We start from the raw sequence: 72,089 nt of genomic DNA on the forward strand, positions 1-72,089 counted from the left end.
GCTTTCCATCAGATTTCAATAAAGGGCCATAAGGGTGCAAAAAGGCCCCTCTCGGTCGCGTGCAATGGCGATTTTACCCTTCTGACCCACATGGTTTTCTAGTAAGATGTGTCAATTCTAGAGATAAACTCTCATCATGAAGGGAACGGGATGGCTCAAATGGGCTTAAGAGTAGGAAAGTCATGATGGCCAGAGGGGTGCGAAAATGCTGTGTATAAGGGCCTCGTACAAGCCATTTTTGCACCCCTCTAGCACTCCTTTCTTGTGTGGCAAATTGTCTTGTGGTGGTAGGTAGACCTGGGGGTGGACACAGAAGACAGAAACATAGGACTTTCTCGAGCAATAGCACCATTTTTTCCAACAATTCGAAAAACCTTCAACCTAAATTTTTTATAGTTTTTTTCCTAAAATTTTAAGGTTTTTATCAAAATTAAAACTCAAATCCCTTAAAATCGAACATGGTATAACTCAAACCAACAAAAATTAAATGGCACATATTTCTTCATGATGGCCAAAATGGTGTGAAAATGCCCTATGCGGGGCCCGTGAACAACCCTTATTCGCACCCTTCTGGCTCACCTCTTTTCTAGATTACAAATCAATCACATGTACTTAAAAGCCACTTTCAGTGTTGTATTGATATAAGATTTACATGTGGCATTTGGGAAAATTTACATCATCGTCTAGCAAAGGGAGTGAGCAATGTGCTCTTGAGAATGAGTGAAAAACATGTCACTTTTTACAAAGATTCTATCAACGTATCACTTACAAGACTACACACATTCTGCGGCCATGTCGTCAAGGGAAAACACATTTATTTCACTTGAAAATAAACTAAAATTAAATGGCAAATATTTTTACATGATGGCCAAAAGGGTGCGAGAATGCCCTATTTATGCGGGGCCCCAGACAACCCTTTCTCGCACCCTTCTGGCCCTCCTCTTTTTTACATTATAAATCAAACACATGTACTTGAAAGAAACTTTTAGCATTGTATTGATATAAAAATTTTCGTGTGGGATTTGGAAAAATTTACATCTTCTAGCAAAGGGATTGAGCAATGTGCTCTTGAGAATGAGTGAAAAACTAGGAACTTACAAAGATTCTCTCAACGAGTCACTTACAAAGACTACACACATTCTCTGGCCATGTCATCAAGGGAAAACACATTTATTTCACTTGAAAACCAACTAAAATTAACTAGCAAATATTTTTACATGATGGCCATAAGGGTGCAAAAATGCCCTATGCGGGGCCCCCAGATAACCCTTTCTCACACCCTTTTAACCCTCCTCTTTTTTACATTGCAAGTCAAACACATGTACTTAAAAGCAAATTTTAGAATTGTATTGATATACAAATTTACATGTGGGATTTGCGAATAATCTTTACAAGAAAGGTTCGTCCCTTCTTAGCTCTATGGGGAGCTCACCGGTTAGAATAGCAGTGGCAATTTATCAAGGTGAGTCATGGCCAAGCGACTTGGCAATTCCTAATTGGGCAAGCACCTTGCCTCTATAGCCGCTCCCAAAAGTGGTCATGACTAATGACTTTTTAATTAGGATTACAAAAGTGACCGATTGGCCTATAGCGGCCATGTAGAGTTGCTTTGAGAAGGTCTTCAATACAAAAAGGGGGAAGCTGGCATTGGGTGTGAATTATTTGTGAATAATCACACTCATTGGGTGGGAGGCGTCCGATGTAGTGGCCAAGAGTCAGATATGGTCCTGTAGTAGCACATGTTCCTCCACCCTGCATAGCATAACTATCCATCTCTAGCACCCTCTCTTGCTTTTATCATCTTCATATGCATCAGCCTTTCGTGGGCCAAGTCAATGTGGGACTTGGAATCCTCAATATTTTGTGTTGGATTTGATGTCCCCCCCAGGCACGATTACATGGGATACACTTTGTTGCGCCGCCGCTTGGAACTCCGGGCCTCGGTGACATTTGCTTGCTCTGCATTCCTAGCTGCCTCTAGAGAGTAATGACCACCATCTCCTCCATCGAGTCTGTGAGGATGAGGTTCTCCTCCATGTTACATGTATTAGAATCGTCCAATGGGAACTCGACCTTCACCTTGAACATGCTCAAGAACTCATCCATGCAGAGGCCACATGACTTTTCAATGTCATGCAAAAAAATGAAAATCTCCCCCCTACCACAACAGGACATAGAGAGTCAATCTCTATCTCAGGAAAGAAGGGGGCAGAGTCATCTTCATCTTCAATTGATGTGCCACTTCCACTGGCCTCAAAGTGGCGTGGATTTTCTATGAGCCCTAGCACACCTCCTGTTTTGCGAGACGATCACGCTTTCACATACAATTGTGTGCGCTATAGTCTGAGGCTCTTCCTTGCCGTGGATGAATCCTCCAAGGCACAATTGTGGCATTTCGACCTCCTCTTCCTTCTCTCCTTCTGAAAGGAAGAAAACAAAGCAGGCCAGTCATGATAGGAAATTATGGCCACCAATGGCACCTCTATTGAGCTTGCGTACTTGCTTCTTGTCAAGCTCTAGGAAGTGTCTAGATTTCATTTCCATTGCTTCAAATCTTCTGAGCCGTTTTTGGAAGGGCCTTTTGTTGTGGTTGATGTACTCTAGGAGGTTGGAGGGCACCCATATCTGTCACATTGGTGGCCAAAGAGACAGAGTGCGGCTTGATGTGGGTGTCCATGTAAGATAATGTGTCCACAAAAATTTCTTCATGGAGGTGGAGTGTTTAGATCCAATCGATCTTACGGAGTGACCATTACATGCAAGTGTGTGGCCTCTAGAAACTCGCTCTAATGGAGGACGTCCATGAAGCGTTCATAGGTAGCCATGTGCTCTGAAGCCTGAGTGTGGAGGTGCCTTGTGCTCTTGAGAATAAGTGAAAAATGACACATATGGCCTTCAAAGTACTATTTATACAAGATAGCGGCCATTTCACATTGGACCAAAAAAAATGTTAATTTTTTAAAAGATGAAACCACCTCTTCAAGAAACTAGACAACATATTTTAAACACTAAGTTATCTAAGAAAATATTTTTTTATACAAAACTCCGATGGAGGGATATTACAAAATTCCTCCAAACTCGTAGCTTAGATTCTTTGAACCAAGGTGACATCATCTATCCCCCAACCCAAGGACACCTTAGTGTTTGCTTCCATCCTCCTTCCAATATATCCAAACACTAAACATAGTAAGTGACTCCAGAAAGGGGTGAGCAGATATAGAGGTTTAAATGTCAAACAATCCTTACCTTCCTACCCTGCACATTGAAGCAAACATTATTAATTATCTCAAATCCCAAAATGCGTAGGTGATCACAGACGTTCAAAAGGTTCCAATGCTTACTTGCTTGGACAATATCTGCCTCCAGATTAGGTAGGCCTATAGAGAGATATATAGGCTCTATAACCTCCTCTTGAGCTTGTAAGGGTATCCATGCACCCTTCTTCCTCATCCACCGCTCGTAACAAAAACGAGTATACAAAGTGGTGCGAGCTTGCAAGAATCAAAAGGAGACACTGTAATGCACTACATTGCACCTAAAATTCTCTCTTTTGTGCTCCCCCTCTACAATGTCCCACCCTTGGCCAAGAAAATTGACAATCTCTTCATAGCCTACCACCTTGCACATGTACATTGTTGGTGTTCGTGTGCAAGTAATGGCTCAAAACACGTGGGCAAACATATGCACAGGGCATGCCCAGCTAAGACCAATCGATCTTGAGGCCTTTGTGTACTTCAAAGAAGAATGTATATCATTGGCCATCTTTGCTTTAAGAGAAACAATAGTCCAAACATCAGGCATTAGCCATTCAACACTAGAGAGGGAAGGAGATGGGAATTCTTCAAGCTTGCCAAACCCATTGACCTGTGTCAGGACTACATATTTGTGGGTGTAGAAGAAAATCTTTCAACTAGCAAGGTTAGAAGGGGCGCTATCAGAGAATAAACCATCCCCAATGTGCACGTACGGCATAGAATGTTCCTGTTAGGCTCCTTATGGGCTGCTCCTCAATGATGTTGGAAGGGAATATATATAGAAATGAGGAAACTATCAAATAAAGTTGAAAAGAACAGTTCAAATACCATGTACACTAACGTACTAAAGTGAAAGCATACAATTACAAGGGAAACGAGGACTATGACAATGTGGGCTCAAAGAAATTTCTGATGCCGAGTACACATGTTTCACTAGGGCCACCAATCCATCATGCCTTATTTCCTTGAATCCTAGTAGACGTCCCTTCCAATGGTGCTCAACCTCCCTTTTGAAATTATTTTTCAACCCAAGCACCATGTTCATCCCTAGTATTGTGCATGAGCAGAGCCCCAACCTCGTCCCTTGGCCTTCTCCTTGATAAAGATGCACTACCCTCCATGGTGTGTTCTGCTAGAAAGGTTTTAAGGGGGAGAGAGAGGGAGAAAGAAGGTTTCACAGTAAAGATTAGAGGTTGTTGGGGAGAGGGAGGTAGATGTGGGTGTGAGGAGATTCGAATGTGTGCACGTGCATGTAATAGAGATAGAGAAGGATGCAAATCTGAGCACAGTAGAAAGAAGGATAAGAGAGAGAGAGAGAGAGAGAGAGAGAGAGAGAGAGAGAGAGAGAGAGAAGGTTGCAAATAGAGAGAGAATGAGCTATGGAGATTTGAGGTTTGGGGTGAAGAGGATGATGTTGGAGAGAAGACTAATGTGTAGGGAGAGAAATCTGAGGTGAAAAAAGAAGTTTTTTGATATAATATGCTTTGCGTTGGGTGGGGAAAATGCATTTTTGTTTTTTTTTTGAAAAATCCTAATTTTTTAGGGTTTTTTGACCCACGAGTTTAATGGGGCTGAAATTGGTGGAGCTCTCTACTTTTTAGAAGCTACCCCCTTACTTTATGGCACCCTCCTTTTTTTTGCACTCCACCTCCCTAATTTATGAAGGCCACTCCCTACTTTTTGAACCCCACAAATGTAGTAATAAGGGAGACAAGCCTAGTTGCCCCCTACTTTTGGAGGAGACCAAATGTGCACACACCTCTCTTCCTACTAGTCCATTGCTAATGAAGGTCATTAGCAAAGGGCCCAAAATATGTCCAAAGGTTTCCTGATGTATGAATGAAACTAGCAACATATCAAAAGAAACTCCTCACACAAATGACCACAAAAAAAACCCAAACATATATTCTCAACTTTAACAAGATCATCAACAACTATATACTGTGCAACAACTACTTATAGGCTTCAACTGGCAAATACAATTGGGAAATGCTTGTCAGCAATCCTTAATCTAGCCGAAGTTCCAATAGTATTATTGCACTCAGTGAGGTTCTAGGACACAATCTCCCACACAGAACCCTCAACCACTCCTATAACCCCTTGCTCTAGACAGGTCTAAGTCTTCTCAACAATCACCCGTCACCTTGTACATAGAACAAGCCAAAAGATAGCTAACTAGCTTCACCGCAATCTTCACAACCATACAATAGCTCTCTCAGCAATCTCTTCTTCAACACACAAAAGCTCTATCAATTCTCTCACAATACAAAATCGCTTACACACAACACAGTCTTACCCATCCTCCTTGTGCAACTATGCTCTATCTCCATGCATACCCTCACCTACTCTACCCAATCTTGTGATCTATTCACCATGCAACAGTCTTAATAGCAGTTAATATAACAACAAATAACATATAGTCTACTGTTACGCTGATGTCCATGTAAGAAGCCTATATATCCTAGGATCCCTAACCATGACCAATTTATTATTTTCTTCTCTTGGGGTTGGGATAGGCATCTCCATTGAGAATGTACTCTTGGCCACAAAAAATCCTATCAGCATCGCCACCCTTGATTCTTCAAGAATATGCATTGCCTAGTTCTTTGGATCACCATGCGCCTTCTATTTTTATTCATGCACCTGCGTTTTTCCTCTAGCCTGCCACATGCAACCTTTTGCCACATGGACTCCTCCTCACACCATCTCATCTTCATCATTTCTATCTACACATTGCATTTAGGAGGGGCTTGTTTTTCTTCTCGCATATAGCCAACCGCCCTAGAGGTAAACAGACAAGAATAAAACTTCACATGATCTTAAAGGTCTCCCATAGGTAGACCTTGGTAATGAACGCACTTCCAAGCTTCCACTTCACCAGCTACTACAATTGAAGATGACTAGATTGAACCAAGTCTCTAATAGAAGGGCTAGCTAGAGAACCTAAGGACAGACCTCTAGGCCAATTCTCTGATCTTCAGCCACCCTCTACTTTGATCAAGCCAAATCCTTCCACACTGCGCGGTCTTCACTTTTGTAAACTTGAAAAAATGCTGGTACTCTAGCCTGCAACCCTCATGAAGAAATGAAACTATAGGATTCTACTCCACTCCAGAGCGTGACTCACCCTCTTCTCTAGTGGTAACACAAACCACTACTCCTTTGAGAGTTCTCGAAAACAATCTAAATTCTTCTACTTGAATCAACGTTGCTGCCTCGACGTCCTTTCTAGATTGTTGCACCACCCGATTCTTCAATGGCCCATATTTTTCCTATTTTGATTTCACGCGTGTGCCCTTATCCACTTAGTCGTCGTCACATTATTTTTTTCTTCATGGGCCTATCATACACCATCTTATGTACATACCATTTAACTATTCATCATGACATTGGGATGGGTTCATGGAATCACCTCACAACGTGCTATTGAATAATCAAACAATTATTAAACATTAGTAGTAGATTCCTGTAGTGAAATCAAGAAGATGAGATGTGAAAAGAAAGCTTGAACAGAAGTCTGGTGGCAAAGATGCTACTCAGAATAATTAGAATATTGCTAAAAATTAGAAGCAGAATCATCAATTAGAGTTTGGATCGCTAATGGATTAGGTTAGGCGATCTAATTTGGCAATGATCAAATAAGTAGAATTGGATGAGTGGAGTCAATTAATCGCGAAGAAAATGGAATTGAGACGATTCCACTCTCTTCCATCGAAGAAAGTGAATTTGGGATGATCTAGAAAGGTGGAATTGGTTGATCCGAAAAAGCGGAATTAGAGGATCCTGAAAGGTGGAATTGTTTGATCCAAAAAAGTGAAATCAAAAGATCACAAAAAGTAGAATCGCCAAAGTAGGATTGCCAAAGTTGGATCATTGAAGTAAGATTTCCTGAAGTAGAGGATCACTTAAGTAGGATCGCTAACGATGGCAAAACTAGAATCTTTGAGTTCTAAAAATATTGCAAAATCGTGCATTGTATATGAAATTGATTGCACATAAAAATGATTACGGTTGAAAATGATTGGAAAATTAGAAAATTTTATCTGCCACATGTTAACTACTCGTAGTGAGAACTGCTTGGTCAGGTTAGACCATTTGGATGACTACGCTGTTTTATGAGCTAACTAACTATCTCGCCTAGCGAGTTATCTCAACACAATAGTCGACACAACACAACTGACGAAGCCAAGAGAAAGGCAGCGTAAAGTAGGCACCAATCATAAACTTCAACGCTAAAGGTGATGACCTGCAGCATAACGACAAAGAGCAAGAGAAACCACCAAAGCGCGGAAGAAGGGAAAGTGCAAGTCCATAGCTGGGGGATTCATGCTTCATCCTGCAATAATGTGGCTTGAGTATCCTCAAATGACCTTCTAGGCCTTAACGGCGGCCACCATCAACATCATCATCATCCTGGAGCTACTGCCACACATATGTATGTGGCTACAACCAAGACTATAGAGGTGAGTCGCAAAATGATTGGGAATAGAAGTTGTTGACTCCACTCTTGGCTTATTGCACTCCATATAAAGTGGCTGCATGAACACGATACCCTTTAGCTGAACATACGAAACTAAAGTGGTTATACCTATGGAATTCTTAGTGCCAAGATTAAGGGTCATCATACAAGAAAGGCTCACTAGCAATGTCTTGAGAAATCGTCTCTTTGATCTTGAGAAACTCAACAAAACGTGTCTAAGGGCTATGCATGGAATGATTGTTAAAAAACTACGACATAAGCAATGGTTTGATGAGACTAGCTCAAGGACAAGGAGATGAACAAGGGGGATATGGTCCTTCCATTAGGGAAAATTTGAGCATAAAAAGGGCCCTATAAAGATCCCTAATTTTAAGGAATTAAGACTAATTTTATTGAGGCTTAAGGAGACAAAGCTCATAAATGATGCCTACTTTTGGGCCTAAAAGTAGGGGATCTCTCTAATTTTCGAACTAGGATTCTCTTTCTAGCTATTAAAACCCCTACTAGGATCACTGATATCTACGCTTTCAATCTTATTTACTCCACTTTAGTAGTCGTATTTGAATTTCTCCCCACATTCTGTTTCTTTCAATAATTACTATTATTCGTCACGTGTCCTACCAACCTCTGCAATAAGATTCTCTCTCTCTCTCTCTCTCTCCCTTTTTCCCAAGCGCTCTTCTTCTATTGCAAATACAATAAGTCTATTTCCCTCTCTCTCTCTCTCTCTCTCTCTCTCTCTCTCTCTCTCTCTCTCTCTCTCTCTCTCTGTCTCTCTCCCTCTTCACAATAGGATAGCCCTATTGAGAATACAATAGGACATCCCTGAGTCACTTCATAATAGTCTCTTCCATTTTTTGAATGGCATAAATTCCAGATTCAACAAGAGTGCAGAAGGTGGACTTGCATATTCGCATATTGAATGAATATGCACCAATCAAGAAAGAATGTCTGAATGCACATGAGAAGCATGTAAGAAGACAACAGGGTTGGACTAATGTGGATCTTTGGGTTGGTGGATATTTATATCCTAATGATCCTTCTTCGAATTGTCCTCCACCCTTCACTGATCTCCTTAATTTATTCAGTTTGTTGGAGGGTGAGAATGGGCTACTTGGGTACTGCAGAAGGTTAAGCATGAGCGATGCATGGAGAGTCCAATTCCTCCACTCACAAACAAAAAGCTTAAAAAGCACTTTAAGTAGTGCGCAACATGCACTACAAGATGCACAAAATAATATTGTAGAGCTAGAGAAAAGTGACAAAGGGAAAGAGGCTCGCATTATGAAGCTACAAGACACAATCTCTCGCATGAAGAGAACAACATGTAGAGTTTATTTCTACTCATCAATTTGAAATGATTATGAATAATAGCTTCTAAATTGGTCTTGTTTTCTTCTGGAGCACATTTTGTATTCTCATGGTGCATACTTCATGAATGAATATGGTTCTCTTGACGGAGCACCCAAGGAATGGAAAAATCTCACTGCAAAATAGAAAGCTTCATCCTCCTCCCTATTTATCATTGTAAATATTTATAAATTTTCTTCTAATTTTATAAAGTTTTTTGTAAATATTGAAAAATTCTCTTCTCATTTTATCATGTTTTTTTACTCAAAACACATTTGTACTTAAATTTTTCAAGGTAGAAACATGCGTTTGTAATGGGTTGACTATGGTTTTGAGATATTGTGCCAGAATTGCCTTCAAATGTCATCTCGTAAAGGGTTAGCCTTAGACAAGTCTCCAATAGGGATGAGGTCTAGTGAGAGGAGCATTTTCAAAGTCCCCATTCGGAGTGAGCTATGAATTGCAGTTAGATTTCGACAATTATCCTCCTCAATTGGGGTGAGCTATGAATCAAAAATAGTGGGAGAGATTTAGGAAGATCCCCAATAAGGGTTAGTACTAGGAAAGCCCCCACAAATAGGGACGTGAGGTATAGTGATATGAGCATTACGCAAGTCCCCAGTAGGAGTGAGCTATGAATTATAGATAGATTTGGATTATCCAATTTTGTATTGAATGGTTGACTAAATAGCATTAGGAAATTCTCCAATAGGGGTCATGTATTTGGATAATTGTCCAAACCTACATTTAATATAGATTGTTTGCAAGTTGAGCAACTCGAGAGCAGTGCGTAGAATGGAATATGTGCATCCCTCAAAAAGTGGGGCTGAAGTTGCATTATAAAGGTGATTATTTTCCATGGCTTTTTGATTTTCACTACGCTCATTGGCAAATAGAGCACATACCATATCTTCTAAAACCTCTTCCTCCACCATCTCTCATGAGGAAAGGGTGGTGGGCTTGTATCTCCATCATTCCAATCCTCCACCACTTCTATGTTTTGTGAAGCCTCTGCCATTTCTGTACGACGCTTGGCCTCTTGACACCGCCTATGAGTTAACATAGAAGGGTGCGGCGCATTATCCTACACACGAGTATTTCAATGTGAGTCTCCATTGAATACTAGTTATTAATTAAATTCTTACAATATAAGCAAAGTATACTTACCATTGACCCCATCGGTTCCCATTTTCCATACATTGAAATGTGATTCATTGTAATGCTACGTTGTCGATGCATACATCCTCGACAACGATCACACATACATTTTATTTTTTGTTGCAACCAACGATCTCGATTTTGAACACGAAAGGACTCATCATCACTAGAAGAATTGATTGATGAACACATCCTACATATTCAAAAAAAGAATAAATAGTTTTTCATATTTCTATGTGTGTTTAAAAACTGTTCTGTTTTGTGTCTATTTTTGCGTCTATAAATGCGTATGTATACGCGTCTAAAAGCGCGTCTATAAATGCGTCTACTCAATAGATGCATTTTTAGACGTGTATACATACACGTTTATAGACGCACGCTGTGGTGAAAAATACCAAAAATTAAACCCAAGAGTGTTTTGCCAATATTTTGACAAAACACAGTTCTTCCAAAAAGCATCCCGCGCTATTTCTAATCCTCTCTCACCCTCTCAAGATTCTAACCCTCTCTCACCCTCTCAAGCCTCTGTCACGCTCTAAAGCTTCATCACTAGGCTGCAAATCTACTTTACAAAGGACTGTGGAGTAAGAGTTTACCTTGGTACATACCTTAAGGTTGTGGTGAGTCTCTTTCTCTTCTTCCTCTTCTTGCTTCTTTTCTTCTTGTTCTTCTTCTTGCTCTTGCTCTTGCTGTTGCTCTTGCTCTTCTTCTTGAATCCTATTTTTGTTTTGTAAAAGACAATCAAGTGTTTATATAGCTCACGTTTTTTTTTTGTTACAGATTTTTACCTCAAAAATCACAAATAACCAAGGTAGGTCTCTTTGTTTGTTTATTATATTTTCTTAATATCTAATTACTATTCTTTTGTATGTATGCATTACTAATCTTCTTAATATTTCTTGGTTTATAAGTATGCATTTACGAATCTTTTTCTCACCCTTTTGTTGGTTTTGTAGGTCCTCTAATCCTCTCTTTCAACATCACGAAAAAGAGGTAAGTGCTTTCATATCTTTTCTCTCTTTCCTCTATTATTGTTGCACCCTTGGGTGCTGGGGTTTTTCTTTGTAGGTTTACCCATAAGCTTTATGCATAATGCTCATGCATGCTTTATGCATAATGCCTCATGCTTAAGGCCTTATGCTTAAGCTTTATGCTTTATGCATAATGCTCATGCATGCTTTATGCATAAGCCCTCATGCTTAAGGCCTTATGCTTAAGCTTTATGCTTTATGTATAAGTTTTATACCTTATGCTTTAAGCTTTATGCTTTATGCTTAAGGCCTTATGCTGCTTAAGCTTTATGCTTTATGCATAAGGATTATGCATGGGCTTTATGCCTTATGCTTTAAGCTTTATGCATAAGCCTTATGCATAAGCTTTATGCTTTATGCTTAAGGCCTTATGCATAAGCTTATATTTTCTTAATATTTGATTACTAATCTTTTGTATGTATGCATTACTAATCTTCTTAATATTTTCTTGGTTTGTATGTATGCATTACTAATATTTTGCTCACCCTTTTGTTGGTTTTGTAGGTCCTCTAATCCTCTCTTTCAACATCATGAAAAAGAGGTAAGTGCTTTTATATCTTTTCTCTCTTTCCTCTATTATTATTGCACCCTTGGGTGTTAGGGATTTGTTTGGTAGGTTTCCCCGTAAGCTTTATGCATAATGATCATGCATGCTTTATGCATAAGGCCTCATGCTTAAGGCCTTATTCTTAAGCTTTATGCATAATGCTCATGCATGCTTTATGCATAAGGCCTCGTGTGTAAGGCCTTATGCTTAAGCTCTATGCTTAAGCCTTATTATATGCATAAGCTTTATGCCTTATGCTTTAAGCTTTATGCATAAGCTTTATACTCTATGCTAAAGGCCTTACGCTTATGGATAAGCCTTATTTATGAGCTTTATGCCTTATGCTTTAAGCTTTATGCTTTATGCTTAAGGCTTTATGCTTAAGCTTTATGCCTTATGCATAAGCTTTATGTCTTATGCTTTAAGCTTTATGCATAAGCCTCATGCTAAGCTTTATGCATAAGGCCTCATGTGCATAGCTTTATGCATAAGCCTCATGCTTTATGCTTAAGGCCTTATGCTTAAGGCCTTATGCTTAAGCTTTATGCTTTATGCTTTAAGCCTTATGCATAAGCTTTATGCCTTATGCTTTAAGCTTTATGCATAAGCCTCATATTATGCTTTAAGGCCTCATGCAAAAGCTTTATGCATAAGCTTTATACATAAGGCCTCATGCATAGCTTTATGCACAAGCCTCATGCACAAGCCTTATGCATAAGGCTTGTGCATGAGGCCTTATGCATAAAGCTACGCATGAGACTTATGCATAAAGCTTTATGCATAAGGCCTCATGCATAAAACTATGCATAAGGCCTTATGCATAGTGCTTTATGCATAAGCCTCATGCAAAAGCTTTATGCATAAGGCCTAATGCATAATGCTTTATGCAAGGCTTGCGTAACGGCTTACATAACGCATAGTGCCGGGAATGAGACGATTCTCGGCTTCTTACATAATGGCTTACATGCTTTCTTAATATTTGTTTATTTTTTGTGTTTTGAAGAATGAGATGATTCCCGGGGTCAATTGACGTAAAGAGCCGGGAAGTCTTCATTTTATAATATTTTTTTAATATTTTCTTTGTTTGTATAGATGTGGCTTGGGTCCTTGTCCTCTTGTCCAACAGACCTTCAAGTTGAGGCTTTCATCGAGTCTCAATGATAGTTTGCTAGGGAGATAGAGGGTATCTTTGGCTATACTCCCATCCTCGAGCAGTTGGTAGCCTATGCAGCATGCACCTCTTTACCATATCAGGTCCGCCCAATAGAGTCCCTTGCCAGGCACTTTACCCTTGCTAGGCACTTCACTTGCCTTTACATTCACCCCTTATCCATCAACCCCAGTAATAAGTGCTATAGCATCTCCTACACCTGCACCTTCAGGAGATGTGACACCTCACAGTCATCATGGCTCTCATGAGAGTGGTAGCCATCGTCGTAGTAGGGAGGGTAGTCATGGAGATAGTGGTGGCGGTCGTACCTCACACCGCACTAGCACTGAGAGTGGAGGTAGAGGAGATAGAGGATGCTTAGGGCAGTGCTTCGAGGGTGGGGATAGTGCTTCAGAGTCACCACCACATCATGGTGATATATCATATTATGACATCACAGATGTGGGCGGCATAGTTGACGACTCTCGTGGGAAGGAGGTGGTAAACTACTTGCGCCAAGTAGTTTTTGCACACTATAAAGACTGCTTTATACATTTTAAGCAGCAAAGGAAGAGCCTAGTGGATGATTGCATTAAAGCTATCCACAAGAAGGTATCCTAATCCTCACGGTTGAGTAAAGATCCATTTTTAAACTTTTGTGGTCAGGCATTAATTGAAATTTACTTTCTAAAAGATAACGTCTCTAAATCTTGACAGCATAAACCATAGCTAGTCGTTGTAAATCATGTGTAGGATGGGATAATTTTTTTTTGTGGTTAGTTTAACATTAGATGGGCGTAACACAAAATCAAAGACATACTTAAGAATAGGAGGTCTCTAGTGAGGAGACATGCAAAGGATGAGAAAGCTCGAATAGATGCCGGTCAAAATGGACAGGACAAGCCATCTACTGCTCATAAAGGGCGAGTGGAAGAAAGCCAAGAAGGAGATCCTAGAAGGAGTAGTGAACTAGTAACAAAGAGAAGCACGACGAATACAAATGGAGCGATATGGATCGTCACACTTCGGATCTGGAGGTCGTGCATCATGGGAGGCCGAGTTTGTATGTATAGTGCAACTTCATGTCTTTTCTTTGTATTCTCTCTATTTGAGTTGTGTTATAATGTTTGTCTTGTGATGTAGCAGGTAGACATTGTGGGTAGAGATCCTACCCTAGCAGAGACTAGCTACCATCCTCGCCACAGGAGATACATGGGATTACCTTCATGATCAAGGGATCATCTCCGACGACCAATATAATCGAGCAAGAAGAACACCAATGCAGGTAATACTTTTTATTTTTATTTACAAAACATGTTTCGACCTTTATAATACTTTCTATTTTTATTTATATATATATTCACTTTGTGTAGGCACAAGGTGGACAAGAAGGAGGACAAGATGACTCGGAGAGTGATGACTCCTCCGAGTAGTTTTCCTTGTAGTTTTTCTTCATGTATAGTTTTGGTTTATGCAACTATGTTTCTTTTTCAAGCCTCAGGTGGCTACCATCATGTATAGACAATTTCTTGGATATAAGATGAAATTTTTCATCTTCTTTATGTATCTATGTTTTTATTCAAGCCTTATGTGGCTACGATCATGTATGGAGAAAGTTTTGGATATAAAATGTAATTTCTCATCTTCTTTAATCAATATTCGAAGTGTCTTCACAAATCTTTTTGTGCATATCTATCTTTAATTTAAGTTTTTATGTTGATATCTTTGCTAATCTTGATTCGTCTATGTACAAGTAAGCAAAACCTTAAACCAGAGAGCTGCATGTGCAGAAAATGCAGCTGCATGTGTAGAAAATGCAGCTGTACATCTGCACAGGCAGCTCTCTGGAATTTTTTTAAAAATTCTAGAGCACGTCTATAAGCGCATCAATTTATGTGTCTATATGTGCGTCTATAAGCGCGTTTATAATAGAGGCTATAAAGGCATCTATTTATATTTCTATATGCACGTCTATATGCGCATCTATATTATCATAGACGTGCATATAGTTGCATAAATATATACATACATAGACATGTGTCTGTAGATGCGATTATAAACGTGCTCGTAACATTTTAAAGCACGTTGTCAAAACGTGTCTATGGTCACTTTTCCTTGTAGTGCTACTCGTCACTCGCTCTTTGGCATACTTACTCGAAGCTCGATTGAGCCCACTTACGCACTACATGCTATGTGATAGAAGTAAAGAAACAATTCTAATGTTAAAGTTGAGGTACACATGAGCAAGTTGAAGATTTTGGTGCATATCAAGTTTGTGTGTCTGCTACATATGGGCTCTTCAAGTTATAAAACGCAATGATGGAAATTCCTAGACTGCAATTTGATAACCTATAAAACATTCCTATATGGCAAGCTCATGTCATCAGATAACCATAGTTTACAAGTAAGCTCTAATTCAATGTCACTAAGTTGATCTTTTCCCTCACTTTGGTCTCCTAAAACATAACCTTGCTAGATGAGTAGGCACTAGTCTCACTATATCATGGTTATCGAAGGGCATAAATACTATAGGTAAGTTGGTCAAGCATATCACTCCTTGAAAATCATCAATAGACTCACCTAGAATGGACATAGTGTGGGTAATAACATCTCATAGAGTGCTAGGGTGAGTGCAAGGTAATGCTCTTTCCTCCATTTCTCTCTTGCTTTCTCTTGGAGAGTTCTTACTTGGCCTACCATGAATTGGAGTAATGTGGTGCCATAGCGTTGAAAATATGTCCTACACTACCAAAACAAAGATGAGACACGGCAAAGAGCTTTTTCCCAATACGTTCCCACCTTGTGTAAAGTTAAGTTGTCAGGGAAGGAAATAGTATTTTGGGGCTACAAACATAGAAGGTGGTTGTATGCCCACTTCCCATCATCCATGGACTTCTCGAAGGGTGATGTATGCCTTTTGAAGCCAGTTTTTCCATTTTCATTTTGATGATGAGGTAGGTGCAATGAACAACACCTTGTCACCATAGGAATGTTTACATTGAGTTTTAAGGGTGGTAAGGCTGAACTCTCATAAGATTTAATTGGTCTTATTGGTTCCTCCTCCGGAGGAGATGCTAGGGAAGTGAAATTTGGGGTGAGGAGACATCAAGCATCTCCAAGATAGCAAATTCATCATGAGCAACCTATTGAGATAAGGGTGATCTTGATGAAGAAGCTACATGTGAAGCCTTATTTCTTAATATAGAAGAGACTGAAGTATGAGCATATTTTGTTTCCCTCCTTGAGGTAGAGTGCGATCTTTGAAGATTTTTGAGAATCCAAAATTTTTGAGGGAGGGATGGCAAAGATTCCATCATGACTTGCTTTCCCTTGTCTACATTTGAACTACTGAAGGTGGCCTAGGTCTTGGCGAGGCTTGTACATTAGTGTCTCTTGGAATGATTAGATCGCGCTTCAGAACCCAAATCCACACCTTGAAGTAGCCTTAGGTTTGGCTTGATTGTAGAAACAAATTCACATGGGCCTTCAGGCTTTTGGTTGTCGAGATAGAGCAAGGTGAGTAACTTTGGGGACCCATTTGAAGATAGGTTGTGGCTTTCTTGTGCTTGGGTCTTTATTGGCCATTGGTGTTTGTTTCGCAAAAGATGTGGATGAAAAGTTGGAAGTAGATGTTGTGTGGAAGTAGCCTTGGGTTGCGTTGATGGTGAGGCTTCGTCCTTGTAGCACTCAAGTGCTAGGTGTTGTAGTGCATTGGGTGTGGATGGATTTTTACCATGGAAACACTCCCTATGGCCAGGCAATTTTTCCATTGAGCTGCATTCATCCATATCCATCCAATAATGACATGTCCTCTCAAGGTTCTAAGAGGCATTACCAAAAAGTTATCGACCAAGTGTTTGTTAATATGATAGTTTCAAGCAAGCCAAGCACTTCGCTATTTTGGGTGCTGATACCTTCTACTCTAGAGTTTCTTTTTTCAACTTGAGGTTTACTCGACTCATTCTATGCAGCAAAAGAGTAAATTATGACTAGCACTTGTGTCAAGTAGTGCACTGTAGAAAACCTTACCATAAGTATACGTGTGTATATATATACATGTGTGTGTGTGTGTGTGTGTGTGTGTGTGTATTCATGAAGATGTCTCCTTTTTTTCCAAAGGAAAGCAACCAAGATAAGGTGTACCCTCGACCTAGCATGAAGTTCAAGCACGGCTAGGTCAATGGAGCCCAAGCCTATAAGGTTTTTCTTAGGTGGACACATAAGGTCGTGGACCATTGATGCAAGGGGCACAAAGCTAAACATCCAAAACCAAAGAAAAAGGTTGGAAATATTAAGCAAACTCGAGCTATTGGGTGACCACATAAAGCCACGATGCCACTGGGAAAAAGGCTAGTGAGTTGAATATCCGAAACCATTTTTGAATACAGTAAGAGATCGAGCCAGCCCATTCTTATGGGTTATATCCCAAGCAAGCAAATGGAGCTTGACATGTGCATAGATATAAACCCACATTGCGAAACAAATGAATGGTACATCTTGTTGTCAAACACAAAACCCAAACAAGCAAGTGCATGTTTCAAAACATCAACCAAATCTAGAATCAAGACCAATTGATGTAACCCAAAGATTGATGAAGGGAGTGATCAACCCAACATGGCACAGAGGTAAAGTCACGAAAGGACTCAACATGAATATATGCATGCTCCATCAAGTCAGAAAGGGCTAAGGGGGAACCAAGCAAAATAGGTGCTACATGAGGTCACAAGGGTGCACCATGAAGTTAATGACACTTGGGGAAGCAGGTTTAGTGAGCGAGTGGACATCCTACAGGTGGACCATGAGGCCAAGAGGTCAATTGACTAGAGTTTAAGAAAGTCTATAAACATAAATAGCTTGAAGTATAGGTGGCACAGCGCAGGTGTACTCTACCAAAGTCTAAGGAACAACTTGGACATGTAGTAAAGCATCTATAACAAGCTAAGTAGGGTAAATAGGATGCAAGCTAAATATCAAATACAATCAGTGACACTTGGGAGTAGCATACCAGGGGGAAGTGGTTGATAAATGTCTAGATTTCATACTTGAGTGGCAAGGAGGCTCACATGCTCATGGGGTTGAAGTTTCCAAAGGTGAGGGATCATTTAGAGGCCAATGACACAATGTCATGAAGGCTAATATAGGCTCAAGAAAGAGAACGTTGTGCAGAAACACAAATATATTCATCAAGGTGTAAAGGTCAAAGAAACCTAAAAAAGGGTGAAAAAGGTAGAAGGGACATGAACCATTACATTCCAAATCGGTGTTAGTAAGGTTGGTGTCCAAGCATGCAAACATGACAAAACATGGCAACGACCCCCCAACACAGACCCAAGGATCCAAGGAATCAATGGCAAAGAACACATAAAGCTTATCTTGGACAACATTGACAACAAAGATTAGAATGGTAGATGATTAGAATGGTATGACGATGGGCCAAGAAGATAAAATTTATGCCAATGAATGATGTCAATCTCCTCAACAGCTAGAAAATCACTAGGAAATCTTGGATTGACAATGCCCAGAAAGCTAGCACTTGGTCAAAAGTGCGCGTGTGTAAGTAATTGCACCAAGACTTCCAAGAGGCTAAAGGCTAACAATTCACATGGCAACAACTCCCCAACACGAACACAAGGATTCAAGGAATCAATGGCAAAGAACACGTAAAGCTTATCTTGGTGTCAAGATATCTAGGGCTTGACTTGACCAGGAAAACCTTGTCCTTAACAACATTGACAACAAAGATTGGAATGGTAGATGATTAGAATGGTGTGATGATGGACCAAGAAGATAAAGTTCCTCAACAACTAGAAAATCATTAAGAACTCTCGGATTTACAATGAATGAGGACAATCTCCTCCACAAATAGAAAATCATTAAGAACTCTCGGATTTACAACGCCAAGAAAGATAGAATATATAGGACTCCGCTGAACTACATCAACAATCAGCCTCTGACATAAGGCATTCATGAAAACTAACATAGCGACATGGTACTTCAAATTAACAAGGCAAGTGTTGCATTGTCAAGAGGACATATATATCAGGCTCACGCAGAAGAAGTCATGGTGGCAAGGACCAACACATCAGCCGGGTACCTCGCACATTGGGAATCGAGGGAAAGGGGTTTCTAGTCCAAGCTAATATAGATTAAAAACGTATAAAATTATGCATAGTTGTAAATGCATTGGACACTGCATTTGCCCATGGCTAATGGTGAGATGGGGAGATGGGTCACCTTGCGTCCCGATGTCCGAGAGCCACATTTTGGGCCCGTGATGATAGATGGCTAGTTATATTACTTAACTATTAATTATGTTAATTAAGTTGATTATTTATTAGTTATAATTATATTACTCATTTTAGGGCCCTATTCACTCAACTATTCAGGAAAAATTATTTACTCACCTTTTAGAAAGACGACAACCATAATAAAGCCAAAGATATTTTTAATTTTTCATGACAAAAAATCCTATGGATTCATATTTGGTAGAAACATTCTAACAATGTCATTTATTGATCTTTCAAGTGATTACACTGGCGCACACGATGCAAAACACTGCTAGTCGAGCTATGAAGTGTCATGTGAAGCGAGTTTTCTTGGGCAAGCCCCTTATTATTAACAATTTCATTTCAAAAAAGCAAGAAGACCCTCCTCCTCCCTCGGCACTCTCTCTCACACACATAGACGCCAAAACGTACGCTCGCACGTGGGCACACACACACCAGCACGCACCCTCGCACAGAGCCTCGCACGCGTGCTGGCCTCTAAGTATTGCTATTCAGTTGAAGAAACAAATTACGCCAACACAGAGCCTCGCACGTGTGCTGGCCTCTAGGTACCATGCCACCAACTCCTCTCGCCAAAAAAAGGAGACGGATACCAACTACCACCAACTCCTTTCGCGCCGATACATCGTGTTTAAAAAACCTTATAATCTTAACGTAATGTGGTGGAACATTAGAATGGTTAAAGGTTCAATAATATTGCTAGTCTTTCGTTAATTAATTGGTTTTCTTTTTTACCTCATTGTGGGCCCCTATTAGGAAGATTATGTTATCTCAACATTGATCTCATCATGTACAGATTCTATGAAAGGAGAGGATAGAATGTAAATCTTTCAAACATACACGGCCACATGCACCAAAGGCCCGAAATATATTATCACAAAATGATAAAAGTGTAAGTTCAATTCTTGCATTATTCATGTGAAGGCAGCTTCACCTCAGACGACGGAGGAGGAGGCGGCAGCAGTACAGGCCCCCGAAAAGCCCAATGGGGTACCCTATAAGCAGGCCCAGGGGATGCAAAGCCACTTATCCATTGCACAAGTTTTGCCTTACGATCATGCGGTTTTGACCCCGTACTTGTATTGCTCGGTTTAGCACCGCCACTGGCCGAGCAAAGTGTGGGCAAGGGGAATCCGCACAAGCCCGGATTGTCCTCAAAGCTGGTGTAGTTGTACCTGGTGTTGAAGTTGTTGGCATTGGGGATGGGGCCTTGCAGGTGGTTGTGCGAGACGTCAACCACGGATAGGCCGCCCAACAAGCCCAGCTCTGGAGGAATGCCACCAGTGAGGTTGTTATAGGAGACGTCTAGCACTTCCAGATAGATGAGGTTGCCAAGGCTGGGCGGAATCTTGCCTTGAATGAGGTTATGTGATAGGTTGAGGCCTGTGAGGCCCAGGAGCTCCCCGAAGCTTTCGTCAATCTCACCTTCCAAGAGATTCATCGAAACATCGAAGAAGATCCTACTGCTCATTATGTAGTGAAGGACCTGAGAGCTGAACTTGAGCGTCACGGGGAGCTCCTCGTAGAGCGTCGACTGGTTTTGAGTGGAGTTCTGGTTTAGCTTGAAGTAACTGAGATGGGTGACGGTGTTTGGCATGCTGCCACTGAAGCGGTTGTTGGAAAGATCGAGCGCCTGCAACAGGGGGAGCTTCCACACCCACCCGGGGATCTCTCCGCTTAGCTTGTTGTAGCTCATCACAAGCACCCGCAGCTTTGATAGTCCAGTTGTAGTAAAATTGAAAGCACCTGAGAGGTTGTTACTCCCCACATCAAAGAGTACAAGCTGTTGGCAATCTGTGAAACCACGGGGCAGACCTCCGACGAGGCTGTTTTGCTGCACTGTGAACGTCTTGATCTTCTGCATCTTGGAAAGATCAAACTGCTCTATTGTCCCCGTGAGGTTGTTTTGGAAGAGGCGTAGTGCCAGAAGATTGGTGCAGTTCTCCAGAGCCTTGGGAATAGGCCCGCTCAGCGCGTTGTTGGAAAGATCAAGCACTTGAAGCTGTGCCAACCTGCCAAGCTCCTTGGGTATCCTTCCAGAAAGCTTATTGTTTCCAATCAACAAGTTGTTTCTCAATGCACTCAGCTGGCCCAGAGTTACCGGAATTTCTCCCTCCAGCCTGTTGTTGTCGATGGTGAGATCTTGCAGGGCTGTGCAATTTCCCAAGGTAGAGGGAATGTTCCCTTGAAGGCGGTTTTTTCGTAAGTACAAGACTTGAAGCGTCTGTATTCTTCCAATGGAGCTAGGGATAACGCCTTCCAGCTGATTAGTATCAATAAAGCGATTTGTTATGGAGCCGCCAACGGCCAAGCCATGAAGGAACTGATCTGGGATGATGCCCGACAGATTGTTTGTGCTGAGCTCTATCTCTTGTATGTTTGGAAGCTGACCAAGTTCAGGCGGTATGGATCCTTTCAAGCTGTTCCATTCCAAGTGTAAGGCCTGCAGGGCTGTGCAATTTCCCAAGGTAGAGGGAATGTTCCCTTGAAGGAGGTTTTTTTGTAAGTACAAGCCCTGAAGCGTCTGTATTCTTCCAAGTTCAGGCGGTATCCCACCGGTGAGATTGTTACTTAGGAGATACAGCGTTTCTAGGCTAGTGAGGTTTTGTAACGTTGCAGGGATAGGACCTTGGAGGCTACTGTGAGACAAATCCAAAGAGTTTAAAGATGTGCAACGTCCTAAGGAAGGAGGAATCTCACCTGTGAGGTTTACCCCATCAACAGCCAGTTGTCTTATGGTTGGACAGAAGTCGAAATCTTCCGGCAAGGATCCATGAAGCTTAAATGGCCTTTGGCTCGTGCTGTCGATGGTTTCTGCAGTCTGAGCATCCTCCACCACCAAGGTCTGTAGCAAAGGGAGCCGCCAGATTTCCGTTGGAATAAGGCCTTGTAGTCCGATGACATTCAAGAACAGAACTTCCAACTGCTGGCAATCACCCAATGAGGGAGGAATGGCTGACCCTGTCGACAATAACGAGCACGCTTAGAGCCGGAAGCTGCCAAATCTCTGGCGGGATAAATCCGCCAGTTGTTTCTAAAACGAGCGTTTGTAACTGCTTGCATTGACCCAGTGATGGCGGTATTCCACCCACAAACACGTTGCTGCTCAAGTCAAGGGTGAGGAGGGCGGAAAGATCTCCGAGGGACTCCGGCAATTCGCCGTTGAGCAGGTTGAAGGAGAGGTTGAGGTGTTGAAGGGCACTGTGGGGGAGGAAGAGGCCGCTGGGTAGACTGCCGGAGAGGTTGTTGTGGGAGAGGTCGAGTGTGGAAAGAGCAGGAAGGAGTGCGAGAGAGGGGGACACGGAGCCAGACAGATTGAAGCCCGCGAGGTTCACACCGACTACGTGCAGGTTCTGGGCGTCGCAGACGATGCCCGCCCACGCAGCTCGTCCGCCAGCGCCCCCCTTGCATGGGTTCCCTGCTGCGGATGAATGAGAGTTGCTTGTGCCGTGCCAGGATGCAAGCCGTGAAAAAGGATCACGGGTGATGCCCGCCTTGAACGCCAGCAGAGCTTGGGCTTCATTACTGGAGGGTGAGGTTTTAGCTGGCGTACATATTACAGCCCTTCCTAATAATAACATCATGATGCTACAAAGAATGCCTAGACGCTGCACGGTGCGGATCGTTAATGCCATCGCGAGACTGCCAAACCAGCTTTCAAAAATAGATGTTCTGCTGCATGAATCCTTCTGCCCAAGAACATTATTTTATAACCCAAAAAGGCCAATAATGATCACGACTCGAGAATCAATAGTGGAGGAGACGACCCACTGGCGGATGGTGGATGCCGGCCCCGGATGGGAGGACTAGACTCACTAGACTCATGATCAGAAGGACTAGACTCACTCAATAGTGGAGACTAGACCCACTGGATGGTACCTAGAAGGCTAGAATGCCTAGAAGCTGCACGGTGTGGATCGTTAATGCCATCGCGAGACTGCCAAACCAGCTTTCAAACCGGCTGCATGAATCCTGAGCATCGCTTCTGCGCAAGAACATTATTTTATAACCCAAAAAGGGCAATAATGATCACGACTCGAGAGTCAATAGTGGAGACGACCCACTGGCGCATGGTGGATGCCGGCGGGCCCAGGACTAGACTCACTAGACTCGTGATCAGAAGGACTAGACTCACTCAATAGTGGAGACTAGACCGACTGGATGGTTTGAACTTTAAATGAGTGCTAGGAGAAAAGAAATTTCAATTAGCTCCCATCTTGCTTCGATATGTAAAGTTCCCCTTGTGACAAACCCTTATAATCTTCTCCCCATACTCCGGAGACAAGTGAACACACCACTCCCATCACTTTCTACATCTCTATCTCTCTCTCTATATATTATCTTCTTAATCTTAGGGAAGAGTTTCACAAAGCTACCACATGGCAAGAATTTGGAGGTTCTGGAAGGGAAAGAGGAGGTGTGGGTAAAATTTGAATTTGGAGTCTCAAAAGACATGCGAAGCACAGGTTGCCCACTAGCAAGAATTATCACAACACACGTGTCTTCACCATTCTTGATGATTTTCTATTGCACGTCACCATTATTAATGACTTTCTATTGCATGTCACCATTATTAATGACTTTCTATTGCACTAGTCACCAACATCACCATTAGTGATCACTATTATTTATTGACTTTCTCATTTCTTATGGTACTAGTCACCAACTACTACCATCACCATTATTGATGATTCCTATTGCACACAACGTTTATTTTTGCAAGTTGTAGTACCCTTCTAAGGGGCATTTGGCCTTCAAGAGAATTGAAGAAAAATTTTGAACCCTCAATAGAAGGATAGGGTTAAAAAATAGCCCTTCTCAAAAAAAGGTTTGAAATGGCCTTGGTAGCATTTTTGAGGTTTTTAAAAAGTAATTTATATTAATAAATATAAAATCATGCTTCGTATAGCTTCTTTACTCCCTTTTTAATGTTATTTCAATTTGCCTTTTTAATCTTTGGGATCTTACTTACACCTTACAACCTTGGACCAATGAGCTTATCAATTTGATACCTCTAGTTGGTTAAGGCTACATGAAAGTAGGTGGAGGGGGTGGTGGATTAACCTTGGGTTCACCAGGAGAGAGACTAGCAGGAGCACCGCCAATGCTAGGCATAGTTAATTAGAATGCAGTGTGCCATCGCCAACTTTCAAAAATGAATGTTTAGTTGAATCTTGACCATCGCTTCAACCCAACAAGATACTTTATTTTATAACCCAAAAGAAATAATGATCAGGACTCGATTATGAAGAGAGGACAACTCGTCATTGGGGGATGGTGGATGCCGAATCAGTTTCACTAGAGTCACTAGAATGTGGTGGATGGGGGCGAGGCCTCGAGAGGATGATGGTGCACTGAGAAATGTAACGCATTTGGTCTAGTCTCAGTAGTGGTGGCAATACGAAATTACGACCATAAGAACACTGACATGAGCTTAAAAGTAGGGAATTTGGACTCTGAGACTGGAGCCAACACCTTGTGCACTTAAAAAATGCACGCCCAGTGTTTCTTTTTGAAATATTTTATGCCTTTTTCCGTAGATGTTGTTCCATGCGATTAAAAAAAAACTTTCTTTCAACCAATCAAAATACGACAGCTTCTCTCTCTCTCTCTCTCTCTCTCTCTCTCTCTCTCTCTCTCTCTCTCTCTCTCTCTCATCAAACATACACTATGGCAAGCCAAGAAATGTATCAAAGGTCCATTTGTTATGAAGACTTGGTGATGAATACATTTTGAGTGGGATTGAATCGTGCTCAATGCACAGTCTTTTCTTGAAAAAAAAGTCATGTCTTCCTTAAAAAAAGTCATTATTATGTTTATGTGCCAAGAAATGCTTACATAAGAAACCTCAAAGCTCTAAGCTCACTTAAGGGGAGATAACTTCAAGCCTAAACAAGAGCTAACAAACGTGAAATGGAAGGTGGGTTGGACTAGCGTGTAAAAGTAATCACACAAACAAAAGCTAGCGAGCGTGAAACTAGGGAGGGTAGGTTGATGGGTGTGTTTAAAGTTAATCATACAGTCACAATGTAGGCGGGTGTTTAAAGCTAATCACAACGGTCGCTATTTAGCTCTTCAATCGTCTTTTACGTAGAAATTTTGGAGTAAGGAGTTGCTTGCAAATCTTGGAAATTGTGTTTACTGCCAAACCAGCTTTCAAAAATAGATGTTCTGCTGCAGGAATCCTAAGCATCGCGTCTATTATTTTATAACCCAAAAAGGGCAATAACGATCACAACTCGAGAGTCAATAGAGTGCTAGGCATAGTTACTTAGAATGCAGTGTGCCATCGCCAACTTTCAAAAATGAATGTTTAGTTGAATCTTGACCATCGCTTCAACCCAACAAGATACTTTATTTTATAACCCAAAAGAAATAATGATCAGGACTCGAGTGTCAAGAGAGGACAACTCGTCATTGGGGGATGGTGGATGCCGAATCGGTCTCACTAGAGTCACTAGAATGTGGTGGATGGGGGCCAGGCCTCAAGAGGATGATGGTGCATTGAGAAATGCAACGCATTTGGTCTAGTCTCACGAGTGGCAATACGAAATTACGATCATAAGAACACTGACATGAGCTTAAAAGTAGGGAATTGGGACTCTAAGACTGGAGCCAACACCTTGTGCACTTAAAAATATGCACGCCCAGTGTTTCTTTTTGAAATATTTTATGCCTTTTTCCGTAGATGTTGTTCCATGCGATTTAAAAAAACCTTTCTTTCAACCAATCAAAATACGGCAGCTTCTCTCTCTCTCTCTCTCTCTCTCTCTCTCTCTCTCTCTCTCTCTCTCTCTCTCTCTCTCTCTCTCTCTATATATATATATATATATATATATATAATTGTTATATAAAGGAAGAGTTTTACAAAGCTTCCAAGTGGCAAGATTTTGGAGGTTTGGGAAGAGGAAGAGGAGGTTCAAAGAGGTTTGGGTAGAACTTGAATTACTGAGCCTAAGCATTACCTATTTATACAAGTTGTTTTAGGGTGGTTGCAAGATCAGGGTGCCAAGTTTTGTCCACTCAGGCACCCTGTAAACAGTAAAAAAAATAGGCCATTTGTTTACCTTTAGTGGCTAATCTCTCTTAGAAAATGAAGGAATTTCCTTTCAAGTTCTTTTGTTGGAACATCACATTCAAAGTTGGGAATATAGTTTCAGAATCTGATACACAAAAGCCCAATGAACGCCTACCAATGGGAGTAGCGGTGTCTACGAGATGGCCCAGCGGTAGTTAAGGAGATAGAACTAGTAGATCCAGGTGACGAGTCTAAACGAGTTTTTATTGCTCTCAAGACCTCACCAAGACGGAAGAAGCTACACTTAAGATGCTTCTTAAAGAATTCAAGGACATATTTTCTTGGACATACCATGATATGAAGGGTGTTCCACCCAATGTGGTGCAACACACAATTCCAATGATTAGCACTACTAAACTGGTCCAGCAACGTCCCTACCCAATGAATCCCAAGTATTCAAAGATTGTACAAGAGGAAATTGAAAAGCTTATAAAATGTGGATTCATATACCCTATTGAGCACTCAGAATGGGTTTCTCCGATAGTCATTGTACCAAAGAAGAATGGGAAACTCAGAGTGTGCGTTGATCTCAAAAAGGTTAATGTAGCCACCAGGAGAGATCATTACCTCTTGCCGTATTCGGAACATGTGCTTGAAAGAGTTGCAGGCAAGGAGGCTTATAGCTTTTCAGACGGGTACTCTGGTTATAATCAGATCACAATTGCAGTAGAGGACTAAGCTAAAATAGCTTTTATAACAGATTTTGGAGTGTTTGCCTTTCGCGTCATGGCCTTTGGCTTAACCAATGCACCTACAACACTCCAATGATTGATAAACACAGCCTTTAAGGAATATCTAAGGGACTTTTGTGAAGCCTTATTAGATGATCTTTGTGTTCATTCCTCTTGGGACAAGCACTTGATGTGTTTACGAAAAATATTTGAAAAGTGTTGATTATATCGCATCTCATTGAATCCTTTCAAATGCCAATTCTGGGTTAAACATGGAGTTATTCTAGGGCATATAGTGTCCAAAAATGGGATTTCCACCGACAAAAGTAAAATCAAGGTCATTCTGGAATTGCCCCCACCCACCAACTATAAGGGAGTCCAGTGCTTTATGGGCCATGTTGGCTATTATCAAAGGTTTATTTTATTCATCATTGAGATAGCTTGACCATTGTACAAGCTTCTCATCAAGTTTATTTGGACCGAAGATTGTGACTGTGTATATGAGTTATTAAAGAAGGCCCTGGCAAGTGCTCCAATCTTACGAATGCCTAACTAGGATTTAATCTTCCATGTGCATATTTATGCATCAAACTTTGCTATTGGGTGTGTACTAACTCAACCTAGAGAACATAAACTAGACTACCCCATTAGCTTTGCCAGCCTCACCACTTGAACGATGCTGAAATGAACTACACCACTACTACGGAGCCAGAAGGGTTGGCAATGATATATGCAGTAAAGAAATTTTGTTACTACCTTCTTACCACCAAGTTTGTTTTCTATGTGGATCATCAAGCATTGTTGTATCTGGTGAACAAACCATGCTCCATAGGAAGAATCACACGATGGTTGTCATTAGGGCCAAAAACGTCTCAAAATGGGCTGTGTAAGGAATTCGCTAACTTGCTAATTAGTAGAACGTTGACGGTCAAAACGGCTCCAAATTTGGCCGTTTTGGATATTTAAAGCGTATCTATGTGATTGAACACATATCTAAGTACATATTTTAAAATCTAAAAAAATATATCGTTTTCATGCTACTCTTTAATGGCTCGTCTCGAAATTTATCCTCTTTTAGTGACTTCGTGACAAATACTTATTTCTCTTACTTTTGAATAACCATTCTCTCCGAACGCGCTCTCATCCATTCTCCAAAAAATTTCACAAGCTTATTCTTAGTTTCACTCCTCTGCTTCTCTAAGAATTTCACAAGCTACATCTCATTCTCATTCTTCTGCGTCTCTCATCTTCTAATAGCTCTGCTAATATTTTTAGCTCTGTTAGTAATGAGTGATACATCTAATCGTAAGTTTCATTTGAATATCAAGCTCAACCAAGAGTATGCAACTACACGGAGTGTCTACCAAAGACCCCTTTCATGTGCGAATGAAGCTCAACATCTTCGCAAATGAAGGAAAGAAGCATATTGACCTATGAACAGATGGAAGTCTATATCCACCGGATCCCAGAACAGGAAGGTATCCTTCTTTTCACACACCACATGATTTGATTAGATTTGTTGGTGATGGGGTGGATGGCTTACTTGGTTATAGTTCAAGACTATCTCAATCACATGCAAAATATATTACATATCTTCAAAATACTTTATCTTTGAATGCAACAAAAATTATAGAACTTGAAAACAAAATAGTGTCTTTGAAACAAGAAAATGATCAATTGAAAACCTTAAAAGAAACTCCAATAGGGTTAAGAGCACGAGTAAAACGAATGCGGGATGTAGTTAACTTGACAGAGAGATCTGGACAAAGGAAAAAAAGGTTAAAACTTGTAAGAGATCATGTTACTACCCTTCTAGGATTTGACATGTCTAATGCTCAGGAAAGGGTAAGATTTTTGAATGAGCTTATGAATAGGTCGGATATCTTGAAACTTTTGAAACTTCCTGAAAATCAAACTAAAAAAAAACTAGTCTTTCAACATCTACTAAAAGATATGGACTTATTGGTCCAGCCTTCCCAAATGCAAGAAGTTTGTGACACAGTGGGAGTGAGTAGAAAGGGATACAGAGCCATCTCTAAAACCTAGTTAGGGTCCTTAAGTATTACAAAATCAAAGCTTTTGGGTTGCCTAGACCTCACAATGTTGGAAAATATAGAACTCTGTTAAATGAGGAAATTTCCAAATATTTCGGAGAGTATTTCTATATTGAGGGAACAATGCCATATGAGAGAGAAAAAAAAATCGCCTTTTGAATACAACGTTTATAATAATATTTGGATGAACATTAGAAAAGTCCGATCTTTTATGGTGAGATATTACAACATTCGAGAAATAGATTGTGAAGGAAAACTTGTATTTGTTATAAAATTAGATGAAGCTCAAATCCAAAAATGTCAAAAAATGGAAAGAATATCTATATCCCTAATGAATAAAGCATTGGACTATAGTCAAGGTAAGCTTGATTCTCCATACCACAAAACTTAATCAGAAATGGAGCTATGGTGGATTGGATCAGCTCATGTGCCAGTAGAGAGTCATGAAACATTAAAGTGGCTCTTTTCACATACAGACATTCCTTCAGTTATTCAGCGCCAAAATGCAGGTGAACACCTTCATGTAGACGACATAGGTGATTTCATTGTGGAATGGCATTTGAGTGCCGACCTCAAGGCGTTGAAGTGTATGTTTGGTGTATGTGGAGGAGCAAATACCAAATATCCATGTCTTTATTGCATGGCAAGCACAGGGACAAGAGAATGGCTTGCAGAAAATGAGATTGGAAAACCACCATCCAAAAATAATGTGAATGCTGTCGATTATCCAACTTCTGTTAAAATTTGGGATCCAATTCTACCAATACATTTAAAAAATGTGCATATATGTACATTGCATGCAGAGATAAGAATCTTGGACAAATTGCTCCGACTTCATCTGGACTATGCATATTCTATTAAGCCGACTAAACTTGCAGATGAGTGCATAGAAAAATGCGAAGCCTTGCTCTCTCAAATGGGTTTCCATGGTGGCGAAGTGCATCTTAAAAAAGATCCTGTTCTTTCTAGAGGTACAGGTGATGTTCTGCAAGATGTTTCAATGGGAGGAGCAAAAGCAAGAAGATTTTTGAGCAACCATGACACCAAACAAGTCAATGCAATGTGGAACTGCTGGAAACATCTATGTGTCATTACCACAAATGTCAAAAGTAGACCAGATGTAGCCAATAAACGTATGGAAGTTTGGAAAAAACTCGACAATTTTTTCAAAGTCCTAAGACAACAAGTTGGTTCAAATACTTATGCAGATGATTTCAAAAAAGCAATAAAGCTTTTAATAAAAGCTATCATAGATGCCTGGGGAGAAAAAGACATAACTTATTACTTGGTGAGTGTTCAGACTTATCAAAACAGTTAAAATTAAAGTGTAATTTCTTAAATTTACGAACAAAGAATTGTCTTTGTAGCATATTCTTTACTTGCATGGACCATATTTTGCTACAGAAGGACCCCTTGCAACATGAAACACACAAGGAATGGAAAAGTCTCACTATCAAGCGAGAACTTCCTTTTTCAGATGTACCAGAAGAGGAGGTGGTCAAAGAAGAAGCAATGCACTTAAAGAATTATTCAATTGGTTCTACATGAGGCAATTACAAAGGATGAGATCAAAGAACCAGCAATCTGAAACTACACAAACACCTCAAGATAGAGACTAATGATTTACTAACACATTTTTACCTCTTACAAAATATTTGCTGAATTATAATCAGTCCTTGCAAAATATTTGCTGAATTATAATCAGTCCTTGCAAAATATTGTGTGTACATTAGTTTTTGATTCTCTTGGGACTATTTGGCATGTCACCTCTGTATCTCAAAAAATTTCTCCTTCTATAACCTCCAAGAAGATTGATATCTGAGCGCTGCAGATGCATAGCTAGAGTAGCAAAGAAAGTATCCTGCTCTTGAGGCATTGAAACCTGCAGCATATCCAAAGATTCTAAGAGCAGCAGCTCTCTCTAGAAGCAAGACCTTGTTAGCATTTATTTGAAGGGGAGTGTATCCCATGAACCTTGACAACACCTTCAAGGTAAATATTGGCAACTCAGCATCTTCAGAGAAGTTCATGTGGAATGCACAGAACATAGCCTTATCCAATGTAGGTAAGTAGTGCATGAGAGCAGATGAAGGCCTTCTTGACCTAGTCTTTGTAGCTTTCACTCTGCTGCCTTTAGCTCTTCCTAGAAAATCATCCTTATCAAGCAATTCAATCTGCAAGACAAAAACCTCACTTTAAAAAAATTACAATCACAATAACATTTTGCAAAAGATTAAAAGGAAACTACCTTCTGCAACTCATCCTCACTTACTACTTTGTCTTTCATCAAGTTGCATGAGCCAACCCTTTCCACTTTATCAGAATCTGCCTGAAGCTTGAAATCTTTGCCAAAAGACTCTACACCTAACTCAATAAGCCTGTTCTCAAAATCCTCATCTCTAAGGGAAGGTTTCTCCTCATCCACTCTTTTAAGGCACAAGGCAAGTGCATCAGGAGCATGGATAAATGAGTGGTCAGATGTTTGCAAATCAAGTGCCAAAAACTCTTCCTTTGACTCTACTTTTGTATCAATAAAGTCTTTGGTCACCTCACAAGCTTCTGAAATTGCTGCAATACAGTAGTCTTCCCTGATATTGAAGAGACATTGAAGATAGGACAAAGGAATAAAATCTTTCTCATTGATATAGACGAAAGGAAGGCTTGGAACAGTAACAGAGGATTCAGATATGCTTGCTTCCTCTGAGGGCTCTTCAGTAACAGTGAAAGCCCTAATTTAGCAACATCAAGATTTGCACTTTCTTTCTCCTCAGCTTGAACATCAATTTCTTCCTCTTCTAAAATCTCACTTTTCTCTAGCTTTGAGACTGTGGTGACATTTAAGTTTTCTTCCTCCTTCTCTGCATCAATTTCTGATTCTTGCTCTTTATCTTGTATCTCTGCTCTCAAAAATAGAAAAAAAAGAAAGGAGTCATCTTTGGGGACAAGGTTACAAAGCTTTTTATGAATTGGACAAGAAATGGATGAAGGGCATGTGAAAGAGATTCTATTTGAAAATCTATTGAGCCTCTTTGTAACTTTGGCTTTCTCCACTGACAGCTGAGTAAAATCGGTAAGGTGACAAAATCATTGTCTCCGATATGAAAACAATGAGCTTCAATTGACATTTCAAATTGTTTGTACTCCTCTTCAAGAATGTCCTTAAGCTTCATCAAAACATCTGAAAGAACAAACCTTGGATTGAATATCTCCACTGCATCTACGTATACCTTCATGTCATGACCATCTTGCAAAATAGCATTCAAGAGTCTTTCACTTGGGCTTTCTTCAACAAGTTCATGTCGTCCCTCAACACTTTTACTCATTGTGATATTTGAGAAAAACGCTGGAACAATTCTGAAGAAGGCTTGGAAGTCTTTATATGGCAGAGCCCGAACTAAGCGAAAATAACTGGTCCAAAAGTTTTGGAATGCTTCTATCGCTTGGTGCGGGCTTTGGCAATTTGAAGGATCGAAAAAAAAGAGAGAGTTTTGCAAAATAGAGCTTGGAAGTCACTATATGGCAGAGCCCGACTAAGCGAAAATAAGTGGTCAAAAAGTTAAGGGCCTTGGCAATTTGAAGGTTCGAAAAAAAACGAGAGAGAGTTTTTGAGAATATCCGATGGAGCACGTGGAGCATGGCAAAAATACCTTAAATAGTGACCGTTCGTGCCACACGTGGCAAAAATGATTGCATGACACGTGTATCCAACGGTCCTATGTACGACGAATTCGAGGTATAAAAATTTAATTTTCTTGAAAACATTTCTATTTTTCACCGACACGGTATCAAGTGAAATTGCTCCTCCGAAATTCTCGGAATCTCCTTTTACCCTTCTCACCCATATCAAGCGATAACGCTCATCCGAACATCTCGGACCTTCTTCATCGCTTGGTTTCGGATCCTCCCCTATCACTTGGCCATACCCCCAATCAAGCGATAATGCTCATCCGAACATCTCGGACCTTCTTCATCGCTTGGTTCCCGATCCTTCCCTATCACTTGGCCATACCCCGAATCAAGCGATTGAGCTATTCCAATCCATTTGGAAGCTTTTCATCGCTTAGTTCCATCTCCTATAGTCATTGCCCGAATCAAGCGATAGAGCTAATCCAACCAATTTGGATCCACCCCATCGCTTAGTTCGGGCCAGTGTTAGTTTTTTTATCTCAACTCACAAATCACCCCGATCGGGTCTATTCTTTTTCTTTAACTTCAATGGCGAGGACAAAACAGACTGCAAGGAAAGTCTATGCCCCTTTGGAGACTGAAAAAGCTCAAGACAAACCACGATCTTCCAAAAAGCCAGTTGTCGATGAAAAACAAGAAAAGCCTCCTCCAAAGCCTCGTGCTAGGGCAACAGCAAGAAAGAGATTAAACTATCAGGTGAAGTCACTAAGAGAGATCAAAGCGGGACAGAAATCTACTAATCTTCTCATCCCTTGACTTCCATTTATGCGGGTTGTCAGGGACATATCAGAAAGGTTAATTGGTAGAATGAGAAACACAAATCTTGATAAAGTCCGATGGGAGTCACAGGCCCTTATGTGTCTTCAAGAGGCTGCTGAGGATTTTTTGATCGACTTTATGAATGATGGATACATTGCTGCTGCATTTGCTCATAGGATCACTCTCATGAGCAAAGGTTTTGTGCTTGTGTCCAGACTTAGATACAAGTTTGACAAAGCTTTGGAACCCATTCCAAGTCAAGATATGAGGACTTTTGAAATTCTAAATATTCCTCCAGCAAGACAACCCAAACAATCAGTTGTTATTGAAGATGTTTCGCATACTTATAGTACAAGAAAAGCTCAAGATATTAAAGAAGAAGTGGAGAAAGAGAGAGAGCAGGAGAAGATTATAGAGGATGCCATTCTTTCTCAGCAAGCTGAAATTCTTCATGCATCCAATTCAGAACTTTATCAGAATGTAATAGGTCAAATGGTAGTAGATGTCTCCATGCATGGAGAGGATGAGGCTTATTGTGACATTGCCCCTGAAGACACAAACTGTATGCTTCTGAATCACAATATTGAGATATGTGACACAGTCCTCTTTATCTGTCTCAGGTTTGTGTGGATTTCCTTTTGCTTTCTTGATGGATTTCTCAGATTCCATATTTTATTGATATGTTTTGTTTATGTCTCCAGATGTCTTATGAGGGATCTTCCTGACTCAATGGCTATGCAAGTGACCATTCTTGATCCCCTTGTTACACAGTGCCTTTTCAATAGGCAAGGGGATCTTGCAAGTTTTCCAAAAAACTTTGATATGCTGACATGCAATTACATTGTATACCCTTATGTTGAAGTGTAAGACTCACACTCAATTATCTTTTGTCCATCATTACAATATTCACAACTGATTGCAGTATTCATCTTATCATAGAGGCCATTGGAGTCTTATTATCTTCAATCTATTGGATAGAGATGTAATCTTTATGAATTCTTTAGCATCCATTCATGGGAGAAGTAAAATGTAAGAATCAACTTTACCATGGTTTATGTTCTAGAGCAATATTTTATAAGTTTTCAATTGTTTGGTTGACCCTCAATATTTTATGCTTGCAGTGCTGCCAAACTTATCTTGAGTTTCCTAGGTTCCACCTATGAAGACTACAAACTTGAAGATTTTAAGTACTACAATCAGAAAGTTCCTTTGCAGAAAGACTCAACATCTTGTGGATGGATGGTGCTTGCTAATGCTTGGAGATATCTTGAGTCAAGATTTAGAATGACAACACTTACTGTAAGTTCATGTAATGATAGCATTGATTGATTGGGTCAATACATTTAGTGACTTTCTCATGTTAAGAAATTTTATCATTTTCTTTTGTCTTAGTTGCATGAATATCCAGACTCTTGGGTAAGTTGGGTAAGGGAGAAGGTAGTGTCTATGGTTTTGGAAAGATCTATCAATCAAGTTGATCCTGATTCCCCCTTTCCACCTGAGAAAGGAGCCAAGGGTACAACTTCAAAGAAAAGAAAAAAGGAGGAGAAGAAAAGCCATGTTAAGGATGGCTCATCCAAAAAGAAAAAGACCTCTGCCAAAGAGAAGAAGGAAAGAAAGAAGAGCCCTACAAAGAGCAGATCTTCCAAGGGGAAAAAGAGCACTACTAAAGAGAAGACCCATTCTAAAGGGAAGAGCCCTCAGGCTACAGAGAAGAGCCCTAGCCCTCCTGCTAAAGAGAAGAGCCCTAGCCCTCCTACTAAAGAGAAGAGCCCTAGCCCTCCTGCTAAAGAGAAGAGCCCTAGCCCTCCTGCTAAAGAGAAGAGCTCTTCACCAGCTCAAGAGAAGACTCCTATCAAAGAGAAGACCCCTGTCAAAGAGAAAACCCCAATCAAAGAGAAGACCCCTGGTCAAAGAGAAGAGTGCTACTAAAGGTCTTCCGTTTCACTCACCAGTGAAATTTAAAATTCAGAAGCGTCGTTCATCCAACAAAGAAAGTAAGAGGGCAAATGTTGGCTCTCCATTCAATTTCTTTTTCATGTTCCCCAAGAAGACTGCCAAGTCTCCAAAGCCAATCTCCAAAGAACCTTCTCCAAAACCAGACCCCACTGCCAAATCTCCCTCGCCAACACCTAAAGATCTCAGAGAAGAGCCCAACTTACCACTAGTTGAGGAATCCACTGCAAAGTCTTCCTTTCCAACACCTCAAGAGCTCAAAACACCGGAACTTGAACCTCAATCAGCCAAATTTGATCGAAGCAAACAGAAGAGAGAAAGATTCTCTAAAGATCCAGGGTCATCCCATGCCAAAAGAAAAGTTGATTTTGTTGAGTGATTCCACAAATTGGCTTTTGTTTTGTTCATTTTGTCCATATGAACACACCCTTTTTGGGACTATATTCTGTACTTAAATTCAGTATCAACAATTTGATATTCAACTGTTAAACCTTGTTTTGTGTTGCGAATAATATGTTGACCATTTTTGTGAAGAAGTCAAGACGAAATTTAGCAGAATATATTGATTACATTATTGGAGAAATCCTTTTTAGCTTAATAAACTTGCCCTTTTGCAAGTGGCTCAAATACAACTTTTTTTGGGGGAAGACATGTGATGCATGAGGTTACACTCTCCATCCTTGTACTGACAACAATATCATCTACTTTGAATCTATATTCAGGTGATGTTTCGTCCAGAAACTCAAGCGACTCTCTTACATCTTGTAGTCTCCAGTTTGATGTTACAATAAGGTTCCTAGGATCTATGAATGGATGGACTATGATGTTAAATTCAAACTCTGGACAATTCTCTTCAGAATCCAAAGGGACCCAACTACCAAGCTTGCTTTTCCATCTCCTATAGTCATAGCCCAAAACTAGGGATTGACGACATAGTTGGTATGAGATAGACATAGAATTTGGGCTTACTCTACAACTGATATTGTTGCCAATATGAAAAGTTTCCTTGGTACTCCATCCTTCTCCAAGTATAGTGTCCAGATCAGTCGTAGATAGTCTTCTATTAAGCCACATCGTTCTTGTCCTCTCCAATTCCATTGTATTGAAACATGCCACAAAGACATGTATAGGCAAGAACCATTGAATTTTTATCCTTCTTGAAATCCTTCCAGGAGACATAGCTTTAAGAATATCATCTTTGATTTTGGATTTGAAGCTTGTTATGGTATTTGGATCAGGAGCTTCCCATTTGAGTGACATTAATGTGGGAATAGGTATGTCATATAATTCTCCATGAACACCTTCTCTTGATGGAACCCTGTATTCTACAAAATACACAAATATATCCACTAATTTGTAAAATGAAGGTGGTTTGTCTGCATACATTACATTTGCAATCCCCTTGTGAATTGCTTTGAATGTGCCACTTAAGCTCTCAACAGGCTGCCACTCCACAGCTATTGATGGAAAGATAACTGAAATTAAACAAACAACAAATATATCAGAAGGAGAAATATTGTGTTGTATCAAATAGATAAAGTTCTGTTAAATTACAGTAAGAATGGAGAATTGGATGTTCATCCAAGTTCAACACCATGTCTTTGGCCATGTAGACATGTTGAACTTTTGCAAGCCAGCCATTGTCGGTCACTTTGAAGGCAAGAACACGAGCTTTCCAATGGGATTTCACTTCATTTCGCTTGGTTCTTTTCACCCTGTGGGCACCTTTGCAAGAGGGAAGCATTGTTACCCAATCATTCACACGAAAAGACATGAGTTTCCAAACACCATCCCATCTGGTGTTATGAAAATCACAAGAAGTTATATTATGAGAAGGACGACGTGAGGATGCCATAGAAGCTCGCAGATGAGAGAAAAATGGTGAGTCTTTTGAAAATGCAAAGAAAGGAGAATAAGCCATATGCCAAAATGGAGGGAAGGTGGAAAAGGGAATGAGCCATACCAAAATGGAGAGAAGGTGGAAAGTAGTCGTTTGAAAAAATTTGGTGATTTGTCATTAATAGCGTTGTTTTCAGAGCCTGAAAAGAGAAGATTTCGTATCTTCCTGCTTGATTTTTTGAAATATAAAATGGAACAAGATGTTACTATTTTGGACCCAAACTTTAATGTTAGCCATCGTAAACGTCTAAATTAAGCCGTTTTAGCCGTTCGCCACTAAAATAGAACCGTTAAGAAGACATTTAGAGGAGACAAGAATGCCATACTTTTGTATACGTCTCAATTCACAATTGGACAATTTCTTAATCCTTAGATTAACAAACAGCCCTTTTCTAGCCGTTTTTGGCTCTAATGTTGATTCTTCTTGAGTTTGATTTCACTGTTGTTGTAAGACCTAGCAAAAAACATGTCATGGCTGATCACTTGTCTCGCATACCTAATGGTGAAGCTCCTATGGGAGTTGATGGTGACTTACCTGACACTTCCTTGTTCATGGTGGAGACAATGCCTGAATGGAGTGAGAAGATTGTTAACTTCTTGGTTAATGGTTTTCCACCCAAAGAGCTTCGTAACCCGCACACACCCTATTCACTTGTATATTTCAACACCTCCCCTCAAGTGAATACTCCTAGAACACCTAGACCCTATACCAAGTTTCCCTCTTACTTGATAGTCTGCGATAGTGTCTAGCACACCTCCCCTCAAGTTAACTTAGCACACCTGGACCCTATACCAAGTTTCTCTCTTACTTGATAGTCCGCGCGACCAGTGCCTCAAGTCCCTAATCTCATAGTCCTTGACACACACTCTCTCTATGTGTCCAAGGCTACTATAAGTGCCCACGACCTTGACTAAAGTGCTCACACATGCATCTACCACGTGGCCTACATCATCGGTGGCTCAGAGGTGGTTTTACTTTGTTAGGGTAGGTTACATTGGGTTGTGGGGTTTCTCTCTCTCTCTCTCTCTTAGATTTTCACATGGCTCCTCACTCTTTGGAGCCTCACATCTTCTCTTGTCTTCAGTCTTCTTGTCATGGCAGCTTCTCTCCACGCGTCCATGTCTTCCTCTTCTTTCAGTCTTCTTCTTGTGGTAGCTTCTCTCTTTGTGTCCATGTCTTCCTTCAGCTTTTCTTCTTGTCGGTGTGGATCCTCTTCTTGGAAAAAGATGTTCTTCTTCTTTCATGGGGCTGGGACCATGAGCTTGTCCGTCAGTATGTTGCTTATGTGAGCAACATGTTTAAACATTTTGTTGACAGTTCTTTTGGGCTTTTGATGTTTATCTTGTGTCATTATGCAATGCAAACCCAAATCTATGCGGGAGGTCTTACCTCTTGCCTTATTGTGGACAAGGGCAGTGTCTGATCCCATTTTTACACTGATGTAATGTGCCCAATACATAATGCATATAGCATTCATTCTTATGCACATTCCAAATGCAACCCTGGCTGTGAATAATCTTGAATTTGAGTGTGATTTGTAGGCATTAACCAAGGGTTAAATGCAAAATGATGATTACCACAAATTTATCAGCATAATTCTACCAGAAATTACATTAAATCAAGGGTAACCAATTTGTACGGAATGGTTGGAGTATCAAACCAACTCTGAATTGCAATCTGAAGTTACAGGGATCTGTATCAAATACCTAATGGTTAATTTGAACCCTCAATTGTACCAAAATACAGTGATTAGCATTGATTAATCACTGATTAGTAAATTAATCCTCTATTTTGTGTGCAAAAAACAGAGTATGCGGGGAGCCCAGATCTGAGGCCTTAGAGTTTAAATGAGCTCAAATCCTTTCAAGGCCATCAATAGCAATTAGTCTAGTAGAGAATTAAGCCAAGAAACACAAGATTTGACCAAACATTGAATGCTTAATCTCTGTTTTACCAAAGTTACCTGCAGATTTGATGAAGAGCTTGGATCTCACTGTATACTTGATCAAATCAATTTCTGACTTCACCAGCTTGTAGAGTATGCTTGAAAACCCCTGAAGCTATGAGGAATTAGACCAATTTGATTTCATGAAGTAGAAAATGCAGATTTCCTCCAAAAAAACGGTGCCTGCAATTCGTGCTGCCACCGGCGTTCTGCGCTGATTTGCTTCAATTCCTTTGGGCTGTGTGTAGGCCCTTGAGTCTACTATGAGTACCTAAAAAGGCTTGGGCAAATGGTTGAGCCTACAAGGAGAGGGAGCTCCTCCACTGACTGGGGGTGTAGAGGTTAGTTGAAAAAGAGGTGAAAAATTTAATTTTCTACTAATCCTAATTAGCAAAGTAATTAGCAAGATAATGGGCTCACAAATTGATGGATTCTAGGCTTGGCTCTGATACCATGTTAAAATTACAGCAATGTGATGAGCTATGGTGGATCAAATACTAGAATCAACATCATTAACAAAGTGATTAGATGATAATTAAGACGTGATTAGTGAGCAATTAAGACATGATTAGTGAGTAATTAAGATGTGATTAGTGAGTAATTAACTAATAGCTTAATGTAGGCATGGATAATCAAAAACCAGCAAATTCTCATTAGGCCAATGCCTCTATTTATAGAGTTTACATCAAAGCATCTAATCCCAATGATTTCTCCTTGATTCACTCCACCTCTTTTGCTTGATTCTCTCCAGCTCTCCCAGAATATCTCCACACTTCCTAAATCTTCTCATGCTACCCTTTATTCTCTCCTAGTAGATTCTTCTCCCCTTTTCATAGGTTCTCTCACATTTACAGATTCTCTTTTACAGCCTCTAACCAAGGGCTTGTTCCCGCACACACCCTATTCACTTATATATTTCAACAGCTTCCTGATCTTTATACAAAGTTGCTTTATCAATAAAGGCTTCATGCATGAATCCATAATGCATATTAAGGCATTTAGCCTCTATGCATAGAGTCTCATGCAAAGATCCTCTATTAATAGAGCTTCATGAGCTTCATGAAGCGCTATGCAAAGAGGCTTCATGAAGCTACAAAATATGCAATTTAAAATAAAACTCCCAAGCACCTTAGGGTGCACCATCAAAATGAAAAAAATCAAGAGAGGTGTAAGTGTTGAGCTCTTACTTCAAGAGGCTTGTTTGTGTTGACGACTTGAAGATATAGAGGAAGAGCCTACAAAATCAAACCAAAATAAATCAATTAGTATTATTAATTCTCTACTGAAAAAAGGTTATAAGTAAACTATAGTTTATAATATGGGAAAGGAAGAGGAGAAGTGGAGGCAGAGAATAGGAGAAATGCAAGAGGAAAAGAGCTCTCGGTGCATGCCAGTAGTAGCTACCAACATGCCTAGGTAGCTCTTAGTGCATGCCGATAGTTACTGACATTCATTGGGAGCTCCCGGTGCACATGTTGGTAGCTATCAGCATGCCTGTGTTAACCCTTAGTTATCTGCCAACAATAGTTATACTTTATTCTTATTCATTATTCAACCGACATATTGAAAGGATGTGTTGCTTTGTATCTTAACTGGAAACACCTTATGGTGCAAAGTGCAATCACTTTTGAAGAATATGTAGATACAGATGGTTTGCTGACTACTTGTCTTTTGTATAATTTTGTTTGTGTTGTTATTCATGTATGTTCTTTGTCTATAATGTGTTAACATGAATAACAGTACATGTTGGCCATCCGCCAACACTTTGGTGATCCTACTGGGTTCAATTTTCTTTATAATTCTCTTGTTTTTTTTTTGTTTGCCAGTATGTTCTTTTCCATGTATGGATTCATCACTGGTTGAGAGATTAGGTCTCCCAGCTAATCGGTAATTTTTTTTGTGGTCTTTTAGAGATCGAGAATTTTGAAATCATTCATCATAATGTGGCTTCGTTGTGTGTCATTCCCATTTATGTCTGGATTATGATTGCTGATACCTATGCACTATCTTATATTGACTATTGTCCTGTTGAATTCACCACTATTCAATTAGCCAGTCATTGCGGCATTGTTGATCACATTGAATTTAAAACCATTCATTTTTTTCCATTGGTCGAGTGGTTTGATAATTTTCGTCCATATTTTCCATTACTAAGTGGCATGCCTGTGTCATTTGATTTGGATACTAAGCAAGAACTCGATTATCTATGAAACTCTTTTGAATGAAAAGGAGTATGATTCCTGAAAGCAACGGACCACATGACGACTGACCGGTGAGCAATGTTACGCTACTCAACAAGAACATTTTTACCTTACCAGGCTGGCTGACGAAAATCCTATGGAGGATGCTAGTTAGTACAATTTCGATCACACAGGGATGAATAGAACTTTACTAATGGGAAATCTGGCAATGAATCTAGAAGTCCGGATGAGCTTGTCCGATGGTGAAACTTGTTAGTTTTTTGTCCCTTTCTTGCAGGTCTTGGTGCCAACACCCAACCCTCGGTTCCATTAGGCCTTGGTAGTGCAGCATTGCCACCCGTTGGAAAGGCTCATCGGGTTTCCTTAAAGTATCCAAAGTTCTATGACAAGAAAAAGGAGGATCTAAATACTCATGTCATCAACTTCAAGAATACTTGGTGCACTAATGGTATGCCACCCACTGTTTCCATAGTTACTAAGTGGAATGCTCTCAGCGGCACTTTTGATGGTGAGGCAAGCAACTGGCATGCTCAATATGGCCCCAATCATTTTATTACTTTTGAGATCCTACGAGATGCTTTCCTTCACTGTTTTCAAAAGACCTTTTCCCAAGTGCTAGATAAGCTTTGTCGGGTTGGAACATAAGAGTTTACCAGTAGAGGATTATGCAGTACATTTTGGCACTCTTCATAGTCGGGTGGATCCTGCCGATTGGCCAATTAAAGCCTTGATTGATGAGGGAGTGGTTTGTTTATGTATTGTGTGCAAGACGCAAATTTAGCTGTTGCTTTGGTTAGGGACTTTGATGCATTGGTGGAAGCTGCCCAACATGCTAAGCGCAGCTTGAGAAGTTGAACTTCTAAGAAGGGAAAGAATAAGAAAGATTCGAATTCCTCGGATTTGGACGAGGAAGTGGAGGACACTTCGGATGCAGAATCGGATTCGGATTCAGATTCAAACTCAAAGCACCAAAACCAGAAGACATGGAGGCATAAGCCGGATAAGAAAGTCAAAGAATGACTATTGGTAGTATTAGCAAAGCTCACCAGAGAAAGTGTGGGAGGGACTGGATCAAGATTTCGTCCTACTATCGAGTTTGCAAAGTGCTCCAAAGAAGTCCATACCAAGGAAGAGTGCAAGATGACCTCGTATTGTGCAATCTGCTAGACCACCACACATAGCAAAGAAGCTTGTAGATATAATAGTCATGTTTATCATGCACAATAAGCCATAGGTCTAGTACAACCTAGAGTTTCCATATAACAAGTGACACCCATTAATTTGGTAAATGCTAGCGCACCACCTTATTGTACTTATGGGTGCGAAAGATCCAAGTGGCAATTGTCACTGTTATTCCTATAGAGCCCCTGGTCACCGAAAGTCTAAATGTCCGGTCTGGAAGCACCATCAAGGGTAATTACAAAACATCAAGTGAAGGGGTCTACTTTGCAAGCTTCAACAGTTAATATGGTCCAGATTGAGCTAATATGGTCCCGATTGAGCCTCTTTCGATGGAAGATAGTCCAACAATGGCTGTATTGTGGTGATACTCTCATAGGAGCCAATGATAAGAGAAGCATGAATTGCCAAGGACAAAGGACAACAATCACTTTGAAGCATACATGTATTCAAAAAGAAAGAAGCAATAATATATTCAAAAAGAAAGAAGCAATAATATATGTAGATATACAGATGGTTTATCGACTACTTTCCTTTTGTATACTTTTTTCTGTGTTGTTATTCATTTATGTTCTTTGTCTGCAATGTGTTAACATGAATAATAGTATACGTTGGCCATCCACCAACAGCCTAGGTAGCACCCATAGGAGCTCTCAATGCCGATAGCTATGTGCATGCATTGGGAGATCCCAATGCATCCAGATAGCTACGGGCATATGTAGGTAGCACCTAGCATACATTGGGACCTCTGTTTGGAGGCCCGTATCTCCTAAACCGTATATTCAATAAAGGCACTCTAGGGCTCATCATCAAAAACCTAACATCGAGCTCTTCGACTTTGGACTTGGTCATCTGAATTCAAAATCGACCATTTTGGCCTTCGACCAGTAGCCTCAAGATTCAACTTGAAAATTGAGGGAAAAAACAGCCCAAAAACCACGAAAAATCACAAAAAACAGTGCGAAAACGACAACGAGCCATATTCGAGCTACTTTTTGAGGGTCTAAATGACAAAATCACGGACGGCTTAGGGAAACAAAGTTGTAGTTCTCCAAAAATACTACAACTCCCTCATACAAAGTTTTTCAAAATTTCTTTTGGAACACCCTTAAAAACGTGTTGTGAAACAGGGAAAAAATTATTGGAATTTTTTTTTTGTCTTGAGATAGTGATGGAAAATAGGTTTTAGGACCTCTTCTTCCATCAGGGAAGTTCCTAGCATACGCTTTTTTCGTAAAAATATCTTGAGGTTCACGTGCGTACAATGGCTAAGCTATTTAGGGCGAAAGAACACCCGTGTAATGGGTTGTGGGAGAGTATAAAAAGAAAAAAAAACTGTGTTTGCTCAGTTAAGAGAATTTAGGCACTCTGATATGGCCACGATAGAGGGATTACCAGGGATCACACAAGGAATGAACCCAATGGCTGACATCTTTGAGCCATTGAGATCTATGCCACAAATTCACCTCCCAATACCATTGGTCATGCCTATAACAAGCGTGTCATTAGGTTTTTACACCCTCTATCACTTCGATCCCACTGGGCTTTGGTCCCTTGCCTAACATTCCCACAAATACTATACGTACCAACCCTTTCCTGGTGGATGCCCACACCTTGGATATACTGACTAGTCTAGGAAGGTGGGTGGCCCAAGGACTCACTAAGTCTCTTCCAACAAGAGCACTCACATACGGCCTTAATGACTCATACAGAAATACAGCCGTACAAATTTTCAAAATTATGGGCAAATATGATGGAGCAACAAACCCTGTTCAATTCATTCAAATGTTTGAACAGAGATGTGAAGCCTTTGGAAATCCTAACTATCCCACTAAGATACATGCGTTGAACTTATGCTTAGAGAGAAAAGCTAGTCAATGGTTCATCACATTGATGCCGGTGATCAAGACCAACTTCAAAACCTTGAGATCAGCCTTTATACATGGCTTTTCTAGACAAGGTGATTGGTGGAGTGGAGTAATAGAACTCTATTCAATTGAGTGTCAACCAAATGAATCCATTAGAGATTTTATCCTTTAGGATAAATCTCTTGGACTCACGTTGTGAGTCATGGGAGAAATTAAACGATGTTCAATTGAAGAGATGTTTCATGATGGGCTTGAAGAATAACAGCTTACACCACTTGATCATTATATCTAATCCAGAAACATTCGATCAATGTATCAAAGAAGCAATACGTTTAGATGACAACATGCTAGAAGATGATCATGCTACGATGTGTTACTCATCTAAACCAAGTGAAGCAATGGCAAAAGAAAGATCAATCTCGGAATTGACATTCCCAGAATTTTATGCAGCTTTGCTTAAAACCTTACAGCCAACATCTCTAAGAGAGGATGAAAACCTTCAAAACCAGACATCCTTGATGCCTCTAAAAGTGAGGAATGAAATGCCTTGTGTTGAATGCAATCACTACAACCATACATATCCTCATTGTGTATACAAGGCACCTATTCTTCTATACTGTATATATTTTAAAACCTTTGACCATAGGGTGTTCCGCTTCAACCATAATAGACTTCCATCTCAATGCGCCAAACAGAAATAGTCCAAAGGGTAGAAACTGCTTAGGAACCAGTTAATCAAACACTTCAATGTTTCTATTGTCGTGGACCTCACAAGGTGGTAGACTCCAAAGTTTGGAATACTTCCATGTGCCCATAGTCACTGACACCTTGCGACCAATGTGCGAACGATGTGGCATTGATCACATGTTCTAAGATTTTCCAAGACGAGTTGCTTCACTGCAACTTGTCTCACAAAATACAACTCTTAACATCTTAAGTGTACTAAATGGGCAATTGGCCATGGTACCCTCGAATGTGCTTACATGCTTGTAAGCCAAAGCACAAGAAACAGTAAAAAAGAATGCAAAAAAGACAATACCTTAACATGGGTAGAAGAACATGCTTCAAAAGAGAACCCAAAAGAAGAAGCGAAACCTTCTAAAACCAAGAAAAAAAAACGACAACAAACTGTTGAAACCAAGGTTGAATTAAAAGACAAGGAAAAGGGGTCTGTAGAGGACATAAACCCAAAAGGGGACATAAACACAAAAGAGCCAAAAGCTATACATGATGCAAAAGCATCCACCTCAAAAACCACCACACAAACCTCAACACCCATATGTGAGACACAGGACACAAAAACCCAAAAGAAAATTTGATCTCGTCATATGGATAAACATAATGAAAAACTGACAAACCAAAGAAAGTCTGAGAATGAAACAAGTTCTAGTACATTACTAAGTGAGGATGAAACAATTTCTTACTCTTCGCTCGGTGCACCACATAGACCAATCAAGAAACTAGAACCCACCCAACCACCCCAAATGGATAATAATGAGCACATGACATATGCGGAACACAAAAACCAGGCTGAGGAGAGCATGCTTAGCTTGGTTGAATTTCTTATAGGGTCATCGGTTGTGATTGATCCTCATAATGCCAAACCTAAAATAGCAACCAAGATGCAAAGCCTAGAGGAGTACCGCTTTCCCTTTCAAGAGGAAGACATACTCTCTATAGAAGAGTCATTTGAAACACATTATCAGAACTATACGCTTGAGAAAGCACATGAGGAATTTGATAATTCCCTTACAAGATTAAAACAATCTCTCAAAACATCATTTGGAGGAATGCTCTTCTCTCATGATAAAGCCAGCATCACATCAGCACTTGCACCTTTAAGGGCTCAACCTGAGTTATATAAGGACATAGTGAACTCTAAAATAGGACTGTGAAGATTCGCAAGTTTCCAAACAGCCCTCATTAAAAATTGTCAGAGGACCAAGTGTGCCAGCGTACGCATTCGTCGGTACTCTTGAAAAAGCTGAAAGCTAAAATGAGGATGAAAGTGAATTGGAGTATGAAACAGAAATGGGATCTGAAGCCAAGACAATAACCAAAACATCCATGGTTCCTTTGGAAGATTCTATCATGGTATGGTTGGATTTCCCTATAGGCATTGATGTTAAGCAAAAATGCGCCCTCGAGCTAGTCATAACATCGTGACAATAGACACTTGGGTGTCATTGGGAAAACTAAACTCATCCCTACAAGAAATAGTCTTGTCCAAGGAGCCAAGGGACAAAACATTAAAGTTCTAGGTTACTTTAGATACACTACTCAAACAATCGATGGTGATATGGAATTTACATTCCATGTTACCCTAGATTCCCTTGAGTATGATGTCGTCCTTGGTGGAACTTGGATAAATGAAACGTTGTATTCAATAGATGAATCCATGCAAACAGTCACCTTGAACACTCGTGCAAGCAATGTAAAATTGCTATTATGACAAGAGGAAGAGACCTTGCGAGCTGAAACTACTAACATATCTTACTGAAAAGATCCCTAGGATTCTGGTTAGATTGGAAATTGCAAATAAAATCACCACAGCTCAAGCACAACTTTATCCAACACAAGAACACAATCTTGTGACGCTCAAGCTATGGGATTTGTTAGGTCAACCAACACACACAGCACATCCTAAAAGAATGAACTTTACACAAGACTTGAACATGCCATGTTTGGGGTACTTTGAATATACAAAGTATATTGAAACTAACCCACTCACTTGCAAGTTCTTTGTGGTTGAGTATGTGTTGGAAGAATATTTGATCATGGGGCATAAATGGACTATTGCTGCCCAAGCACCACTATGCTTTGCTAGCGATAGAGTCATCATGATGGTCAATGATAAAAAGTTAACAACACCATACTGCAAGGAAGAGAATCCAACTTTACGGGATATCTATGATGTTGAATGCAAAAGGATACAAGCCTTTTCCACAAAAGCCCCTCTACACAATGACCTGTACCATCTGCGTCAACGACCGACTCTAATAAAGCATGTACTCCTTCAACCCCACCCTCACCTACGAAGTTCGATGCCAAGACCTCGTAATCAACATCTATTCTTTAAGAAGTTCCCACAGCCAAACCATCTATCTCTAATAAGGAACTCAAAGGAAAGACCCCGGAGCCTATGCATCTTCATCGACAAACCTCACCAAAGGAGACAACCACATGCTCAAAGGCCTCGTCATCAACAACCACTCCACAAGAGACTCTAACCTCATCATCAACAATGCCCATGAGTCTCAAACCTATAGCCTCAGTGCCAACCAAAGTCAAGGAGGGTCCCAAACCTTCCACATCAACCCTAAAGAGAAATCCACCAAGACTCCCAGAATCACGATATCTTACTAGTATCAAAATGTGGGTGGAGAAGCAGCTACTTGTAGCTCAAGGCTACTATGAAGGTGCCAATCAAATTTGCGTGCCTCGACAGTCAAAACCTCTTCCTCAATGTAGCACTCGGAGGCCAAGGAAAAAGAAAAGTACTCCAAAACACAGTCCACGAAAGCCTATGTGAGTTTCTCAAAGAACTCCACCAATGCAACAAGTGTGGGTACCAAAAACATTGTTGCACGCACAAGGGTACTACCAAAGAAATACCAAAGCTTGGGTTCCCGAGCGTATCACAAAGTCCCCTAAGCTTACACAAAGAAGGCCGCAATACCAAGCACATCGGCCACCAATTTACAGTGTTAATCAAAGATGGGTGCCTGTGCATGTACTTCAATAACAAGGATACTATGATGGTAATTCCATCATATGGTCGCCAAAATCAAACAATGTGAAGAAAACCTCACCACCGAATTCAACCCCAACAACTTCACCTAAAGTGTGACAAGAATGGAGACCCAAGCAACGACAAGAAAATCACTCAACAACTCTCGTGCATTCAGCACCAACACAAGAGCTTGTGTGTTCAACCAAACAATAAGCAGTCTTCCTCCCTAGTGCCTCAACAACATCTGAGTAACAAATTCCAGAATCTATACCCACATTTGCAAATGGAGACTTATGAGCACATCAAGGATAAAATAACAATGCTCCTGTCACCCCTCTGGATGTGAGAAATAAGTGCATAAGAAGCAGTTGCTTGCAATTCATGACCTAGATGACCCATTTAAAAAAAAACCCTCGAGGTCAAAACTTGCAACTTCAGGCCATCGCACGAAATAACCCTTCACAGGCCAAAAATCCTGCAACTCACGAGTTCAGGTGCACGATTTAAGCCTTATCTCACGAATAAGCCATATCACGTAATAGCCATTATATATTTGTTAAGCTTATTGCTTACTATTCTTTTGGCTAAATTAATGTAGCAACTTCTCCATGAGTACATATCCATACTCATGCATTGGAGAACATTTGCACCAAAGCCTCACCATTGACAACTTCCAGGTATATCCTTGGATGGGGGGACCATGGTGGGTGAAAACCTGGTCAATAGTACAACACTACAAGGGATCGGGGTCATACCTGTGCTACTAGCCACGAAAAATGACTTGTGAAAAAAAGTAGCAGGCCCGTGTATAATCGTAGCCACAGACATGCGTGTAAAAGCGCGTGTATGATGCCCGTCAGATGCGTTGATACATGGGCTTATACACGCATCCTACCAATTTTACTGTGCCGATACACGAGTGTTTAATAGATTTTTCGTGCATATAAACGCAACTTTGGCAGAGTTTACGCACAGATACACGCGAACAAAGAGTCAAAATAAAAAATCCAAAGAGTGGTATTTGGTGCCTGAAATCTATTCCAGCATTCCAGCACCCAATAGCACTCTCTGGATTTTTTTTTTGGTGCATTGCACCATCCACGGAGAACATTTTGTGCATTGCCAATACACGATTCAAGAACGACATTATCAATACACGATTCAAGAAAGACATGAATGCAATACTATCAAAATTTTATGTGTGCTGAAATAAGCCCATGGCTTTCATTATGTAAAAACATATATACAAGGGAGTCCATATGTCGAAGTAGCCCATGGCTTCAATTATAAACAAATATATACAAAATCAAATTGGTTTGTCTAAAAAAGCCCATGGCTTTAGTTATAAAAATATATATACAACCATAGTGTGATACTATAAGTCTGAGTACTACTCAGACTCAGATGATGACGAGCTGCTCCCTGCAGGATCAGATGAGCTCACATTGGTATACATGTTCGAAGAGTAGTGCTCACCCTATCCTTCACGTCCAACAGGAGCAGGAGCAGGAGCAGTGGCGGCGGGTGGATTATCAGCGGTGATAAGAGCATCAACAGGTACAGCAGCAACTTGTTTATGTTCAAGTAATATATCATATATAAGTATATATATATGTAATTCAAAATTTAATAAACCAAAATCATTCGTTTAGAGTTTTCTCAACAAGTACTTGTTGTCGACTGTACGGTCTCATGGCCATCTCAAACTGTGCATCCGTAATACATCCCTCGATTTTGAAGAGGGCCCACGTGTCACTTCTGCTATGCCAGCGAGCATACGCAGTCTCGTGGGCTGTGGGCTTTCTCCCCATAACCCGTCTCGCTGTAACATAATTAATACAATTTGTAAGATTAAAACAATCAACTCATCAATGAATTAAGTAAAAAATCAAATAAGGTGGCAAGATACGAACTCTGCCTCCCACGACTCGACACCTCTAGATCCAAAATGCGAAGATCCAATGGTCTCTATCTGGATCCGTCGTGCCTCCACATGCTGCTTGCTCTTCACGCCACCCTTTGCTCATTTCTTTGCCTCCTTCCACTCGCGTTTGTGGGCAGTGGTGGCAGGTTTCTCGTCGGCAGGATAGCCACCCACAGCTTGATTTACCAATATACTAGTGGCGAGACCCCGTCCTTTGGATGGGAGAGGTTTGAATACCATAGTGTAAGAGTAGGCCTTAAATTTGAAGACCAATTTGGTAGTCATGGACATCTCTCTCTCTCTCTCTCTCTCTCTCTCTCTCATGTTTATACACGCACACAAAATATCTTTGCTTATGCAAAAGCTATTGAAAGGCCAAAATATACACACACATATATAAATATATATACATGCAATTCTGTGTATATTGTAACTTGTTTAATGTAGCGATGCTCTTTTCACCAAAGCATCATCCGATTGTAACTTGTTTAATGTAACGATGCTCTTTTCACCAAAAAATCATCCAGACGACAAAGCAGAATGTGAATTGGGATCACATATTTGATGTGTGGAAGTTTAAAAAAAGGATAGATCTCAAAAATTAATCACGAGTACCTCTTCCTAGAGTGATGTGCACTTGACAATTTTGCTATGAATTAAATCTTTTGCTCGATTCACTTGTCTAAATTTGTAAGATTTAAATGCAAGTATCACAAAAATTTTCAAATTATGTGTATATAGCATTGTAATATACGAGGACGAGGAGGAGGAGGGGGCGGGCGGGCGGGCGGGCAGGCGACCTACAAAAGAAGGGTAATGTTGAAATTTGCCCTTCTTTTAAGGGTTGTGCTTAAGGTAACCTTCCAAAAAAAAAGGAGGGTAGCCCTTCTAATTTGAGGGCTGCACCACATCACAGACCCGAGTTCAGAAAACAACTCTAACTCCTTATTCCATTTTCTTTCTCGACGCACGTGTAATCTAAGCTTGCAAAAGAGGCACGCAAGGCTGCAAAAAGTCATGCTCGGCTTGAATGGTTGCAGACAAATGCTCCCCATAGGCATGGTGCTTGGCGTGCACGAATGCGGAGACAAGGGTGGGGGCGTTGTGGGTTGTGCATGCACACCAGCATAAATCTAGATGTAATAAGGCTAAGAAAATAAGTTTAGTTAGTTTTTTTCCCTTAAAAAAAACTATTAATAGTTCCTTCTCTCACTTCATTTTCATTTCACTTTTTTAGAGAGCTTGAGCTCAAGATCTACGTAGACACCCACATAAGGACACCAGCACATCACCACGTTAGCATAGTCGTACATGGATATGACATGCACCAAGAACACCGCACGTGTTACCATGCCTTCACAAAACATAGTGCAAGGCACCCAACGACCACATACTGGCGACACCACGGAAGAGAGTGACCCCTTGGATTCTAGGACACGCCCAATGGGATCACCAGAGTCCAACCCTCCTCCCATAGCAACACCAACGCACACACATGCAGGCCCTTCTAGTGGGAGCAAGCATGTGAAGAAGACCCCACAATGCAGCCACCCCAGAGATAAAGACAGAGGCCGATGATGAGCAGCTCGACTGGGTTGGTGAAAACATTCCTACATTGCGCAGCACCATAGGTGGCAAGACTGTTACCATATTATAGTAGTGATGTGTGTGAACACACTTAGGACCGCCGGGGCACTTTTTCCCTCACTAGGAGGTTTTTTCCCCCGTGCATTGTATATACGCCCATTATCTTCTAGGGCTTGTTATCTTTCATTTTTGGCACTCATAATACACTACTGTGTTGTGCTCAAGCTTCCTCATCTTCTTGAAGTTGTGTGTGCATTCCTGCAACCCTAATTCCAACAATTGGTATCAGAGCAGGCTTCCTCCTCCCGGGCAGCATCACCGGCACCTGCCGCTTCATCTCCTCCGATTGCGACGAGGTTTCACGAGCGTCTGCAGGTTAGTATATGCCGTGGGAGAGCCTGTAGGGCTTGGTCATTTCAGAATTTTGATCTGAAGTCATTTCGCCCTCCGTTTTTGCATTCCAAGTACTGCGCAGGCAAAATCGTCCTACTGTGCAGATTTTCTGTCAAGATTAAAATCTGCAGGACAGGTGCCCATTCGTCTGTTTTGAGCTGTGCTACATAGCACAGGTCGATTTTATACAGGTTTACCTCTTACAGACAGCATTTACATCTAGTAGTACAGTCATTGGCCATGGCTGACAACAATGATGTATTCCGCATGTTGGCTGCTGAGGATAAGTTGGATGGCACCAACTATCCATTGTGGGCATATATGATGCGACATGTATTGGTAGCAAAGGGGTTATGGAACATTGTGCAGGGTATTGATGCACGTCCTATTGTGGCTGGGAATGCTGCAAACACATCAGAAACAGGTACTGTTGATGATGGTGCAGGCACAAGTGCTGTAGCAGCTGTTCGAGAACCACCACTTTCAGCAGAGCAGATTCGTTGGGATGGTAGAGATGCGCAGGCTCATGCCTTGATTGCGCTGTCTGTCAAACGTACCATTATCCCACATATTCGCTCTTGCAGGACTTCTAAGGATGCTTGGGATGTACTTGCCACATTGTATCAGGCAAGAAATGAGGCTCGTGTTGCTTACCTCCGAAAACAGTTGGAGAGTGAGCATATGAACGAAGGTGATTCTATGGATAGCTTTTTGACAAAGATCAAGGATTTCAAAGAGCAGCTCATTTCTGCAGATGAAATCCTGTCAGACAGTTCACTTGTGCAGACTGTTTTGAATGGTCTACCAGATTCTTATCAGGGTTTTGCTTCCACTCTTCGCTTGATGATGAAAGGCAATCCCAATGCCTTATCATTTGAGGAGTTAGTTTCTGTTTTGCTGCAAGAAGACCAGTCAAGGCAAAACAGGAATATTATGCGTGTCGCAGATCAAGCTTTCGTTGCTAGTCAGAGAAGCGGGAAAGGTAAAGCTGGCTTTTCTTCTAGTAAGCAGAAATCTGCAAATGCTGCGCAACCAAAGAAGGAAGACAAAGATGAGAAGAAGGGTGACAAACAGAAGACATTTTGCAAGTACTGTAAGGGAAATGATCATGTCATCAAAGCGTGTCCTAAGCTGGCTGCGAAAGAGGCTAAGAAGAAAGAGGCTGGTATGGCTGTTGTTGCAGATGCCTCTCCTTCTAACAATGAATCTGCTAATGTTGTGCTAGATACAGAATGGGCATTCAATGCGCAGTGCAGTTATGACCCATCTTTGCATGACACATGTATGTCTGCAGTAGATTCAGATGTATGGTACTTTGACAGTGGTGCCACTAAGCATATCACCTCGCAGCGCAGTTTATTCACTTTCCTTGAGTCTGCTCCCACAGGGAATACTGTCACTTGTGCCAATAACTCCTCTTATCCCGTTAAAGGAGTTGGACAGATTGTGCTGAATGTTGCAAATGGCAACACCTTTACACTTTTTGATGCATTGTATGTGCCAGGGATCAAAAAGAATCTGCTGTCAGTCTCCGCATTTGCCAAAACAGGTTTGGTTGTAAAATTTGTGGATGACAGATGTACTGTTCATGATCTCTCTTGTGGTGACATCATTGTAGCATCTGGTTCACTATGTCGAGGGCTGTATAAGCTCAATATGGATGGCAAATGTGTAGAGGATTCAGCATGTGCTATTATGGATACGCAGGCTATTTCAAATGCAAAACTGTGGCATGCACGTTTTGGTCATCTGAATTTTGCAAGTTTGCTGCGCCTGCAGAAATCTGAAATGGTGTCCTCTTTGCCTAAGCTTGAGGCACCTGTCAAGCATGTTTGTGAGGGCTGCATATTGGGTAAAATGCAGCGTGCTTCCTTTCCCAAAGATGGATCAGTGAGAGCTGAACGCAGATTGCAGCTTGTTCACAGTGATGTTTGTGGTCCCATGCAAACTCCATCATTTGGAAACTACCTTTACTTCGTGACTTTCATTGATGATTTTACCAGGCATGCATGGGTATATCCTTTGAAGGCAAAGTCCGAAGTGTTTTTGTGCTTCAAACAGTTTTTGGTTATGGCTGAAAATGTGTCAGAAAGTAAGATGGGCACCCTCCGTTCAGATCGAGGGGGGGAGTATATGTCTTCAGAATTTAATGCATTTCTGGCTGAGCATGGGATAAAACACCAATGTACAGTGCCGTATACACCACAGCAAAATGGTGTGGCTGAGAGAAAAAACAGGTCTCTCATGGAAATGGCAAGATGTATGGTTAAGAGTCAAAGTCTACCACATGGTTTTTGGCTTGAGGCTGTCATGTGTGCCACTTATGTACTAAACAGGTGTCCCACCAAAGCATTACAGGTTGTCACTCCATATGAGGCTTGGCATGGCCGCAAGCCATCTGTTGGCCATTTACGTGTTTTTGGTTGCCTGGCATATGCATTAGTGCCTGTGCAACATCGCAGAAAATTGGATGACAAAGCTGTCAAATGTATTTTTGTTGGATATAGTGCTGAGAGCAAAGGCTATCGTTTGTATCATCCACAGACAAAGCGCATTTTGGTTAGCCGTGATGTTGTATTTGTGGAAGATGCAGTTCAGCCCTTGGTTTCATGTACTAAGGAGACAGATATCAGCTCACGTGATGTCTATGATACATTGTTGCCTCTTTTCAGTGGTGCACAGTCAAGTGCAATACCTCATGAGGCAGTTTTTCAGCCTATGCAGGTTTTAAATGATGGCACAGATCAGCCTATATCTGATGCAGATGTGCATGATGCACTTGAGGATGAGAGACAAGAGATTGAGGGCTCTAGGAATATGCCTAGATGGCTGGTGCAGACTTTGCGTGACAGCAAGTTGGATGCCCCTTTGTCTAGTCGCACTCGTTCTGGCTCTCATGGTGCCTCTTATGCGTCAGATTGTTATGCATTGGCTGTTTCTAGTATGTGCGATGAAAGTGAGCCTGTTTCATTTGATGAGGCACAAAGTTCAGAAAATTGGATGGCTGCTATGCAAGCAGAATACGATGCTATTATGAAGAATGGTACATGGTCTTTATGTGACTTGCCCTCTGGCAAGAAGGCCATTGGCACTAAGTGGGTATACAAATTGAAGCGTAAGCCTGATGGCACAGTGGATCGCCATAAGGCTAGGCTTGTTGCAAAAGGTTATGCTCAAGAGAAGGGCATTGATTTTGATGAGACTTTTGCTCCCACATGTCGTATGACCACAGTTCGTAGCATCTGTGCATTAGCAGCTCATAATGGTTGGAATGTACATCAGCTGGACATAAAGACTGCGTTCTTAAATGGAGATTTGCATGAGGAGGTGTATGTATCGCAGCCTCGTGGTTTTGTTCAAAGAGGGCAGGAAAACAAAGTGTGCAGGTTAAAAAAGGCTTTATATGGTTTAAAGCAAGCTCCACGAGCTTGGTATGAAAAAATACATGCATATTTGACTGCACATGGGTTTCAGAATAGTCCAACAGAAAGCACTTTGTATGTTAAACGTGTGGATGGTGTACATCTAATCATTGCTCTCTATGTCGATGACATGCTGCTCACAGGACCAAATGAGAGTCATATTGCTGATTTTAAGGCTGATTTGAATGCCTCTTTTGAGATGTCAGATTTGGGGCATTTGCATCATTATTTGGGGATACAATTTAAGCAGTGTGATGGAGGTATTGCTTTGTGTCAGACAAAGTATATTGAAACATTGTTGCGGAGATTTGGCCTTGAAGACTGCAAGCCTATTGCTACTCCAATGGAGACAGGTTTGAAGTTGAGTCTTCATGATGCTGGAGATCACTTTGATGTCACACTCTATCAGACAGCTGTTGGTTGCCTCATTTATGTATGCATTACGAGGCCAGACATTCAGTTTGCAGTCTCACAGGTGAGCAGATTTATGCATAGCCCAGGCATTAAGCATTGGCAGGCAGTGAAGCGTATCTTTCGCTATTTGAGTGGTACTCGGCATCTTGGGTTGTTTTATCCCAAGGGGGGATCATTGCCGCCAGATTTACATGTTTTTTCAGATTCTGACTGGGCTGGTTGTTATGACACACGCGTGTCCACGAGTGGTTTTTGCTTCATGCTTGGAAGCTCATGCATATCATGGTTGAGCAAGAAGCAGCCTACTGTGGCCACTTCTAGTTGTGAAGCTGAGTACAGGGCAGCTTTCACAGCTACGGTTGAGTGTGTGTGGCTCAGACGCCTTATGGCTGATTTGGGTGTTGGGCAGCCATCTGCCACCACCATCTTCACTGACAGTCAGAGCGCATTGGCAGTTGCGCGGAACCCAGTGTTCCATGCTCGTACGAAGCACATTGAGGTGCACTACCATTATGTCAGGGAGAGACTCTCTGCAGGAGAGATCAGTTTGGCTTATGTGCCAACACAGGATAACCTTGCAGACCTTTTCACAAAGGCTCTGCCTCCTGAGAAGTTCGAAGCTTTTCGCAAAGCTTTGGGCTTACTCCCTTTTGTGGATTCGTCCACATAGCTAGACACTTCCCTATACATGAGTGCTAGCTCTTGTTCACCGCATCACTCCAGGGGGGATTTGTTACCATATTATAGTAGTGATGTGTGTGAACACACTTAGGACCGCCGGGGCACTTTTTCCCTCACTAGGAGGTTTTTTCCCCCGTGCATTGTATATACGCCCATTATCTTCTAGGGCTTGTTATCTTTCATTTTTGGCACTCATAATACACTACTGTGTTGTGCTCAAGCTTCCTCATCTTCTTGAAGTTGTGTGTGCATTCCTGCAACCCTAATTCCAACAAAGACCCTACTACCAAGACAAGGTCCCCTACCTACCCAGGAGGAACTTGATACACAGGTACCACAGCAACAGGAGGAGGAGGATTCAGACTATGAGAGAGACCAAGAGGAGGTTCCTGCAAGTGCGTGCAAGCGTAGAAAGGTCAAGATCTTCAAGCCAAGGAAGTCCCAACCTCGCCAATGCACTAACACAACACAGAGAGCTCCAAGAAGGAGAAGAATGCACCAAGGGCACAGGGCTCTACAAGAAATCAAGTTTTATCAAAGGAACGTGCTGATAAGAAGAGCCCCTTTCGCTCGCATAGTGAAGGAGATTCTCCAACGATATAGAACAGAGTTCCGTATGCAGGGGATTGCCCTTGAAGCATTGTAAGAAGCCTCCGAGGCTTACCTTATTGGGCTTTTTGAAGACACCAACCTCCTTGCAATACATGCAAAGAGGATTACCATATCTACCAAGGACATGCAACTAGTTCGGTGCATTCGAGGCGAGCGAGACACGATCTAGAGATCTTAGATGTTAACCTTTTTTTTGAAGCAACTCTTTTGTTTCAAACCCCCCTTTGTAAAACAAGCCTATTTGGCTTTCATTTGTAACCTTTTGTTGATACTTAAAATTTGAAGTTTCTCTTACAATGTCTCGGTGTCATCATGTTTGTTTAACATGGAGTGTCTATCATGTGCCAGTTTGTCACCCAAGGCATCAGAAATGCTCTTGGAGGACTGAGGAAGCTGTGCCAGAACAATGCGAATTTGGCCTCTGCAAAACGGTGATGTAGGCTCAAAATTCACACTATTCTGGCACTTCTCCCCTAGCCACTCAGGATCATTTTTTGAGTGGATTTATAATGAAGTTGAGCACACTAATTGTGAGAAACAATAGTTTATAAGGTAAAAACACCTTTAATCATGTGTAAAAATAAAGTGTTTATCATCCAATGCATCAGAATTGCTCTTGGAGGATTGGGGAAGCTATGCCAGAACACTGCGAATTTAGGCTCTGCAGCCGGCGGTGCAGGCTCAAATTTGCACTATTCTAGCACTGCTCCCCCAGCCACTCAGGATCATTTTTGATGCATTTATAATGAAGTTGAGTACACTAATTGTGAGAAACAATAGTTTATAAGATAAAAATAGCTTTAATCATGTGTAAAATTACATTGTTTATCATCCAATGTATTAGAATTGCTCCTGGAGGACTGGGGAAGCTATGCCAGAACAGTGTGAATTTAGGCTCTGGAGCGGCGGTGCAGGCTAAAAATTTGCACTGTTCTGGCACTGCTCCCCCAGCCACTCAGGATCATTTCTGATATAATGAAGTTGAGTACACTAATGGTGAGAAACAATAGTTGAGTACACTAATGGTGACAAAAAATAGTTTATAAGATAAAAATAACTTTAATCATGTGTAAAATTACATTGTTTGTCATCAACTCAGGATCATTTCTAATGCATTTATAATGAAGTTGAGTACACTAATGGTGAGAAATAATATTTTATAAGATAAAAATAACTTTAATCATGTGTAAAATTACATTGTTTATCAAGCTATGCCAGAACAGTGCGAATTTAGGCTCTGCAGCAGTGGCAGTGCAGGCTCAAAATTGGCACTATTCTGGCACTGCTCCCCTAGCCACTCAAGATCACTTCTGATGCATTTACAATAAAGTTGAGTACATTAATTATAAAAACAGTAATTTATAAAATAAAAATACCTTTAATCATGTATAAAAATACATTATTTGTCATCCAATGCATCAGAATTTCTCTTGGAGGGCAAGGGACGCTATGCCAAAACAGTGCGAATTTGGGCTCTACAGCAGCGGTGCAGGCTCAAAATTCGCACTATTCTGGCATTGCTCCCCCAGCCACTCAGAATCATTTTTGATGCATAATCAAGTTGAGTACATTGATTATGAGAAACATTAATTTACAAGATAAAAATACCTTTAATCATGTGTAAAAATACATTATTTGTCATCCAATATATCAGAATTGCTCCTGAAGGGCTGGGGAAGCTGTGCCAAAACAGTGCGAATTTGGGCTCTACAACAACGGTGCAAGCTCAAAATTTGCACTATTCTGGCACTGCTCCCCCAGGCTCCCGGGGTCATTTTTGATGCATTCACAAAAACATTGATGGGTCAAACTAGAAAAAACAATGAAATACTTGTGATGAAAAATAAGTTTACAAAAATTGTATTGTATTCATAATAAGAAGTGATACATCATCTTTACAAAAGCAATATTGAGCTTCCTTCTCTTGTTATTGGGCAGAGTGTGCTCAAGGAGTGATCGGGCTATTTCTTGAGGATCCTCTATGCCTATTCTTTTGGCTATACCTATACGAGCAAGAAGCTTACCCCTAAATCTAGAACCAAAAACATCGAAGGCAAGGGATTTTTTAATCATAACTATACATTTGGTGCTCTGTGCCATAGAGGCTACACAGAGCACCTTCGAGAGGGCTTTCAAAAAGAAGAGAGTGAAGGCAAATTGAGGGGTGTAGTCCTTGTGGATAATGGCGATGCCATCCCCACAGGAAGTCGACCAAGATAGTGGCCAATGCAGCATCATGTCCATGGACCTTGGCCTGGTCTCTGCTGCCGCCGCCTCTCCCAGCATATGCGTCAATTTCAACCACCCTCTGCAATCAAAGGAAAAATCAAAATATTTTCCTATACATAATTACAAATGTTTCTAGGTTATAAAAGGTCGATTATTACCTCTTGCTCAATGTCTTCTTTTGCCAAAGTGCTGGTGGGGACGAAGAGGTCAATCGAGGATTTAGCTTCATCCTTTTTTGGTGCTTTGGTCTCCTCCATCACTCCAGCAGCAAGGGTATTCTTTTCAGCCTCTAGCTTGTCTTGTAAGGTTGTGAATTCCTCCTCTGGAACTAGGGCTTGCTCTGCGCTCTCAACCATAGTTTCCTTGACCAAAGCAACTGTCTTTGTGATAGATTCTCAAGGGGTAATATAGCACTATCTAGGTGAGGAGAGGACCGAGGTTGTATCAAGGTCCACCTCACATCGTGTGCATATAATTCCCAAGCATTCATCCATTCTCAAGCCAGCTGCCTTTTCAAGGTCGTGAAGAAATAAGTATTCTCTTCACCCACCACAATGGTGCTCAAGAGATTGATCTCAAGCTCTGGCAACACCTTGCTCTCCTCGTGTGGGGAAGATGGCCCTGCATCTTCTACTAGAGTGGGCTGTTCAGTTGCAGATTGTGCACCCTCTGGAAAGTGCTTTGATGCAAGCTACTCTTCTACACTAGCACTCGTTCTACCTATTGCCTTCACTTCCTTGTCATCCCTCAAATACCCTGCCAACTGCAATGCAGGCATCTCTACCTCCTCATCCGAATCCTCATCCACTGATGAGGAACGAAAAAGTGGCGAGCCACGAGAGGAACATAGTTCCTAAATTGCCCTTCCCCAACCTCTTCACCTCCTGCTTATTGAAGGTACAGTAAGCTCCTGCTCTGCTCTGCAAGGATGCAGATGTCGATGAAGCATTCAAGGCGATGGATGTAGGGGCAGGCATATTGTTGAATGTACTTAAGCAGCTCAACACAGGCACCCATCGATCATTCGGGAATGGGGAAAGGAGATGGAGTGGGGAGCCAAGTATTGCTCCATGTATGCAATCTGCGTCTCATAATGTTGGGACGCAAGGGCGAGCGACTTTTCAAAGTCGAATTCATTAGAGAACATGACAAAGAGCTCGCTCTTGCCCGCCCATGGGGTGGTGGAGAGGAACTCACAGAAGTTGTCAAAGTGGGTAGCCATGTGAATGCAAAGAGATAGTGTGTGTTGGAATTAGGGTTGCAAGAAAGCACACAAAGCTTGGAGAAGAAGAAGCAAGAATGCACACAACACAAAGTGTGTTAGATTGTGTCAATGTACAAAAGATAAGTTAGCCCTAGAGTGATGGGCGCGTATATACAAGCCGGGGGAAAAAACCTCCTAAAGAGGGAAAAAGTGCCCAGGCGGTCCTAAGTGTGTTCACACACATCATTGCCTATATATATATGGCAACAAATCTCCCCTGGGAGTGATGGTGTGAACGAGAGCTGGCACTCATGTATAGGGGAGTGCCAGGCCCGAAGTAGATCAGTCCACAAAGGGGAGCAAACCCAAAGCTTTGCGGAAAGCTTCAAACTTCTCACGAGGAAGCGCCTTTGTGAAAAGATCGGCGAGGTTATCCTGTGTTGGCAGATAGGCCAAGCTGATCTCTCCTACTGAGAGTCTCTCCCTGACATAGTGATAATGCACCTCAATGTGCTTTGTGCCAGCATGAAAAACTGGGTTTCTCGCAACTGCCAATGCGCTCTGACTGTCAGTGAAGATAGAGGTGGCAGACTCCTATCCAACACCCAAGTCAGCCATAAGCCGTTTGAGCCACACACACTCAACCGTAGCTGTGAAAGCTGCCCTGTACTCAGCTTCACAACTAGAAGTGGCCACAATAGGTTGCTTCTTGCTCAACCAAGATATGCATGAGCTACGGAGCATGAAACAAAAACCACTTGTGGACACTCTTGTGTCATAGCAACCAGCCCAATCTGAGTCCGAAAAAGCATGTAAATCTAGCGGCAATGATCCCCCCTTGGGATAAAACAACCCAAGATGTATGGTGCCACTCAAGTAGTGAAAGATGCGTTTAACTGCCTTCCAATGCTGAGACCCTGGGCTATGCATAAACCTGCTCACCTGTGAGACTGCAAACTGAATGTCCGGCCTCGTAATGCATACATAAATGAGGCAACCAACAGCTGTCTGATAGAGTGTGACATCAAAGTGATCTCCAGCATCATGAAGACTCAACTTCAAACCTGTCTCCATTGGAGTAGCAATAGGCTTGCAGTCTTCAAGGCCAAATCTCCACAACAATGTCTCAATATACTTTGTCTGACACGAAGCAATACCTCTATCACACTGCTTAAATTGTATCCCCAAATAATGATGCAAATGACCCAAATCTGACATTTCAAAAGAGGCATTCAAATCAGCCTTAAAATTAGCAATATGACTCTCATTTGGTCATGTGAGCAGCATGTCATCGACATAGAGAGCAATTATTAGATGTACACCATCCACACGTTTAACATACAAAGTGCTTTCTATTGGACTATTCTGAAACCCATGTGCAGTCAAATATGCATGTATCTTTTCATACCAAGCTCGTGGAACTTGCTTTAAACCATATAAAGCCTTTTTCAACCTGCACACTTTGTTTTCCTGCCCTCTTTGAACAAAACCACGAGGCTGCGATACATACACCTCCTCATGTAAATCTCCATTCAAGAATGCAGTCTTTATGTCTAGCTGATGTACATTCCAACCATTATGAGCTACCAATGCACAAATGCTACGAATGGTAGTCATACGACAAGTGGGAGCAAAGGTCTCATCAAAATCAATGCCCTTTTCTTGAGCATAACCTTTTGCAACAAGTCTAGCCTTATAGCGATCAACACTGCCATCTGGCTTTCGTTTCAACTTAAAAACCCACTTACATCCAATGGCCTTTTTACCAATAGGCAAATCACACAAAGACCATGTACCATTCTTCATTATAGCATCATATTCACTTTGCATTGCAGCTAACCAATTTTCTGATTTTTGTGCTTCATCAAATGAAAGAGGTTCTTCCTCTTCACACATACTTGACATAGCCAAAGCATAACAATCTGATGCATAAGAAGCATGCTGAAAACCTGAACGAGTACGACTAGACATAGGTGCATCAATTTTACTATCACGCAAGGTTTGTACTAGGCCATTTAGGCATACCTCTAGCCTGCTCATTTTCAGCCCTATCCTCATGAATTATATCTTGTAAATCTGCATCAGAAATAGGCTGATCTATGATGTCATTTGAAATCTTCATAGGTTGAATATTTACCTCATTATGACTTACATTTGAATTCCCATCTGTAAATAGAGGCAACAATGTATCAAATACATCCCGTGAGCTCACACCTGTCTCTTTGGTACATGATAACAAAGGTTGCACAGCATCTTCCACAAAAACAACATCTCGAGTAATCAAGATACGCTTTGACTACGGATGATACAATCTGTAACCTTTGCTCTCAGCACTGTAACCAACAAAAATGCATTTGACAGCCTTATCATCCAATTTTCTGCGTTGCTGCACAGGCACTAAAGCATAGGCCAAGCAACCAAAGACACGCAAGTGACCAATAGAAGGCTTCCTGCCATGCCAAGCTTCGTATGGAGTAATAGATTGCAAGGCCTTAGTGGGACACCTATTGAGTACATATGCAGCACACATGACAGCTCAAGCCAAATGACAGCCTCAAGCCAAAACGCATGTGGCAAAGCTTGGCTCTTGACCATACATCGTGCCATCTCCATAAGTGACCTATTTTTTCTCTCAGCAACACCATTTTGCTGAGGGGTATACGGCATTGTACATTGGTGTTTTATCCCACGACTAGCCAGAAATGCATCAAACTCTTTAGACAAGTACTCCCCCCCTCGATCAGAACGGAGGGTGCCCACAGTACAATTGGATACATTTTCAACCATAAGAAAAAACTGTTTGAAGCACAAAAACACTTTGGACTTTGCCTTCAGTGGATATACCCATGCATGCCTTGAGTAATCATCAATGAAAGTCACGAAGTACAAGTGTTTACCAAATGACGGAGTTTGCATAGGCCTACATACATCACTATGTACAAGTTGCAATTTGCGAGTGGCCCGCACAGAACCATCCTTTGGAAACGCAGAACGCTGCATTTTGCCCAAAATACAACCTTCACAAACATGTTTCAATGGTGCCTCAAGAGGGGGCAATGAAGCAACCATATCAAATTTCTGCAAACGTAGCAAACTAGCAAAGCTCAAATGACCAAAACGAGCATGCCATAGTTTTGCATGTGAAACTACCTTTTCATCAGAAATTGCATTTGCTGAATCTTCCACACACTTGTCATAAGAATTGAGCCTATATAGCCCACGAAACAAGGTGCCAGATGCAATAATCGTATCACCAGAAGTCAAATCATGAACAGTACATCTGTCATCCACAAATTTGACTACAAGTCCAAGTCTAGCAAGCGCAGAGACAGACAATAGATTCTTCTTTATCCCTGGCACATACAAAGCATCTGAAAGTGTGAAAGCACTGCCATTTGCAGTAGTAAGCATAATTTTACCAACGCCCTTCACTGGGTAAGAAGCATTATTGGCACATGTGACAGTATTCCCATTAGAGATAGCCTCAAGAGACAAGTGCACCACTGTCAAAATACCATACATTAGAGTCAACAGAAACTGCCAAACATGCATCATGTACAAATGGGTCATACTGGCAATACACGCTAAACGCCCATTCTGTATCCTGCACAACATTTGCAGAATCTGCATTTGTAGAAGCATCCGCTATTGTGGCTACATTTGACTCTTTCTTCTTTGCCTCTTTAGCCTTTAGCTTAGGGCAATTCTTAATGACATGATCATTTACCTTACAATAGTTGCACCTGGTCTTTTTCTTGCCTTTATCAAGAGCCTTCTCAGACTTACTGTTGCTACCTATGGAAGGAGAAGAAGTTGCAGACCTACTAATAGGAGAAGAAACAGTGGAAGGGGTTGCCTTACCACTTCTTCTCTGCTGCTTGCTGGGCAGCAATAAATGCTTGATCAACTGCACGACGCTGCCTGGCCCTGTTTTGCCTGGACTGCGCTTCTTGCAAGAGCTTGTTGACTAAAGTATCATACTTGACAGCATCAGGTCTATCCTCAGCAAGAAGTCTCTACGTGGAAGCAAAAGTCTGATATGTCTCAGGTAAAGCATCAAGAACAGTCTGCACAAGAGAATGATCAGGAATAATCTCACCTGCAGAAATCAACTGTTCTTTGAGATCTTTAATCTCAGCAAGAAAAACATTCATGTCATCATCTTCCTGCATAATCTTCAATTCTAGCTCTTTACGTAGGTAAGAGATTTTTGCCTCGTTTTACGACCTGCATACAAACCAGCTAGAATATCCCAAGCCTGTTTTGCTGTTTTAGCTGAACGAAGATGTGGGGTGATGTTACGTTTGACAGAAAGTGCAATCAAGGCACGAGCCTGCGCATCTTTACCATCCCAACGAGCTTGTTCAGCAGTGGGTAAAACAGCAGCAACAGTAGAGCTGCTAGAACCTGCAACATCCTCAACAGATCCTACATCCACAGAACCTAGACGTACATCCATACCCTGCACAATGTTCCACACTCCTTTTGCAACCAAAACATGCTACATCATGTATGCCCAAAGTGGGTAGTTGCTGTCTCCATCCAATTTGTCATCAGCAGATAACATGCGAAATACATCATTGCTGTTATCAGCCATGGCCACTGACTGAAACTGATGAAAAAGCTACCTGTAATGAAGCAAAGACTGAACAGAGAACAACTCGTGCTATGTAGCACGGTCCATAATAGAATACGTATGCCTGTTTTGCAAAAAACTACACTGTCAAAATTTTTGCAGAAAATAACAAAAACACCTGTGCAGAACTTGAAATGCAAAAACGGAGCCCAAAACGACCTCAGATGCAATTTCTGAGAAACGACCTCAGTTTGCAGAGTATAGGGACCTGCAAGCGCTCATGAAAGCTCACCTCAATCGGAGAACGTGAGTCGAGGGTGCTGGCAGTGTAGCCCTGGAAGCCGATGCCTGCTCTAATACCAATTGTTGGAATTAGGGTTGCAGGAAAGCACACAAAGCTTGGAGAAGAAGAAGCAAGAATGCACACAGCACACTGTGTATTAGATTGTGTCAATGTACAAAAGATTAGTTAGCCCTAGAATGATGGGTGTATATACAAGCCGGGGGAAAAAACCTCCTAAAGAGGGAAAAAGTGCCTTGACGGTCCTAAGTGTGTTCACACACATCACTGCCTATATATATGGCAATAGTGTGAGCTCGTGCTTGGTTTCTATCGCCTGAAAATGAGAAAGAAGGCACCTTTGGCTATTTATAGTTAAAATTTAAAGTTTGGCCTTTTCACACTAGACAAAAAAATTATAGTTTGCAAAAATATTAAGATTTCAATTAAATAAAGATTGGTTAAAAAAGAGCGTGCTACAAAATTAGAAGCATGTCATCTAATCTAAAATTGTTATAATGTCTTCATTTTTTACCCCTCTTGTGACATTTACTTCATATTGATCTCCATCTCCTTGTTGACTTGAAAGCTTGTCATTGCCTTCACCTCGATCCTGAAACTCTTGCCCCTCATGTGCATCAAAACAGAATCTATTTTCCCATATACTCAAATCATCTTCAAGCTCTTCCACATGCCTACTATGTGTTGGTAGGGCTATGCAACTTGCTAAAAATTCAAGGTCCCCCATTTGCCATGAATCTAAGACCATGGTTGTCCCCTCCTTATGCTTCCCAATCTGTAAAAATATAGAAAGTGGCACAATAACTAGAAAGTGTAAGGGTTAATTCTAGACAATGTGTAGTGGAATCAGATATACCTTTCTTCTCATCAACTTGAAACTTGACTCTTCCACATTGTCAAAGCCCATGTTGATGCAGGTCTGCTAGGCTCCAATGCTTGCTTGCTACCACTCGCTCAATCCATCCATTTTGCATCATCACAGCTACCTCAATAGGCACAATTTCTTCTTCTAAGGCTTGAAGTGGGATCCATGTCCCGTGCTGCTTTTGTATCCATCTTTGGTAGTGCACACGCATGTACAAAATAGAGAGTGCCTTCAAGAACCTGAAAGACACTGTAGAATCTACTACATTTCACTTGTACACATCACCTTGATGTGACCCCTCATTAACCTCCCAACCCTCTCCTAGTAATCCTTGAATGAGGTCAGATCATACATCCTTACATCATTAATGAGGGGTCACATCACCTTGATGTGACCCCTCATTAACCTCCCAACCCTCTCCTAGTAATCCTTGAATGAGGTCAGATCATACATCCTTACAAATATACATTGTTTTTGTTTGGTGCATTGGCATGGAATTGAACATGTGCACAAAAACATGTAAAGGACAAAACCAATTTAGCCCTATTAACCTAGATGCCTTTGAAAACTTGAGTGATGTCTTAATATCACTTACCATCTTAAACTTTAAGCATAAGATGATCCAAGCATCAGGTTTGGGCCATTCGGGATTGTTAAGAGGGGGATTGGGGATCTCTTCTAGCTTGCCAATTAAACCTCGTTTTTTATCTACAAAATATGAGTGAGAAAAGAAAAAGATATTGTTCTGTACAAGATCAATTGGGCTTTGAGATACAAACATTGCCTCTTCAATGGATGCATGCATAGCATAGAGAAATCCAGTGAGGCTTTGAAGTGGTTGTTCCTCAACATAATTAGAGGGGAAAATATCTATAGAGAGACATAAGAAAATGGAGAATCATAAGAAAATTTGAAACAAAAAATTCCAATATTAGCATGTTGTTAAAGTTGTGTTTATGTTACACTGGCAATTTGAAGGAAACCTTGGTTGTTGGCCCTGAATGTACAGGTCTCCAAGGGTATACACATGTTGCACTATGGCAAATACTCCTTCCTTCTTAGTATGCTTGAAGCCTTGTAGCCGCCCCTTCCAATGATGTAGCATATTCCCCAGTTGACGCACTCGATGTGGTCCCTTAGAGCTTGGCTACATGTAGACCCAAGCCCCAACCCTGAATCTTGTTGGAGCCCAAACTCCATTCTTATCTCTTGTGTTATGCAGCACAAGCTCTTCCATCTTCTCCCTAGGTCTTCTCACATTACTGGAAGAGGCCATGGTGGTAAGAAAAGAGAATAAGGGAAAAGAAAAGCTTGTTTTACAATAGAGAAGTGGAAAGGAGAGAAAGTTCAGGGTTTTCAGTGCAGCAATGGAAATCTTAAAAGAGGGTTAGAGTTTAAGAACCTAGAGTAGACTAAAGAGGGATAGAGTTTCTGCAGCAATGGAGAGGGAGGGAGCTTGAGAGAGAGAGAGAGAGGGAGATTGAGAGGGAGGGAGCTTGAGAAGGAGGGAGAGCTTGAGAGGGATGGAGTTTCTGCAGCAATGGAGAGCTTAGAAAAAGAAGAAAGAGGGAGAGGGAGCTTGAGACTGAGGGAGCTTGACAAGGAGGGAGATTGGGAGGGAGGGAGCTTGAGAAGGAGGGAGAGCTTGAGAGGGATGGAGTTTCTCTAGCATTGGAGAACTTAGAAAAGGAAGAAAGAGGGAGAGGGAGCTTGAGACTGAGGGAGCTTGACAAGGAGGGAGAGCTTGAGAGGTATGGAGTTTCTGCAGCAATGGAGAGCTTAGAAGAGGAAGAAAGAGGTTCAAAATGAGCTTTCCAAACCTAGAGTATGTTGGGGGGGAGTTTGAGGGGGAAAACACACTTTTGGGAAAAATTTAAAAATTTTTTATTTTTAGGATTTTTAATCTGCACAATTCTAGGTGGGGGGACCTCTAAGTTTGGGCCCAAGAGGTGGGGGGACAAGAGTAGTAATTAGGCCCCATTAGCAAACCAAAGCCTAGGCCCCCTAGGGTCAAAGAAGTTAAAAATGTGCACCCAGCCCTCTTCCTATTGGTCCATTCCTAATCAAAAGTTAATCCAAGAGGCCTTCTTTGGGTCCAAAAAATTCCTAATGATCAACTGTCTGCCATCCATGGAGCGATAAGGGAAATTCCACAGTGTAGAAAGATGGCTCTCATGCCCTCAATGGAACGCGAATTTTTTTATAATATTTTCTCCTTTTTATATGATGTAAGCCCTACATGTGGCGATTCGACGTATACTTTGATGAAGTTAGCCCTACACATGGCATTTAGACGTACAGTTTGATGATGTTGGTTGTACACTTTGCATGCGCTAATGACAAAATGTCTGTATATGCTCAAGCCCTACTTAAATTTCATTTTTTTTCCATTCATCACGACGTGATATAGTATGATCAATTCTTGTCGTTCCCCTTCCTCGCGTTGTGAAAGACCCTTTGATTATCCTAATGTTTTTCTATTCATCACTGCGTGATATCCTATTTTGGTTCCTTTCAATCTCCTTTCCCTCGCACCATGGAAGGCAAATTGACCATGGAGCAACAAACAAGGGGTTCATTGTTATGATCCTGTGGAAGATATAGATACACTTGAAGAGATAACAGATGATCCTAGTGCCAATGAAAATCTATTCGATTTGACTAGGCATGATGAATGTCTTTTAGATGTTGAGCCAATATCAATGTGCCCTTTAGTTTAGAACATATTATTAAGGACTTGGCAAGCTCTATTTCAGAGGAAGAGTGGGAGGCATATAGTAAATTGGTAAGTAAAGAAATTATAAATGAGGGATCATCACATTTTCACATGTCAAGCTTTACCCTCTCCTCATCTGAAAAGAAAAGCATGTCAGGAAGGTGGGATACCTATTCAGAAGATAAGAATATCTTGATAGCTGCCCTCTGTATAAGAAAAAGTGCAAGGTTCTTAAGTACTACTTTGGGTTTGTTGCTTATCTATTTCTTCATGCAGACAAAGAGGATTACACAAAGGATGAGTTGAAAGTTTAGAAGGGTCAAAAGGTTTCACAAGCATCATTTGTCACTCACAGAGATTGAATCTTAAGATAAGGAGGTTATGGACCCGGTTTCTGGTGATGAGGAGTGCCTTCTAAGCACATGGTTCGATGTGGCAGAGTTTAAGGCATCCACTGTTATTGATGAGGGATCATCTATGCATGGAGAGTGCCTAAAATCAAACTTTGTAATCCCTAGGCTTCCCTCCTTTCTTATAAATGGAAAGAATTATATCCTTCTTTCCCACATACAAAAGCTTTATAATTTAAGGGAGGATTATTGCCTTGCAATTATAGTAGATGGTTGTGAAGCTGCCAGAGGTATACTCGATGTGGAGAATGAACATAAAGAGGAGTTTTTTGAGTTGGACACCAAGGTGATGAAGAAATTCATTGAAGCCCCTAGAGCCATGTCATTGTGCTTTGATAAAGCCAAGGAGACTAAATCTTCTCTTCCCACAGAGCTAGAATTCAAAGTCTTCAAGAGGATATGGGAATTACTGAAATGGGAAGAGAGCCCTTGCTCGAGCTTGATCAAAGAAATGAGGAAGTCTCCATCAACCTTTGGGATGCATCCAGTTTGGAAGAGAATGAGAACCAGAAGGTAATTTATTTGTTCTTACTTGAGTGAGTTTATGTTATTGACTGAGTTTATGTGAAAGCCAAGTTCTTTAATGTGCTTGATGATGCTAATGGTTTCCTTGCACATGGAGGTGTTTCCCGTGCAAGAGTTGGGCAAGATTCTGCTCTTGCACACTGCATCCCATCTATTGACAAAGAAATATTTATTGTCTACCACAATAAATATTCTAGTGATGCTGGAATTTCACTTCTCACACTCAAGGCACTATCTAGATATACGTGCTATTCTTTTATCTCTTATAATACACATAAGGTCATGCTTATAGAGAAGTGCACTTCCATTTCATACCTTTGGATATGGTCCAAGATTTTAGCCTTCTAGAACCAGATACTTCCTCTCCTATGCTAGCTATGCTCTAGGTGCTGGACTAGAAGATGTAAATGCACTCAAGGGTTATAGAGTTAAAGCTTTTACGCTATAGAGGAAAATGGCCTATTGAAGAGGAGGAGTAAGAAGTAGAGAAGAGTCTCGGAAGAAATTAATTAGATTTTTTTATTGTAAATATTTTGTTATATCTTTTATGTAATGAAATGATGCAATTAAGTTCAAATTGCAAGTCTGTATTAAGCAAAAATGTTAACAACTTTCTTCAAAATGTTGTCTACTTGTTAGGCATGTTCTTATTTGTTTAGTATACAAAATTTCATTTCTCTAAACACAAATTCTTCCTTCTCGTCTTCTTTAAGATCTCCATGTCATAGACGTGCTAGTCTTGTGCTAGCTTTCCACTTTAGTGATATCCTCGTTTTAGCTTGATTTTGTGTTGTGCCTTTCCTAAATCACTCGTATGGTCCTTTTCCATGGATAGTTTTCACACAAAAGTATATATGTAAAACAATTTGAACATCTCCTTGAGGTAATTTGTACGAGTCTTCCCTCCTCCATGTCAGGTGTTTTTTAAATATACTCCTCTAGCTTGATAGTGAGACTTTTCCATTCCTTGGGTACTCCATATGTCAAGAGAACCATACTCATTCATGAAGTATGCACCATAAGCATACAAAATGCGATGCAGAAGAAAAAAAGGATGAATTTAGAAGCTATTATTCATAATCATTTCAAATTGATGAGTAGAAAGCAACTCTACAAGTTTACCATGTAATGCGTAATGTTGGTATGACCCCATGTATCGACCATGGCCTTTGTAAAATTTTGAATCTTTGGTTAAAATTTTTGGCACTCCTTTGCAGCCGTCCTACTTTTGGTCATTAATTTAACCATCTTATTGAATTCTGACCAAACCTTCTCCTGTAAAACTATAAGGCTTGGGTTGGTACATTCAAACATCGAACATTTACACAAATCCTTCCATAAGTCCCAAAACTTTGATGAGTCCTTTACTTTTTCTAGCCTCTCTAGAAAATGTCTTGCCTTATATCCACTCATGGACATCTGCTGTGCCACTTCATGATTCATGCCAAAGGTCTTCTTTGTTACCAGTAATTTACACAATGCTGCCCATGGCACCCAATTGAATTGAGTAGCTCCTCTACTTTTTGAGCTTCATGTTGTCTTTCCTTGCCTTGCATGGACAATGCATAATAAATGTGACAATTGAGCAGACGATAAAACACATGCACAAATGCATGCAAAGTATAAAAGTGGACATTCTTGAGTTTGAAGGAAATAATAGGATTCCACTCAATGTCTCAAATGCCTGTTTGGCTCAGCTAGCATGTTAGCAAACAAGACACCACCAACCTAATCGCCAGCATCATCATCCACTATGTCGTTATCATCATCTTGATTCTCCAGCTTCCTCTTTACTCCTACCTTCTGTTTCTTTTCTCTCAACATTCTCATGCACCATAGATAAGGATTTGGGGTGTTAGCACCTTGTGGACACCCAAGTAGGCACTTTATTGTCTTCAAGTCACCTCCTAAATGCCACTCTACTGTTTAAGTCCTCTTACCC

General features: G+C 41.0%; 1 protein-coding gene and 1 pseudogene across 1 annotated transcript; one reads left to right on the forward strand and one right to left on the reverse strand.

The window, feature by feature from the left end:
* Nucleotides 1-20,167: 20,167 nt before the first annotated feature.
* LOC147615036 (uncharacterized) lies at nucleotides 20,168-22,892 on the reverse strand. The gene is made up of 2 exons (XM_086780028.1): nucleotides 22,218-22,892; nucleotides 20,168-22,102 (listed from the first exon to the last, which is right to left on the reverse strand). Exons 1-2 carry the CDS (start codon nucleotides 22,890-22,892, stop codon nucleotides 20,168-20,170), a joined length of 2,610 nt encoding a protein of 869 aa, XP_086636154.1.
* A 10,383-nt stretch (nucleotides 22,893-33,275) lies between these two features.
* Nucleotides 33,276-42,528, forward strand: LOC147615037 (uncharacterized; annotated as a pseudogene).
* The last annotated feature ends 29,561 nt before the right edge of the window (nucleotides 42,529-72,089 follow it).

This window comes from Cibotium barometz, chromosome 41 (genome assembly GCF_041138505.1).
Source record: "Cibotium barometz isolate CiBa-2024 chromosome 41, ASM4113850v1, whole genome shotgun sequence".
In the NCBI taxonomy this organism is placed as follows: Eukaryota; Viridiplantae; Streptophyta; class Polypodiopsida; order Cyatheales; family Cibotiaceae; genus Cibotium; species Cibotium barometz.

Coding starts and splice junctions, on each gene's coding strand:
- LOC147615036 (XM_086780028.1), bottom strand. CDS start 22,892: ATGGCATTAACGATCCGCACCGTGCAGCGTCTAGGCATTCTTTGTAGC. Junction 22,103..22,217: donor TGCTCGTTATTGTCGACAGG/GTCAGCCATTCC, acceptor CCTTTGCTACAG/ACCTTGGTGGTGGAGGATGC.